This window comes from Eriocheir sinensis, unplaced genomic scaffold, assembly GCF_024679095.1.
Source record: "Eriocheir sinensis breed Jianghai 21 unplaced genomic scaffold, ASM2467909v1 Scaffold134, whole genome shotgun sequence".
In the NCBI taxonomy this organism is placed as follows: domain Eukaryota; kingdom Metazoa; phylum Arthropoda; class Malacostraca; order Decapoda; family Varunidae; genus Eriocheir; species Eriocheir sinensis.
In genome coordinates this window covers 634,311-706,399 of record NW_026110673.1, presented here as the reverse complement: position 1 = coordinate 706,399, position 72,089 = coordinate 634,311, and positions in this window count along the sequence as shown.

The following is a 72,089-nucleotide window of genomic DNA, read 5'->3' as shown; positions in this document are numbered from 1 at the left end:
GTATCAAAATAAATACACAGAATATCAATAAAATAAAGTAAATTTGTATGAAAATAAAGATGCAAAATATTCATAAAATAAAACTTTTTTTTATGAAAATACATATACAAAAATACACATAGAATAATTAAATTTGTATTATTTTATATGTACTTTGTATATATATTTTTATACGCATTTACATTATTTAACATTTATTTAATTTAATTACTTCTGTGTTTTTTTGTATATAGTTTAAAACAAATTTACGATATTTTATGTGTATTTTGTATATTTATATTTATACAAATACACATTCTTTTATTGGTATTTTGTTTATTTATTTTGATACGATTTTACATTATTTTATGTGTATTTTGTATTCATTTTTTTATACGTGTTTATTTCATTTTATATGTATTTTGTATATATTTTTATAGAAATCTACGTTATTTTATGTGTATTCGTATATATATTTTGAAACAAATTTACATTGTTTTATACGTATTTTGCATATCTATTTCAATACAAACTTACAAAAATGCACATAAAATAAAGTAAATTTGCATTAACATATATACAAAACACACATTAAATAATGTAAATGCGTACATAAAATAACCTAAATTTGTATAAAACTATATACAAAAATACTCAAAAAATAGTTAAAATTTGTATGAAGAGAAATATACAAAATACATATTAAATTATGTAAATTTGTATTGAAATACATATACAAAATACACATAAAATAATGTAAATTTCAATGAAAATATATAAACAAATACACTTAAATAACGTAAATTTGTATAAAATATATATGCAAGATACACATTAAATAATGTAAATGTGTATAAAAAAAATATATACAAAAAAGAAATAGAATAATGTTAAATCGTATCAAAATAAATACAGAGAATATCAACAAAATAATGTAAATTTGTATGAAAAGAAAGATGCAAAATTCCCATAAAATAGCGCATTTTTTCTAAAAATATATATACCAAAATACACATAAAATATTTAAATTTGTATTGAAATAAATATACAAAATGCATATACAGTAAGGTAAATTTGTATTGAAAGAGATATTCAAAAATACATATAAAACAATGTAAATTTGTTTCAAAATATATATACGAATACATATAAAATAACGTAGATTTCTATAGAAATATATATACAAAATACACATGAAATTATGTAAATACGTATAAAAATATATATTAAAAATACATATTAAGTAATGTAAATTCGTGTCAAAATAAATAAACAAAATATCATGAAAAGAATGTGTATTTGTATGAAAATAAATAATAGATAATAAATTTGTATGATATATATATGCAAGATACACATTAAATAATGGAAATATGTATAACAAAAATATATACAAAAAACAAATAGAATAATGTAAAATCGTATCAAAATAAATACAACGAATATTAATAAAATAATATAAATTTTAATGAAAATAAAGATGCAAAATTCCCATCAAATAGCGCATTTCTTATAAAAATATATAGACCAAAATACACATAAAATATTTAAATTTGTATTGAAATAAATATACAAAATGCACATACAATAAGGTAAACTTCTATTGAAAGAGATATGCAAAAATACATATAAAACAATGTAATTTTGTTTCAAAATATATATACGAATACAAATACGAATACGAATGTATTTTTGCATATAGTTTTATATAAATTTACGTTATTTACATTTTTTTATTAGTATTTTGTTTATTTATTTTGATACGAGTTTACAGTATTTTATGTGTATTTTGTCTACCCTTTTTTTTATACATATTTACTTCATTTTATGTGTATTTTGTATATTTATTTTCATAGAAATCTACGTTATTTTATGTGTATTCGTATATATATTTTTAAAAAAAATTACATGGTTTTGTATGTATTTTGCATATCTATTTCAATACAAATTTTCCTTATTGTATGTGCATTTTGTATATTTATTTTAATACAAATTCAGATATTTTATGTGTGTCTTGGTATAAATATTTTTATAAAAAATGCGTTATTTTATGGGTATTTTGCATCTTAATTTTCATACAAATTTACATTATTTTATTAATATTCTGTGTATTTATTTTGATACGATTTTATATTATTCTATTTGTGTTTTGTATATATTCTTTTATACATATTTACATTATTTAATGTGTATTTTTTATATATATTTTATACAAATTTGGGTTATTTTAAGTGTATTTGTTTATATATTTTCATTCAAATTTCCATTATTTTATGTGTATTTTGTAAATGTATTTCAATACAAATTTACATAATTTTATGTGTATTTTGTATATTTATTTTCATACAAATAAAAATTATTTTTGTGTATTTTTGTATAGTTTTATACAAATTTAGGTGATTTTATGTATATTGTATATCTATTTTCATACAAATACACATTCTTTTTGATATTTTGTTTATTTACTTTGACGCGAATTTACATTATTTAATGTGTATTATATATATATATATATATATATATATATATATATATATATATATATATATATATATATATATATATATATATATATATATATATATATATATATATATATATATATATATATATATATATATATATATATATATATATATATATATATATATATATATATATATATATATATATATATTTTATACGTGTTTACATCATTTGATGTGTATTTTGTATATATATTTCTATAGAAATCTACGTTGATTTATGAGTATTCGTATATAGATTTTGAAATAAATTTACACTGTTTTATGTGTATTTTGCATATTTTTCAATACAAATTTACCTTATAGTATATGCTTTTTGTATATTAAATTTAAACCAAATTTAATTATGCTATGTGTATTTTTGTATATGTATTTTTATAAAAATATGCTTTATTTTATGGGTAATTTGCATTTTTATTTTCATACAAATTTACATTATTTTATTTATATTCTGTTTTTTTTTAAACAATTTTACATTATTCTATGTGTATTTTGTATATCTATTTTTATACGTATTTACTTAATTTTATGTGTATTTTGTATATATATTTTTATAGAAATCTACGTTATTTTATGTGTATTCGTATATATATTTTGAAACAAATTTACATTGTTTTATATGTATTTTTGCATATCTCTTTCAATACAAATTTACCTTATTGTATGTGCATTTTGTATATTTATTTCAATACAAATTTAAATATTTTATGTGTATTTTGGTAAATATATTTTTATAAAAAATGCGATAATTTCTGAGAATTTTGCATCTTTATTTTCATACAAATTTACATTATTTTATTGATATTCTGTGTATTTATTTTGATACGATTTTACATTATTCTATTTGTTTTTTGTATATATTTTTTTATACACATTTACATTATTTAATGTGTATCTTGCATATATATTTTATACAAATTTACGTTATTTTAAGTGTATTTGTTTATATATTTTCATTCAAATTTACATTATTTGATGTGTATTTTGTATATGTATTTCAATATAAATTTACCTAATTTTATGTGTATTTTGTATATTTCTTTTCAAACGAATTTAAATTATTTTTGTGCATTTTATTATATAGTTTTATACAAATTTAGGTTATTTTATGTACGGATTTACATTATTTAGTGTGTGTTTTGTATATATATTTTTATGCAAATTTACTTTATTTTATGTGCATTTTTGTATATATATTTTAATAGAAATTTGCGTTATATGTATATGTTTTCTCATACAAATTTACATTATTTTATTGCTATTTTGTTTATTTATTTTGATACGAGTTACATGATTATATGTGTATTTTGTACATATTTTTTTTGCGTATTTACATTACTTAATGTGTATTTTGTTTATATATTTTTAAACAAATCTACGTTATTATATGTATTTGTATAAATATTTTGATACAGATTTACATTATTTTATGTATTTTGTATGTACATTTCAATTCAAATTTAGCTTATTTTAGCTGTATTTTGTATATATATTTTCATACAAATTTAATTACTTCTGTGTATTTTTGTATATAGTTTTATACAAATTTACGATATTTTATGTGTATTTTGTATATTTATATTTTTACAAATACAAATTCTTTTACTGGTATTTTGTTTATTTATTTTGATACGATTTTTATGTATTTTTTGTATTCATTTTTTTATACGTATTTACTTCATTTTATGTGTATTTTGTATATATTTTTATAGAAATCTACGTTATTTTATGTATATTCGTATATATATTTTGAAACAAATTTACATTGTTTTATATGTATTTTGCATATCTATTTCAATACAAATTTGCAAATTTACTTTATTTCATGTGCATTTTTGTACATATATTTTTTTAGAAATTTGCGTTATTTTATGTGTATTTGTATATGTTTTCTCATACAAATTTCCATGATTTTATTGCTATTTTGTTTATTTATTTTGATACAAATGAAAATAGATATACAAAATATACATAAAATAAACTAAATTTGTATTGAAAAATATATACAAAAAACATAAAATAATGTAAATTTGTATCAAAATATTTTAACAGATGCGCATAAAATAACGTAAATTTGTTTTAAAATATACAAAATACATATTAAATAATGTAAATATGTATAAAAAAAATATATACAAAACACAAATAGAATAATGTAAAATCGTATCAAAATAAATACACAGAATATTAATAAAACAATGTAAATTTGTATGAAAATAAAGATGCAAAATACCCATTAAATAACGCATTTTTTTTATAAAAATATATATACCAAAATACACATGAAAAAATTCATTTGTATTAATATAAATATACAAAATACACATTCAATATGGTAATTCTGTATTGAAATAGATATGGAAAATACATATAAGACAATGTAAATTTGTTTCAAAATATATATACGAATACACATAAAATAACGTAGATTTGTATAAAAAATATATATACAAAATACACATAAAATGAAGTAAATACGTATAAGAAAATGTATGCAAAATACACATAAAATAATGTAAATTCGTATCAAAATGAATAAACAAAATACCAATAAAAGAATGTGTATTTGTATAAATATAAATATACAAAATACACATAAAATAACGTAAATTTGTATAAAACTATATACAAAAATACACAGAAGTAATTAAATTCGTATGAAAATAGATATACAAAATACAGATAAAATAAGCTAAATTTGAATTGAAATGTACATACAAAATACATAAAATAATGTAGATTTGTATCAAAATATTTATAAAAATACCCATAAAATAACGTATTTTTTTTATTTATAAAAATATATATACCAAAATACACATCAAAAAATTAAATTTGTATTAAAATAAATATACAAAAAACACATACAATAAGGTAAATTTGTATTGAAATAGATATGCAAAATACATATAAAACAATGTAAATTTGTTTCAAAATATATATACGAATACACATAAAATACCGTAGATTTTTATAAAAATATATATACAAAATACACATAAAATGAAGTAAATACGTATAAAAAAATGTATACAAAATACACATAAAATAATATAAATTCGTATCAAAATAAATATACAAAATACCAATAAAAGAATGTGTATTTGTATAAATATAAATATACAAAATACACATAAAATAACGTAAATTTATATACAACTATATACAAAAATACACAGAAGTATTATAATTTGTATGAAAATAGATATACAAAATAAGGTAAATTCGTTTCAAATTCAATAAACAAAACTCAGATCAAAGAACGTATATTTGTAGAAAAAATAAATATACAAAATACACATTAAATAACGAAAATTTGTACGAAAATATATAAAAAGATATACAAAAATCATTTCAATTTGAATGAAAATAAATATACAAAATACACATGTATTTTGTATATCTATTTTCACACAAATTTAATTACTTTTGTGTATTTTTGCATATAGTTTTAAATAAATTTACGTTATTTTATTTGTTTTTTGTAAATATATATATACAATACACATTTTTTTATTAGTATTTTGTTTATTTATTTTGAGACGAGTTTACAGTATTTTATGTGTATTTTGTATACCTTTTTTATACGTATTTACTTCAGTTTATGTGTATTTTGTATATATATATATATATATATAGATATATATATATATATATATATATATATATATATATATATATATATATATATATATATATATATATATATATATATATATATATATATATATATATATATATATATATATATATATATATATATATATATATATATATATATATATATATATATATATATATATATATATATATATATATATATATATATATATATATATATATATATATATATATATATATATATATATATATATATATATTTTTCATATAAATTTACCTTATAGTATATGCATTTTGTATATTAATTTTAATAAATTTAATTATGCTATGTGTATTTTGTATATGTATTTTATAAAATATGCTTTATTTTATGGGTATTTTGCATTTTATTTTCATACAAATTTACATTATTTTATTTATATTCTGTTTTTTTTAAACAATTTTACATTATTCTATGTGTATTTTGTATATCTATTTTATACGTATTTACTTAATTTTATGTGTATTTAGTTTATATATTTTACTGAAATCTACGTTATTTTATGTGTATTCGTATATATATTTTGAAACAAATTTACATTGTTTTATATGTATTTTTGCATATCTCTTTCAATACAAATTTACCTTATTGTATGTGCATTTTGTATATTTATTTCAATACAAATTTAAATATTTTATGTGTATTTTGGTATATATATTTTTATAAGAAATGCGCTATTTGATGGGAATTTTGCATCTTTATTTTCATACAAATTTACATTATTTTATTAATATTCGGTGTATTTATTTTGATACGATTTCACATTATTCTATTTGTTTTTTGTATATATTTTTTTTATACATATTTACATTATTTAATGTGTATCTTCTATCTTTTATCGTAATTTTTTTATTTATTTTTATACGAATTTACATTATTTTAGGTGTATTTGATATGTCTATTTTTATACTTATTTATATCATTTTATTTGTGTTTTGAATATATATTTTCATAGAAATTTACTCTATTTTATGGGTATTCGTATATATATTTTGATACAAATTTACATTATGTTTATTTTGCATATCTATTTCAATACAAATTTACCATATTGTATGTGTATTTTGTATATTTATTTTAATACAAATTTAATTATTTGATGTGTATTTTTGTAAAAATATGCGTTATTATTTGGGTATTTTGCATCGTTATTTTCATACAAATTTACATTATTTTATTGATATTCTGTTTATTTATTTTGATACGATTTTACATTATTCAATGTGTATTTTGTATATATTTTTTATACATTATATATTATTTAATGTGTATTTTGTATATATATTTTATATAAATTTACGCTATTTTATGTGTATTTGTTTATATATTTTCATACAAATTTACAATATTTTATGTGTAATTTGTATATGTATTTCATTACAGATTTGCCTAATTTTATGTGTATTTTGCATATCTATTTTCAAACAAATTTAAATTATTTTTATGTATTTCTTATATATTTTTATACATATTTTAGTTATTTTATTTGTATTTTGTATTTATATTTTCCTATAAATATACATTCTTTTAGTGGAATTTTGTTCATTTATTTTCATAAGAATTTACATTATTTTATGTGTATTTTGTATATATATTTTTCTACGTATTTACATTATTTTATGTGTATTTTTTATATATATTTTTATAAAAATTTACGTTATTTTATTGTGTGTATTCGTATATGATTTGATACAGATTTACATTATTTTATGTTTATATAGATTTACCTTATTGTATGTGTATTTTGTATATTTATTTTAATACAAATTTAATTATTTTATGTGCAGTTTGTATACATTTTCTTATACGTATTTACTTCATTTAATGTGTACTTTGTATATATATTTTTATAGTAATCTACGTTATTGTATGTGTATTGGTATATATATTTTGAAGCAAATTTACATTGTTTTATATGTATTTAGCATATCTATTTCAATATAAATCTACCTTATTGTATGTGCATTTTGTATATTTATTGTAATACAAATTTTAAAATTTTATTATTTTGGTATATATATTTTTACTAAAAGAGTTTTATATAAATTTGAAATATTTTATGTGTATTTTGTATATCTATTTTCATACAAATACACATTTTTTATTGATATTTTGCTTATTTATTTTGACGCGAATTCACATTATTTAATGTGTATTGTGTATATATATTTTTATACGTATTTACGTCATTTCATGTGTATTTTGTATATATATTTCTTTAGAAATATATGTTATTTTATGTGTATTCGTATATATATTTTGAAACAAATATACATTGTTTTATGTGCATTTTGCATATTTTTTCAATATAAATTTACCTTATTGTACGTGCATTTTGTATATTAATTTTAATACAAATTTAATTATTCTATGTGTATTTTTGAATATGTATTTTCATAAAAAAATGCTTTATTTTATGGGTATTTTGCATCTTTATTTCATACAAATTTACATTATTTTATTGATATTCTGTGTATTTATTTTGATACGATTTTACATTATTCTATGTTTATATTGTATATATATTTCATACAAATGAACGTTATTTTATGTGAATATGTTTTCGTTTCATACAAATTTACATTATTTTATGTGTATTTTGTACATGAATTTAAATACAAATTTAACTAATTATATGTGTATTATGTATATCTATTTTCATACAAATTGAAATTAATTTTGTGTATTTTAGTATATATTTTTATTCAAATTTTCGTAATTTTAAGTGAATTTTGTATATTTATTTTCCTACAAATATACGTTTTTTTATCGGAATTTTGTTTATTTATTTTGATACGAGTTTTCATTATTTTAGGTGTATTTGATATATATATTTTTATACCTATTTACATAATTTTATATGTATTTTGAATATATATTTTCATAGAAATTTACTCTATTTTATGTGTATCCGTATATATATTTTGATACAAATTTACATTATTTATGTGTATTTCGCATATCTATTTCAATACAAATTTTCTTTATTGTATGTGCCTTTTGTATATTTATTTTGTTGCAGATTTAATTATTTTAAGTGTATTTTTGTTTATATATTTTTAAACAAATATGCGTTATTATATGGGTATTTTGCATCTATTTTCATACAAATCTACATTATTTTATTGATTGTCTGTTTATCTATTTTGATACGATTTAACGTTATTCTGTGTATTTTGTATATATATTTTTAGACATATTTACATTATTTAATGTATATTTTGTACATATATTTTATGGAAATTTAAGCTATCTTATGTGTATTTGTTTATATATTTTCATACAAATTTACATAATTTAATGTGTATTTTGTATATGTATTTCAATAAAAATTTGCCTAATTTCATTTGTATTTTGCATATCTATTTTCAAACAAATTTAAACTATTTTTGTGTATTTTTGTATTATTTTTATACAAATTTTTTTTTTTTATTTGTATTTTGTATATATATTTTCCTACACATATACATTCTTTTAGAGGAAATTTTGTTTATTAATTTTGATACGAATTTACATTATTTTATGTGTATTTTGTATATATATTTTTCTATGTATTTACATTATTTTATGTGTATTTTGAATATATATATTTTCATAAAAATTTACGTAATTTTATTGTGTGTATTCGTATATATTTTGATACAAATTTTCATTATTTTATGTGTTTTTTGCATATCTATTTCAATAAAAATCTATCTCATTGTATGTGTATTTTGTATATTTATTTTAATACAAATTTAATTATTTTATGTGTATTTTTGTATATATATTTTTTTTAATATAAGATATTTTATGGGTATTTTGAATCTTGAATTTTATAGATTTTTACATTACGTACATATCTTTTATACGTATTTACATTTTTTAATGTGTATTTTGTTTATATATTTTTATACAAATTTACGTTATTATATGTGTATTTGAATATATATTTTGATACAAATTTACATTATTTTATGTATTTTCTATATTTATTTCAATTCAAATTTAGCTTATTTTATGTGTCTTTTGTATATCTATTTTCATACAAATTTAATTATTTTTGTTTATTTTTGTATATAGATTTATATAATTTTACGTTATTTTATGTGTATTTTGTATATTTATATTTATACAAGTAAACATTCTTTTATTGGCATTTAGTTTATTTATTTTGATACGAATTTACATTATTTTATGTGTATTTTGTATACATTTTCTTATACGTATTTACTTCATTTTATGTGTATTTTGTATATATATTTTATAGAAATCTACGTTATTTTATGTGTATTCGTATGTATATTTTGAAACAAATTTACATTGTTTTATATATATTTTGCATATCAATTTCAATACAAATTTACCTTATTGTATGTACATTTTGTATATTTATTGTAATTCAAATTTAAATATTTTATGTGCATTTTTGTATATATATTTTCATAAAAAAATGCGTTGTTTTATGGGTATTTTGCATCTTAATTTTCATACAAATTTACATTATTTTATTAATATTCTGTGGATATATTTTGATACTATTTTACATTATTCTATTTGTGTTTTGTATATATTTTTTATACATATTTACATTATTTAATGTGTATTTTGATTATATATTTCATACAAATTTACGTTATTATATGTGTATTTGTTTATATATTTTCTTTCAAATTTACATTATTTTATATGTATTTTGTATATGTATTTCAATACAAATTAACCTAATTTTATGTGTATTTTGTATATTTCTTTTCATACAAATTTAAATTATTTTTGTGTATTTTTGTATATAGTTTTATACAAATTTAGGTTATTTTATGTACGCATTTACATTATTTAATGTGTGTTTTGTATATATATATTTATCCAAAGTTACTTTATTTTACGTTCATTTTTGGACATATATTTTTATGGAAATTAGCGTTATTTTATATGTATTTGTATATGTTTTCTCATACAAATTTACATTATTTTATTGATATTTTGTTTATTTAGTTTGATACGAATTACATGATTATATGTGTATTTTGTACATATTTTTTATACGTATTTACATTACTTAATGTGTATTTTGTTTATATATTTTTAAACAAATTTACGTTATTTTATGTATTTTTATAAATATTTTGATACAAATTTACATTATTTTATTTATTTTCTATATACATTTCAATTCAAATTTAGCTTATTTTATCTGTATTTTGTACATCTATTTTCATTCGAATTTAATAACTTCTGTGTATTTTTGTATATAGTTTTATACAAATTTACGTTATTTTATGTGTATTTTGTATATTTATATTTATACAAATACACATTCTTTTATTGGTATTTTGTTTATTTATTTTGATACGAATTTACATTATTTTATGTGTATTTTGTATACATTTTCTTATACGTATTTACTTCATTTTATGTGTATTTTGTGTATATATTTTTATACAAATCTACGTTATTTTATGTGTATTCGTATATATATTTTGAAACAAATTTACATAGTTTTATATGTATTTTGCATATCTATTTCAATACAAATTTACCTTATTGTATGTGTATTTTGTATATATATTTTAATACAAATGAATTTTTTCATGTGTATTTTCGTATTTATATTTTTATAAAAAAATGCATTATTTAATGGGTATTTTGCATCTTTATTTTCATACAAATTTACATTGTTTTATTAATATTCAGTGTATTTATTTTGATACGATTTTACATTATTCTATTTGTGTTTTGTATATATTTTTTTATACATATTTACATTATTTAATGTGTATTTTGTATATTTTAAAACAAATTTACGTTATTTTATGCGCATCTGTTAAAATATTTTGATACAAATTTACATTAATTTATGTATTTTGTATATATCTATTAATACAAATTTAGTTTATTTTATGTATATTTTGTATATCTATTTTCATTCGTATCAAAATAAATAAACAAAATAGCAATAAAATAATGTAAATTTACGTTATTTTATTGATATTCTGCTCATTTTTTTGATACGATTTGACATTATTCTATGTGTATTTTGTATATATTTTTCATACAAATTTACGTTATTTTATTTGTATTTGTTTATATATTTTGACACAAATTTACAATATTTTATGGGTATTTTGTATATATATTTCAAAAGAAATTTACCTAGTTTTATGTGTATTTTGAATATCTATTTTCATACAAACTAAAATTATTTATATGTATTTTTGTATATATTTCAATACAAATTTTAGTTATGTTATGTGTATTTTGTAAATCTATTTTCATTCAAATATATATTATTTTATTGGTATTTTGTTGATTTATATTGATACCAATTTACATTATTTTATATGTACTTTTTATATATATTTTTATACGCATTTACATTTTTTAATATTTATTTTGAATATATGATTTTATACAAATTCATTGTATTTTATGTGTATTTGTATATATATTTTCATATAAATTTACATTATTTCATGTGTATTTTGTACATATATTTCATTACAAATTTACCTTATTTTATGTTTATTTTATATGTGTATTTTGTACATTTATATTTATACACGTTTACTCATACAAATTTATATTATTTTATTGGTATTTTGTTTATTTATTTTGATACGAATTACATGATTATATGTGTATTTTGTACACATTTTTTTTATATGTATTTACATTATTTAATGTGTATTTTGTTTATATATTTTCGTACAAATTTACGTTATTATATGTGTATTTGTATAAATATTTTTATACAAACTTACTTTATTTCATATATTTTGTATATATATTTCAATTCAAATTTAGCTTATTTTGTGTGTATTTTTTATATATTTTCATACAAATTTAATTACTTCTGTGTATTTTTGTATATAGTTTTATATAAATTTACGTTATTTTATGGGTATTTTGTATATTTATATTTATACAAATACACATTCTTTTATTGTTTTTTTGTTTATTTATTTTGATACGAATTTACAATATTTTATGTGTATTTTGTATACATTTTTTTATACGTATTTACTTCATTTTATGTGTATTTTGTATATATATTTTTATAGAAATCTACGTTATTTTATGTGTATTCGTATACATATTTTGAAACAAATTTACATTCCTTTATATGTATTTTGCATATATATTTCAATACAAATTTACCTTATTGTACATATAAAACAATGTAAATTTGTTTCAAAATATATGTACGAATACATATAAAATAACGTAGATTTCTATAAAAATATATATACAAAATACACCTAGAATTAAGTAAATACGTATAAAAAAATATAAACAAAATACACATAAAATAATGTAAATTCGAAACAAAATAAATAAACAAAGTACCAATAAAAGAATGTGTATTTGTATAAATATAAATGTACAAAATACACATACTAAATAAACATAAAATAAGGTAAATATGTAATGAAATATATGTACAAAATACACATAGAATAATTGAATTTGTATTAAAATTAATATACAAAATGCATATACAATAAATTTAAATTTGATTATATTAAATGAAATAAATATACAAAATAAACCTAAAATAAGGTAGATTTGTAATAAAATATATGTAAGAATACACATAAAATAATATACATTTGTATGAAAATAATATACAAATTCACATATAATAACATGAATTTGTATAAAATTTGTTTCAAAATATATACGAATACACACAATAAAATAACGTAAATTTATATAAAAATGTATATATAAAATACACATAAAATAATTTAAATACGTAGAAAAATATATATACAAAATACACATAAAATAATGTAAATTCGTAAAATATTAAATACACAAAATTCCAATAAAAGAATGTATATTTGTAGGAAAATATATATACAAAAAACAAATAAAATAACTAAAGTTTTTATAAAAATATATACAAAAATACACAAAAATAATTTTAATTTGTTTGAAAATAGTTATGCAAAATACACATAAATTTAGACAAATTTGTATTGAAATACATATACAAAACTCACATAAAATAATGTAAATTTGTATGAAAATATATAAACAAATACATATAAAATAACGTAAATTTGGATAAAATATATATACAAAATATACATTAAATATTTTAAATATTTAAATATATTATATATTTTTTTATTGATATTTGCGTTATTTATGTGTATTTTGTATATGTTTTCTCAGAGAAATTTACATTATTTTATTGGTATTTTGTCTATTTATTTTGATACGAATTACATGATTATTTGTATATTTAGTACATTTTTTTACACGTATTTACATTATATGTGTATTTTGTTTATATATTTTTATACAAATTTACGTTATTATATGTGTATTTCTATAAGTTTTTTGATACAAATTTACATTATTTTATGTATTTTGTATATATATTTCAATTCAAATTTAGCTTATTTTATGTGTATTTTGTATATCTATTTATTTTAATACAAAATCAAATATTTTATGTTTTTTCGTATATATATTTTTATAAAAAAATGCGTTATTTTATGGGTATTTTGCATCTTAATTTTCATACAAATTTACATTATTTTATTAATATTTTCTGTATTTATTTTGATACGATTATACATTATTCCATTTGTGTTTTGTATATATTTTTTTTTATACATATTTACATTATTTAATGTGTTTTTTGTATATATATTTGATACAAATTTATGTTATTTTAAGTCTATATGTTTATATATTTTCATTCAAATTTACATTATTTTAGGTGTATTTTGTATATGTATTTCAATACAAATTTACCTAATTTTATATGTTTTTTGTATATTTATTTTCATACAATTTTAAATTATTTTTGTGTATTTTTGTATATAGTTTTATACAAATTTAGGTTATTTTATGTGTATTTTGTATATCTATTTTTATACAAATACACATTCTTTTCATGATATTTTGTTTATTTATTTTGACACGAATTAACATTATTTAATGTGTATTTTGTATATATATTTTTATACGTATTTACATTATTTCAAGTGTATTTTGTATATATATTTCTATAGAAATCTGCGTTATTTTATGTGTATTCGTATATATTTTGAAACAAATTTACATTGTTTTATGTGTATTTTGCATATTTTATTAAAACAAATTTAACTTATATTATGTGCATATTTTATATAAATTTAAATAAAAATTTGATTAATCTATGTTTATTTTTGTATATGTATTTTTGAAAAAATATGCTTTATTTTATTGGTATTTTGCATCTTTATTTTCATACAAATTTACATTATTTTATTGATATTCTGTGTATTTTTTTTATATGATTTTACATTATTCTATGTGTATTTTGTATATATATTTTATATAAAATGTATTTGTTTTCATTTCATACAAATCTACATTATTTTATGTGATTTTTGTACATGTATTTAAATACAAATTTAACTAGTTATATGTGTATTTTGTATATCTATTTTGTATGTATATTTTCATAGAAATTTACTCTATTTTATGAGTATTCGTATATATATTTTGATACAAATTTACATTATTAATGTGTATTTTGCATATCTATTTCAATACAAATTTACTTTATTGTACGTTCATTTTGTATATTTTTTTTAATACAAATTTAATTATTTTATATGTCTTTTTGTATATATATTTTTATGCAAATATGCGTTATTATATGGATTTTTTGCATCTTTATTTTCATACAAATTTACATTATTTTATTGATATTCTCTTTATTTATTTTGATACGATTTAACATTATTCTATGTGTTTTTTGTATATATATTTTTTATACATATTTACATTATTTAATGTTCATTTTGTATATATATTTTATCCAAATTTACATTATTTTATGTGTATTTGTTTATATATTTTCATACATATTTACATTATTTTATGTGTTTTTTGTATATATATTTTTCTACGTATTTAAATTATTTTATGTGTATTTTGTAGATACATTTTCATAAAAAAATTACGTTATTTTATTGTGTGTATAAGTATATATCTTGATACAAATTTTATACAAATTCATGTTATTTAATGTGTATTTGTATATATATTTTCATACAAATTTATATTATTTTATGTGTATTTTTTCATATATTTCATTACAAATTTACCTTATTTTATGTTTATTTTGTATATTTATTTCATTCAATTTTAAATTATTTTATGTGTATATTTGTATTTGTATTTAGGTTATTTTATGATTATTTTGTATATATATTTTCATCCAAAATTACATTATTATATTGCTATTTTCTTAATTTAATTCGATACGAATTTAGATTATTTCATAGGTATTTTGTATACATATTTTTATACTCATTTACATTATCTAATGTGTGTTTTGTATATATATTTTTATGCAAATTTATTTTATGTTCATTTTTGTACATATATTTTTATAGAAATTTGCGTTATTTTATGGAAATAGTTTTATATAAATTTACGTTATTTTATGTGCATTTTGTATATTTATATTTATACAAATACACATTCTTTTATTGCTATATTGTTTATTTATATTTATACGAATTTACATTATTTTATGTGTATTTTGTATATATTTTTTTATACGTATTTACTTAATTTTATGTGTATTTTGTATATGTATTTATATAGAAATCTACGTTATTTTATGTGTATTCGCATATATATTTTGAAAAAAATTTACATTATTTTATATGTATTTTGCATATCTATTTCAATACAAATTTACCTTATTGTATGTGCATTTTGTATATTTATTTTCATACAAATTCAAATATTTTATGTGTATTTTGGTATCAATAATTTTTTAAAATATGCGTTATTTTATAGGTATTTTGCATCTTAATTTTCATACAAATTTACATTATTTTATTAATATTCTGTGTATATATTTTGATACGATTTTACATTATTCTATTTGTGTTTTGTATATATTTTTTTATACATATTTACATTATTTAATGTGTATTTTGTATATATATTTCATACAAATTTACGTTATTATATGTGTATTTGTTTATATATTTTCTTTCAAATCTACATTATTTGATGTGTATTTTGTATATGTATTTCAATAGAAATTAACCTAATTTTATGTGTATTTTGTATATTTCTTTTCATAAAAATTTAAATTATTTTTGTGTGTTTTTGTATATAGTTTTATACAAATTTAGGTTATTTTATGTACGCATTTACATTATTTAATGTGTGTTTTGTATATATTTTTTTATCCAAAGTTAATTTATTTTACGTTCATTTTTGGACATATATTTTTATAGAAATTAGCGTTATTTTATATGTATTTGTATATGTTTTCTCATACAAATTTACATTATTTTATCCATTTTTGTTTATTGAGTTTGATACGAATTACATGATTATATGTATATTTTGTACATATTTTTTATACCTATTTACATTACTTAATGTGTATTTTGTTTATATATTTTTAAACAAATATACGTTATTATATGCATTTTTATAAATATTTTGATACAAATTTACATTATTTTATGTATTTTGTATATACATTTCAATTCAAATTTAGCTTATTTTATCTGTATTTTGTATATCTATTTTCATAAAAATTTAATTACTTCTGTGTATTTTTGTATATAGTTTTATACAAATTTACGTTATTTTATGTGTATTTTGTATATTTATATTTATACAAATATACATTCTTTTATTGGTATTTTGTTTATTTATTTTGATACGAATTTACATTATTTTATGTGTATTTTGTATACATTTTTTTATACGTATTTACTTCATTTTACGTGTATTTTGTATATATATTTTTATACAAATCTACGTTATTTTATGTGTATTCGTATATATATTTTGAAACAAATTTACATTGTTTTATATGTATTTTGCATATCTATTTCAATACAGATTTACTTTATTGTATGTGTATTTTGTATATTTATTTTAATACAAATAAATTTTTTTATGTGTATTTTTGTATATATATTTAAAAAAATGCGTTATTTTATGGGTATTTTGCTTCTTTATTTTCATACAAATATACATTATTTTATTAATATTCTGTGTATTTATTTTGATACGATTTTACATTATTCCATTTGTGTTTTGTATATATTTTTTTATACAAATTTACGTTATTTTAAGTGTATTTGTTTATGTATTTTCATTCAAATTTACAGTATTTTATGTGTATTTTGTATATGTATTTCAATACAAATTAACCTAATTTTATGTGTATTTTGCATATTTATATTCATACAAATTTAAATTATTTTGTGTATTTTTGTATATGGTTTTATACAAATTTATGTTATCTTATGTGTATTTTGTATATTTATTTTCATACAAATACATTCTTTTATTGACATTTTGTTTATTTATTTTGACGCGAATTTACATTTATTTTGCTTCTTTATTTTCATACAAATTTACATTATTTTATTAATATTCTGTATATTTATTTTTATACGATTTTACATTATTCTATTTGTGTTTTGTATATATTTTTTTTATACAAATTTACGTTATGTATTTCCATTCAAATTTACAGTATTTTATGTGTATTTTGTATATGTATTTCAATACAAATTAACCTAATTTTATGTGTATTTTGTATATTTATTTTCATACAAATTTAAATTATTTTTATGTATTTTTGTATATAGTTTTATACAAATTTATGTTATCATCTGTGTATTTTGTATATTTATTTCCATACAAATACATTCTTTTATTGACATTTTGTTTATTTATTTTGACGCGAATTTACATTATTTAATGTGTATTTTGGGTATATATTTTTATTCGTATTTACATCCTTTCATGTGTATTTTGTATATTTATAAAAAATGCGTTATTTTATGGGTATTTTGCATCTTTATTTTCATACAAATTTACATTATTTTATTTACATTCTGTGTATCTATTTTAATACGATTTTACATTATTCTATTTGTGTTTTGTATATATATTTTTTATACATATTTACATTATTTAATGAGTATTTTTTATACATATTTTATACAAATTTATGTTAATTTAAGTGTATTTGTTTATATATTTTCATTCAAATTTACATTATTTTATGTGTATTTTGTATATATTTCTTTACAAATTTACCTAATTTTATGTGTATTTTGTATATTTATTTTCATACAAATTTAACTTCTGTTTGTGTATTTTTTTATATAGTTTTATACTAATTTACGTTATTTTATGTGTATTTTGTATATGTATTTTCATACAAATACACATTCTTTTATTGATATTTTAATTATTTATTTTGACACGAATTTACATTATTTAATGTGTATTTTGTATATATATTTTTATACGTATTTACAACATTTGATGTGTATTTTGTATATATATTTCTATAGAAATCTACGTTATTTTATGTGTATTCGTATATATTTTTTTAAACAAATCTACATTATTTTATGTGTATTTTGTATATATATTTCATTATAAATTTGCCTTATTTTAAGTTTATTTTTATATCTATTTTCATTCAAATTCAAATCATTTTATGTGTATATATTTATTTGTATTTACGTTATTTTATGTGTATTTTCTATATATATTTTCATTCAAAATTACATTATTTTATCGGTATTTTGTTCATTTATTTCGATACGAATTTAGATTATTTCATTTGTATTTTCTATACTTATACATAAAGAGTAAATTTCTATGAAAATATATATTCAAAATACATATAAAATTATGTAAATAAGTATAAAAATATATATATCAAATACACCTAAAAAAAATAAAAATTCGTATAAAAATAAATAAATAAAATTCCGATAAAAGAACGCATATTTGTAGGAAAATAAATATACAAAATACACATAAAATTACGAAAATTTGAATAAAAATATATACAAAAATACACAAAATTAATTTCAATTTGTATGAAAATAGATATACAAAATACACATATAATTAGTTAAATTTGTATTTAAATACATGTACAAAATTCACATAAAATAATGTAAATTTGTATAAAATGAAAACAAATTCACATAAAATAACGTACATTGGTATAAAATAGATATACAAAATTTGTATTAAAATAAATATACTAAATGCACGTACAATAAGGTAAATTTGTATTGAAAAAATATACAAAATGCACATAAAACAATGTATATTTGTTTCAAAATATATATACGAATACACATAAAATAACGTATATTTCTATAGAAATATATATACAAAATACACATGAAATGACGTAAATACGTATAAAAAATATATATATACACAATTCACATTAAATATTGTAATTTCGCATCAAAATAAATAAACAAAATATTAATAAAAGAATGTGTATTTGTATGAAAATAGATATACAAAATACACATAAAATATTGTAAATTTGTATAAAACTCTATACAAAAATACACAAAAAATAACTTAAATTTGTATAAAATATATATACAAAATACACATGAAATTAGGTAAATTTCTATTGAAATACATATACAAAATACACATAAAATAATGTAAATTTAAATAAAAATATATAAACAAATACACTTAAAATAACGAAAATTTGTATGAAATATATATAGAAAATACTCATTAAATAATCTAAATATGTATAAAAAAATATATACAAAACCCAAATAGAATAATGTAAAATAGTATCAAAATAAATACAGAGAATATTAATAAAATAATGTAAATTTGTATGAAAATAAAGATGCAAAATACCCATAAAACAACGCATTTTTTTTATGAAAAAATATATACCAAAATGCACATAAAATATTTAAATTTGTATTACAATAAATATACAAAATGCACATACAATAAGGTAAATTTGTTTTGAAATAGATATGCAAAATACATATAAGAAAATGTAAATTTGTTTCAAAATATACATACGAATACACATAAAATAACGTAGATTTCTGTAAAATATATATACAAAATACACATAAAATGAAGTAAATACGTATAAGAAAATGTATACAAAATACACATAAAATAATGTAAATTCGTATCAAAATAAATAAACTAAATGTCAATAAAAGAATGTTTACTTGTATAAATATAAATATACAAAATACACATAAATTAACGTAAAATTGTATAAAACTATATACAAAAATAAACAAAAATAATTAAATTTCTTTGAAAATAGATATACAAAAGACACATAAAATAAGCTAAATTTGAATTGAAATAAATATAGAAAATACATAAAATAATGTAAATTTGTATCAAAATATATATTCAAATACACATATAATAACGTAAATTTGTATAAAAATATATAAACAAAATACACATTAAATAATGTAAATACGTATAAAAGATATGTACGTAATGTAAAAATTTATAAAATTAAAGATGCAAAATACCCATAAAATAACTCATATTTAAAAAAATATATATACAAAAATACACATTAAATAATTGAATTTGTGTTAAAATAAATATACAAAATACACATACAATAAGGAAGATTTTTATTGAAATAGATATGAAAAAAACACATAAAATAATGAAATTTTTTATCAAAATATATACGAATACACGCAAAAAAATTACGTAAATTTTTATGAAAATATATATACAAAATACACATAAAATAATGTAAATACATAGAAAAATATATATACAAAATACACATAAAATAATGTAAATTCGTATCAAAATAAATAAACAAAATTTCATCTAAAAGAATGTATATTTGTAGGAAAATATATATACAAAATACAAATAAAATAAAAAAAAAATGTATAAAAATAAATACAAAAATACACAAAAATAATTTAAATTTGTTTGAAAATAGATATGCAAAATTCAAATGAAATTAGGCAAATTTTTATTGAAATACATATACAAAATACACATCAAATAATGTAAATTTGTATGAAAATATATAAACAAATACACATAAGATAACGTAAATTTCCATAAAATATATGTACAAAATATACATTAAATAATGTAAATATGTCTAAAAATATATATACAAAATACACAGAATAACGTAAAATCGTATCAAAATAAATAAACAGACAATCAATAAAATTATGTAAATTTGTATGAAAATAAAGATGCAAAATACCCATATAATAACGAATATTTGTTTAAAAATATATATTCAAAAATACACATAAAATAATTAAATTTGCATCAAAATAAATATACAAAAGGCACATACAATAAAGAAAATTTGTATTGAAATAGATATGCGAAATACACATAAATAACGTAAATTTGTATCAAAATATATATACGAAACACATAAAATAGAGTAAATTTCTATGAAAATATATATTCAAAATACATATAAAATTATGTAAATAAGTATAAAAATATATATATTAAATACACCTAAAATAATGAAAATTCGTATCAAAATAAATAAACAAAATTCCGATGAAAAAACGTTTATTTGTAGGAAAATAAATATACAAAATTCACATAAAATTACGAAAATTTGAATAAAAATATATACTAAAATACACAAAATTAATTTCAATTTGTATGAAAATAGATATACATAATACACATATAATTAGTTAAATTTGTATTTAAATACATGTACAAAATACACATAAAATAATGTAAATTTGTATGAGATGAAAACAAATTCACATAAAATAACGTTCATTTGTATGAAATATATATACAAAATATACATAGAATAATGTAAAATCGTATCAAAATAAATACACAGAATATCAATAAAATAATGAAAATTTGTATGAAAATAAAGATGCAAAATACCCATAAAATAAAGCATTTTTTTATGAAAATACATATTCAAAAATAAACATAGAATAATTAAATTTGTATTAAAATTAATATACAAAATGCACGTACAATAAGGTAAATTTATATTGAAAAAATATGCAAAATGCACATAAAACAATGTATATTTTTTTCAAAATATATATACGAATACACATAAAATTACATATATTTCTATAGAAATATATATACAAAATACAAATGAAATGACGTAAATACGTATAAAAATATATATACACAATACACATTAAATAATGTGGATTCGCGTCTAAATAAATAAACAAAATATCAATAAAAAATGTGTATTTGTATGAAAATAGATATACAAAATAAACATAAAATATTTTAAATTTTTATAAAACTCTTTTTATAAAAATATATATACCAAAATAATAAAATATTTAAATTTGTATTACAATAAATATACAAAATGCACATACAATAAGGTAGATTTATATTGAAATAAATATGCTAAATACATATAAAACAATGTAAATTTGCTTCAAAATATATATACCAATACTCATAAAATAACGTAGATTACTATAAAAATATATATACAAAGTACACATTAAATAAAGTAAATACGTATAAGAAAATGTATACAAAGTACACATAAAATAACGAAATTTTTATTAAAATAAATATACAAAATACACATAAAATAAAGTAAATCTATATTGAAATAGATATGCAAAATAAACATAAAATAATGTAAATTTGTATCAAAACATATACGAATACACACAATAAAATAATGTAAATTTTTATGAAAATATATTAAAAAAATACACATAAAATAATGTAAATACGTAGAATAATGTATATAAATAATACACATAAAATTATGTAAATTCTTTTGAAAATAAATGAACAAAATACCACTAAGAGAATGTATATTTGTAGGAAAATATAAATACAAAATACAAATAAAATAACTAAAATTTGAATAAAAATATATAAAAAATACATAAAAATAATTTAAATTTATTTGAAAATAGATATGCAAAATACATATAAAATTAGTCAAATCTGTATTGAAATACATATAAAAATTACACATAAAATATTGTAAATTTGTATGAAAATATATAAACAAATACACATAAAATAGCGTAAATTTATATAAAATATATATACAAAATATACATTAAATAACGTAAATGTGTATAAAAATATATGTACAAAATACACATAGAATAATGTAAAATCGTATCAAAATAAATAAACAAAATATCAATAAAATAGTGTAAATTTGTATGAAAATAAAGATGCAAAATACACAAATAATAACGTATATTTTTACAAAAATACACATAAAATAATTAAATTTGTATTAAAATAGATATACAATATACACATACAATATGGTAAATCTGTATTGAAATAGATATGAAAAATAAACATAATGTAAATTTGTATCAAAATATATATACGAATACCCATAAAATAGAGTAAATTTCTATGAAAATATATATTCAAAACACAAATAAATTGATATAAATAAGTATAAAAATATACATATCAAATACACCTAAAATAATGTAAATTCGTACAAAAATATATAAACAAAACTACGATAAAAAAACGTATATATGTAGGAAAAAAAATATACAAAATATATTTGTATAAAAAAATATACAAAAATACACAAAATTAATTTCAATTTGTATGAAAATAGATATACAAAATACTCATATAATTAAATAAATTTGTATTTAGATACATGTACAAAATATACATAAAATTAGGTAGATTTGTATTGAAATACATATACAAAATACACTTAAAATAATATTTAAATTTGAATGAAAATATATAAAAAAATACACCTAAAATTACGTAAATTTGTATAAAATATATATAAAAAATACACATTAAATTATGTAAATATGTATAAAAATATATATATACAAAACACAAATAGAATAATGTAAAATAGTATCAAAATAAATACAGAGAATCTTTATAAAATAATGTAAATTTGTATGTAAATTAAAATACAAAATACCCATAAAGAAACGCGTTTTTTTATAAAAATATATATACCAAAATACACATAAAATATTTGAATTTGTATTAAAATAAATATACAAAATGCACATACAATAAGGTAAATTTGTATTGAAATAGATATGCAAAATACATATAAAACAATGTAAATTTGTTTCAAAATATATATACGAATACACACAAAATAACGTAGATTTCTATAAAAATATATACAAAATACACATAAAAAGAAGTAAATACGTATAAACAAATGTATACAAAATACACATAAAATAATGTAATTTCGAATCAAAATAAATAAACAAAATACCAATAAAAGAATGTGTATTTGTATAAATATAAATATACAAAATACACATAAAATAACGTAAATTTGTATCAAACTATATACAAAAATACACAGAAGTAATTAAATTTGTATGAAAATATATACAAAATAAAAATAATATAAGCTAAATTTGAATTGAAATGTGTATACAAAACACATAAAATAATGTAAATTTGTATCAAAATATTTACTCAAATACACATTTAATAACGTTAATTTGTTTAAAAACATATAAACAAAATACCCATTAAATAATGTAAACACGTATAAAAAACATGTACAAAATACACATATAATCCTGTAATTCGTATCAAAATAGATAAACAAAATAGCAATAAAATAATAATAATAATAAATGGTCTATTCATTTGTAGGAAGCCATTAAATAATGTAAACTCGCGTCAAAATAAATAAACAAAATATCAATAAAAGAATGTGTATTTGTATGAAACTAGATATAGAAAATACACATAAAATAACCTAAATTTGTATAAAACTATATACAAAAAAACAAAAAAATAATATAAATTTGTATGAAAATAAATATACAAAATACTCATAAAATTAGGTAAATTTGTATTGAAATACATATACAAAATACATTTAAAATAATATAAATTTGAATGAAATTCTATAAAAAACTACACTTAAAATAACGTAAATTTGTATAAAATATATATAAAAAATACACATTAAATAATGAAAATATGTATAAAAAAGATATATACAAAACACAAATAGTATAAAATAAAATCGTATCAAAATATATACACAGAATATCAATAAAATAATGTAAATTTGTATGAAAACTAAGATGCAAAATACCTATAAAATAACGCTTTTTTTTAAAATTATATATACCAAAATACACATAAAATATTTGAATTTGTATTAAAATAAATATACAAAATGCACATACAATCAGGTAAATTTGTATTGAAATATATATGCAAAATACGTATAAAACAATGTAAATTTGTTTCAAAACATATATACGAATACACATATAATAACGTAGATTTCTGTAAAAATATATATACTAAATACACATAAAATTAAGTAAATACGAATAGAAAAAGTACAGAAAATACACATAAAATAATGTAAATTCGTATAAATATAAATAAACAAAATACCAATAAAAGAATGTGTATTTGTATAAATATAAATATACAAAATGCACATAAAATAACGTAAATTTGTATAAAACTATATACAAAAATACACAGAAGTAATTAAATTTGTATGAAAATAGATATACAAAATACACACAAAATAAGCTAAATTTGAATTGAAATATATATACAAAATACATAAAATAAAGTAAATTTGTTTCAAAATATTTTTAACAAATACACATATAATAACGTAAATTTGTATAAAAATATATAAACAAAATACACATTAAGTAATGTAAATACGTATACAAAAAATATGTACAAAATACACAAATAATCATGTCATTCGTATCAAAATAAATAAACAAAAAACTAATTAAATAATGTCAATTTGTATGAGAAAACATATACAAAATACACATAAAATAACGCAAATTTCTATAAAAATATATGTACAAAAATGCACATAAAATTAATTTGCATAAAAAATATATATACAAAATACACATTAGATAATGTAAATGAGTATAAAAATATGTATACAAAATACCTATGAAATAATCTAAATTCGTATCGAGTTAAATTAAGAAAATAACAATAAATTAATGTAATTTTGGATGAAAATATATATAGAAAACACACATAAAATAACCTAAATACAAATACAAATAAACACATTAAATAATTTAAAATTGAATGAAATAAATATACAAAATAAACATAAAATAAGGTAAATTTGTAATAAAATATATGTAAAAATACACATAAAATAATAAAAATTTGTATGAAAATATATATAGAAATACACATAAAATAACATGAATTTGTATAAAATTTGTTTCAAAATATATACGAAAACCCACAATAAAATAACGTAAATTTTTTATGAAAATGTATATATAAAATACACATAAAATAGTTTAAATACGTAGAAAAATATATATACAAAATACACATAAAATAATGTAAGCTCGTAACAAAATAAATACACAAAATTTCAATAAAAGAATGTATATTTGTAGGAAAATATATATACAAAAAACAAATAAAATAACTAAAATTTGCATAAAAATATATACAAAAATACACAAAATAATTTAAATTTGTTTGAAATGGATATGCAAAATACACATAAAATGAAGTAAATGCGTAAAAAAAATGTATACAAATTACACATAAAATAATGTAAATTCGTATCAAAATAAATAAACAAAATACCAAAAAAAGAACGTGTATTTGTATAAATATAAATATACAAAATACACATAAAATAACGTAAATTTGTATAAACTATATACAAAAATACACAAAAGTAATTAAATTTGTATGAAAATAGATATACAAATACACACAAAATAAGCTAAATTTGAATAGAAATATATATATACAAAATACATCAAATAAAGTAAATTTGTATCAAAATATTTATACAAATACACATATAATAAGGTAAATTTGGATGGAAATATATAAACAAAATACACATTAAATAATGTAAATATGTATAAAAAATATGTACAAAATACACATATAATCATGTAATTCGTATCAAAATAAAATAAACAAAATACCAATGAAATAATATAAATTTGTATGAAAAAACACATAAAATAACGCAAATTTCTATGAAAATATATATATTATGTACAAAAATGCACATCAAATAAATTTGCATAAAAATATGAATATAAAAAAAATATGAGTATAAAAATAAGTATACAAAATACCTATGAAATAATCTAAATTCGTATCGAATTAAATTAAGAAAATACCAATAAAATAATGTAATTTTGGATGAAAATATATATAGAAAATACACATAAAATAACCTAAATACAAATACAAATATACAAACAAAATAATTTAAAATTGAATGAGATAAATATACAAAATAAACATAAAATAAGGTAAATTTGTAATGAAATATATGTAAAAATACACATAAAATAATATAAATTTGTATCAAAATACATATATACAAATACACATTATATAACAAGAATTTGTATAAAATTTGTATCAAAATATATAGGAATACACACAATAAAATAACGTATCAAAATAAATAAACAGAATATCAATAAAATAATGTAAATTTGTATGGAAATAAAAATGCAAAATATCCATATAATAACGCATATTTGCATAAAAATATATATACAAAAATACATATAAGATAATTAAATTTGTATTAAAATACATATACAAAATGCACGTACAATAAAGTTAATTTGTATTTAAATAGATATGCAAAATACACATCAATAATGTAAATTTGTATCAAAATATATATACGAATACTCATAAAATAGAGTAAATTTCTATGAAAATAAATTAATGTAAGTTTGTATGAAAATAAAGATGCAAAATTCCCATAAAATAGCGCATTTCTTATAAAAATATATATACCAAAATACACATAAAATATTTAAATTTGTATTGAAATAAATATACAAAATGCACATACAATAAAGTAAATTTGTATTGAAAGAGATATGCAAAAATACATATAAAACAATGTAAATTTGTTTCAAAATATATATACGAATACAAATAAAATAACGTAGATTTCTATAAAAATATATATACAAAATACACATAAAATTAAGTAAATACGTATAAAAAATGTATACAAAATACACATAAAATAATGTAAATTCGAATTAAAATAAATAAACAAAATACCAATAAAAGAATGTGTATTTGGATAAATATAAATATACAAAATACACATACAAAATAAACATAAAATAAGGTAGATTTGTAATAAAATATATGTACAAAATACACATAAAATAACGTAAATTTATATGAAAATATATATACAAATACACATAAAATACCATGCATTTGTATAAAAATATATATTCAAAATAAATATTAAATAATGTAAATGCGTTTAAAAATATATATACAAAGTACATATAAAACAATGTAAATTCGTATACAAAATACACTTAAAATAATGTAAATTTGAATGAAAATATATAAACATATAGACTTAAAATTACGTAAATTTGTATCAAATATATATACAAAAAAACATTAAATAATGTAAATATGTATAAAAAATATATATACAAAACACAAATAAAATAATGTACAATCGTATCAAAATAAATACAGAAAATATTAAAAAAATAATGTAAATTTGTATGAAAATTAAGATGCAAAATAACCATAAAATAACACATTTTTTATAAAAATATATATACGAAAAAACATAAAATATTAGATTTTGTATTAAAATAAATAGATATACAAAATACACATAAAATAAGCTAAATTTGAATTGAAATATATATACAAAATACATAAAATAATGTAAATTTGTATCAAAATACCTATACAAATACACATATAATAACGTAAATTTGTATAAAAATATATAAACAAAATACACATTAAATAATGTTAATACGTTTAAAAAAATGTAAAAAATACACAAATAATCATGTAATTCGTATCAAAATAAATTGACAAAATACCAATCAAATAATGTAAATATCTATGAGAAAACATATACAAAATACACATAAATAACGGAAATATCAATAAAAATATATATAATATAATATATTTTTATACATATTTAAAATATTTAATGTATATTTTGTATATATATATTTTATCAAAATTTACGTGATTTTATATGTATTTGTTTATATATTTTCATACAAATTTACATTATTTTATGTTAGTTTTGTATATGTATTTCAATACAAATTTGCCTCACTTTATGTGTATTTTGCATATCTATTTTCAAACAAATTTAAATTATTTATGTGTATTTTTGCATATATTTTTTATACAAATTTTAGTTATTTTATTTGTGTTTTGTATATCATTTTCCTACAAATATACATTCTTTTATTGGAATTTTGTGTATTTATTTTTTTACGAATATACATTATTTTATGTGTATTTTGTATATATATTTTTCTACGTATTTAAACTATTTTATGTGTATTTTATATATACATTTTCATAAAAATTTACGTTATTTTATTGTGTGTATTCGTATATATTTTAAAACAAATTTTATACAAATTCATGTTATTTTATGTGTATTTGTAAATATATTTTCATACAAATTTATATTATTTTATGTGTATTTTTACATATATTTTATTACAAATTTACCTTATTTTATGTGTATTTTGTATATTTATTTCATTCAATTTTAAATTATTTAATATGCATATTTGTATTTGTATTTAGGTTATTTTATGTGTGTTTTCTATATATATTTTCATCCAAAATTACATTATTTTATTGTTATTTTCTTAATTTAACTCGATACGAATTTAGATTATTTCATAGGTATTTTGTATACGTATTTTTATACTCATTTACATTATCTAATGTGTGTTTTGTATATATTTTTTTTATGCAAACTAATTTTATGTGCATTTTTGTACATATATTTTATAGAAACTTAAAACGTTATTTTATGTGTATTTTGTATATGTTTTCTCATACAAATTTACATTATTTAATTAGTTTTTTGTTTATTTATTTTGATACGAATGACTTGATTATTTGTGTATTTTGTAAATATTTTTATACGTATTTACATTACTTAATGTGTATTTTGTTTATATATTTTTTACAAATTTACGTTATTATATGTATTTGTTAAAATATTTTGAAACAATTTACTTTATTTTATGTATTTTGTGTGTATTTTGTATATCTATTTTCATACAAATTTAATTACTTCTGTGTATTTTTGTATATAGTTTTATACAAATTTTCGTTATTTTATGTGCATTTTGTATATTTATATTTATACAAATACACATTCTCTTATTAATATTTTGTTTATTTATAGTTTTATACAAATTTACATTATTTTATGTGTATTTTGTATATATTTTTTATACGTATTCACTTCATTTTATGTGTATTTTGTATTTATATTTTTATAGAAATCTACGTTATTTTATGTGTATTCGTTTATATATTTTGAAACAAATTAGCATTGTTTTACATGTCTTTTGCATATCTATTTCAATACAAATTTACCTTATGGTATGTGCATTTTGTATATTTATATTAATTCACATTTAAATATTTTATGTGTATTTTGGTATATATAATATTATAAAAAATGCGTTATTTTATAGGTATTTTGCACCTTAGTTTTCATATAAATGTACATTATTTTATTAATATTTTGTGTGTATATTTTGATACGATTTTATATTATACTATTTGTGTTTTGTATATATTTTTTTATACATATTTTCATTATTTAATGTGTATTTTTTATATATATTTTATACAAATTAACGTTATTTTAAGTGTATTTGTTTATATAATTTCATTCAAATTTACATTATTTTAAGTGTATTTTGTATATGTATTTCAATACAAATTTACCTAATTTTATGTGTATTTTATATATTTATTTTCATACAAATTTAAATTATTTTTGTGTTTTTTGTATATACATATAGAGTAAATTTCTATGAAAATATATATTCAAAATACATATAAAATTATGTAAATAAGTATAAAAATATATATATCAAATACACCTAAAAAATGAAAATTCGTATCAAAATAAATAAACAAAATTCCGATAAAAGAACGTATATTTGTAGGAAAATAAATATACAAAATACACATAAAATTACGACAATTTGAATAAAAATATATACAAAAAACAAAAAAATAAATTTCAATTTGTATGAAAATAGATATACAAAATACACATATAATTAGTTAAATTTGTATTTAAATACATGTACAAAATACACATAAAATAATGTAAATTTGTATGAAATGAAAACAAATTCACAAAAAATAACGTACATTTGTATAAAATAGATATACAAAATATACATAGAATAATGTACAATCGTATCAAAATAAATACACAGAATATAAATAAAATAATGAAATTTTGTATGAAAATAAAGATGCAAAATACCCTTAAAATAAAGCATATTTTTTTTTAATTACATATACAAGAATACACATAGAATAATTAAATTTGTATTAAAATTAATAAACAAAATGCACGTACAATAAGGTAAATTTGTATTGAAAAAATATACAAAATGCACATAAAACAATATATATTTCTTTCCAAATATATATACGAATACACATAAAATAACGTATATTTCTATAGAAATATATATACAAAATACACATGAAATGGCGTAAATACGTATAAAAATATATATACACAATACACATTAAATAATGTAAATTCGCATCAAAATATATAAACAAAATATCAATAAAAGAATGTGTATTTGTATGAAAATAGATATACAAAATACACATAAAATATTGTAAATTTGTATAAAACTCTATTAAAAAAATACACAAAAATAATTTAAATTTGTATAAAAATATATATACAAAATACACATAAAACTAGTTAAATTTCTATTGAAATACATATACAAAATACACATAAGATAATGTAAATTTTAATGAAAATACATAAACAAATACACTTAAAATAACGTAAATTTGTATGAAATATATATAGAAAATACACCTTAAATAATGTAAATATGTATAAAAAAATATATACAAAACACAAATAGAATAATGTAAAATAGTATCAAAATAAATACACAGAATATTAATAAAATAATGTAAATTTGTATGAAAATAAAGATGCAAAATACCCATAAAACAACGTATTTTTTATGAAAATATATACCAAAATACACATAAAATATTTAAATTTGTATTACATTAAATATACAAAATGCACATACAATAAGGTAGATTTGTATTGAAATAGATATGCAAAATACACATAAAACAATGTAAATTTGGTTCAATATATATATACGAATACACATAAAATAACATAGATTTCTATAAAAATATATATACAAAATACACATAAAATGAAGTAAATACGTATAAGAAAATGTATACAAAATACACATAAAATAATGTAAATTCGTATCAAAATAAATAAACTAAATGCCAATAAAAGAATGTTTACTTGTATAAATATAAATATACAAAATACACATAAAATAACGTAAAATTGTATAAAACTATATACAAAAATAAACAAAAATAATTAAATTTGTATGAAAATAGATATACAAAAGACACACAAAATAAGCTAAATTTGAATTGAAATAAATATAGAAAATACATAAAATAATGTAAATTTGTATCAAAATATATATTCAAATACACATATAATAACGTAAATTTGTATAAAAATATATAAACAAAATACACATTAAATAATGCAAATACGTATAAAAGATATGTACGTAATGTAAAAATTTATAAAATTAAAGATGCAAAATACCCATAAAATAACTCATATTTAAAAAAATATATATACAAAAATACACATTAAATAATTGAATTTGTGTTAAAATAAATATACAAAATACACATACAATAAGGTAGATTTTTATGAAATAGATATGCAAAAAACACATAAAATAATGAAATTTTTTATCAAAATATAAACGAATACACGCAATAAAATTACGTAAATTTTTATGAAAATATATATTTAAAATACATATAAAATAATGTAAATACATAGAAAAATATATATACAAAATACACATAAAATAATGTAAGTTCGTATCAAAATAAATAAACAAAATTTCCTCTAAAAGAATGTATATTTGTAGGAAAATATATATACAAAATACAAATAAAATAACAAAAATTTGTATAAAAATATATACAAAAATACACAAAAATTATTTAAATTTGTTTGAAAATAGATATGCAAAATACACATGAAATTAGGCAAATTTTTATTGAAATACATATACAAAATACACATAAAATAATGTAAATTTGTATGAAAAAATATAAACAAATACACATAAGATAACGTAAATTTCCATAAAATATATGTACAAAATATACATTAAATAATGTAAATATGTCTAAAAATATATATACAAAATACACAGAATAACGTAAAATCATATCAAAATAAATAAACAGACTATCAATAAAATAATGTAAATTTGTATGAAAATAAAGATGCAAAATACCCATATAATAACGCATATTTGTTTAAAAATATATATACAAAAATACACATAAAATAATTAAATTTGTATCAAAATAAATATACAAAAGGCACATACAATAAAGAAAATTTGTATTGAAATAGATATGCGAAATACACATAAATAATGTAAAATTGTATCAAAATATATATTCGAATACACATAAAATAGAGTAAATTTCTATGAAAATATATATTCAAAATACATATAAAATTATGTAAATAAGTATAAAAATATATATATCACATACACCTAAAATAATGAAAATTCGTATCAAAATAAATAAACAAAATTCCGATAAAAGAACGTATATATGTAGGAAAATAAATATAGAAAATACACATAAAATTAGGAAAATTTGAATAAAAATATATACTAAAATACACAAAATTAATTTCGATTTGTATGAAAATAGATATACATAATACACATATAATTAGTTAAATTTGCATTTAAATACATGTACAAAATACACATGAAATAATGTAAATTTGTATGAAATGAAAACAAATTCACATAAAATAACGTTCATTTGTATGAAATATATATACAAAATATACGTAGAATAATGTAAAATCGTATCAAAATAAATACACAGAATATCAATAAAATAAAGTAAATTTGTATGAAAATAAAGATGCAAAATACTCATAAAATAAAGCATTTTTTTTATGAAAATACATATACAAAAATACACATAGAATAATTAAATTTGTATTATTTTATATGTACTTTATATATATTTTTATACGCATTTACATTATTTAACATTTATTAAATTTAATTACTTCTGTGTATTTTTGTATATAGATTAATACAAATTTACGATATTTTATGTGTATTTTGTATATTTATATTTATACAAATACACGTTCTTTTATTGGTATTTTGTTTATTTATTTTGATACGATTTTACATTATTTTATGTGTATTTTGTATTCATTTTTTTAGACGTGTTTATTTCATTTTATGTGTATTTTGTATATATTTTTATAGAAATCTACGTTATTTTATGTGTATTCGTATATATATTTTGAAACAAATTTACATTGTTTTATATGTATTTTGCATATCTATTTCAATACAAACTTACAAAAATGCACATAAAATAAAGTAAATTTGCATTAAAATATATATACAAAACAAACATTAAATAATGTAAATGCGTACATAAAATAACCTAAATTTGTATAAAACTATATACAAAAATACTCAAAAATAATAAAAATTTGTATGAAGAGAAATATACAAAATACACATAAAATTAGGTAAATTTGTATTGAAATACATATATAAAATACACATAAAATAATGTAAATTTGAATGAAAATATATAAACAAATACACTTAAATAACGTAAATTTGTATAAAATATATATGCAAGATACACATTAAATAATGTAAATGTGTATAAAAAAAATATATACAAAAAAAAATAGAATAATGTTAAATCATATCAAAATAAATACAGAGAATATCATCAAAATAATGTAAATTTGTATGAAAAGAAAGATACAAAATTCCCATAAAACAGCGCATTTTTTTCTAAAAATACATAACAAAATACACATAAAATATTTAAATTTGTATTGAAATAAATATACAAAATGCACATACAATTAGGTAAACTTCTATTGAAAGAGATATACAAAAATACATATAAAACAATGTAAATTTGTTTCAAAATATATATACGAATACACATAAAATAACGTAGATTTCTATAAAAATATATATAGAAAATACTCATAAAATTAAGTAAATACGTATAAAAAATGTAAACAAAATACACATAAAATAATGTAAACTCGAATCAAAATAAATAAACAAAATACCATGAATGTGTATTTGTATAAATATAAATGTACAAAATACACATGCAAAATAAACATTAAATAGCATTCGTATATAGATTTTGAAATAAATTTACACTGTTTTATGGGTATTTTGCATTTTTATTTTCATACAAATTTACATTATTTTATTTATATTCTGTTTATTTTTTTTAAACAATTTTACATTATTCTATGTGTATTTTGTATATCTATTTTTATACGTATTTACTTAATTTTATGTGTATTTTGTATATATATTTTTATAGAAATCTACGTTATTTTATATGTATTCGTATATATATTTTGAAACAAATTTACATTGTTTTATATGTATTTTTGCATATCTCTTTCAATACAAGTTTACTTTATTGTATGTGCATTTTGTATATTTATTTCAATACAAATTTAAATATTTTATGTGTATTTTGGTATATATATTTTTATAAGAAATGCGCTATTTGATGGGAATTTTGCATCTTTATTTTCATACAAATTTACATTATTTTATTAATATTCGGTGTATTTATTTTGTTACGATTTCACATTATTCTATTTGTTTTTTGTATATATTTTTTTTTCATATTTACATTATTTAATGTGTATCTTACATAAATATTTCATACAAATTTATTATCTATTATTTATTTTCATGCAAATACACATTCTTTTCATGATATTTTGCTTATTTATTTTGACACGAATTTACCTAGATATGTATTTTGTATATATATTTTTATACGTATTTACATAATTTCATGTGTATTTTGTATATATATTTCTATAGAAATCTACGTTATTTTATGTGTATTCGTATACATATTTTGAAACAAATTAACTTTGTTTTATATGTATTTTTGAATATCTCTTTTAATACATATTTACCTTACTGTATATGCATTTTGTATATTTATTTCAATACAAATTTAAATATTTTATGTGTATTTTGGTGTATATTTTTATAAAAAATGCGCTATTTTATGGGAATTTTACATCTTTCTTTTCATACAAATTTACATTATTTTATTGATATTCTGTGTATTTATATTGATAGGATTTTACATTATTCTATTTCTTTTTTGTATATATTTTTTTATACACATTTACATTATTTGATGTGTATCTTGCATATATATTTTATACAAATTTACGTTATTTTAAGTGTATTTGTTTATATATTTTCATTCAAATTTACATTATTTTATGTGTATTTTGTATATGTATTTCAATACAAATGTACCTAATTTTATGTGTATTTTGAATATTTCTTTTCATACAAATTTTAAATATTTTTGTGTATTTTTGTATATAGTTTTATACAAATTTAGGTTATTTTATGTACGCATTTATATTATTTAATGTGTGTTTGTATATATATATATATATATATATATATATATATATATATATATATATATATATATATATATATATATATATATATATATATAGATATATATATATATATATATATATATATATATTTATGCAAATTTACTTAATTTTATGTGCATTTTTGTACATATATTTTTTTAGAAATTTGCGTTATTTTATGTGTATTTGTATATGTTTTCTCATACAAATTTACATTATTTTATTGCTATTTTCTTTATTTATTTTGATACGAATGAAAGTAGATATACAAAATATACATAAAATAAACTAAATTTGTATTGAAATATATATACAAAATACATAAAATAATGTAAATTTGTATCAAAATATTTTAACAGATGCGCATAGAATAACGTAAATTTGTTTTAAAATATACAAAATACACATTAAATAATGTAAATATGTATAAAAAAATATATACCAAACACAAATAGAATAATGTAAAATCGTATCAAAATAAATACACAGAATATTAATAAAACAATGTAAATTTGTATGAAAATAAAGATGCAAAATACTCATTAAATAACGCATTTTTTTATAAAAATATATATACCAAAATGCACATGAAAAAATTAATTTGTATTAAAACAAATATACAAAATACACATACAATAAGGTAAATCTGTATTGAAAAAGATATGCAAAATACATATAAAACAATGTAAATTTGTTTCAAAATATATATACGAATACACATAAATAACGTAGATTTGTATAAAAATATATATACAAAATACACATAAAATGAAGTAAATACGTATAAGAAAATGTATATAAAATACACATAAAATAATGTAAATTCGTTTCAAAATAAATAAACAAAATACCAATAAAATAATGTGTATTTGTATAAATATAAACATACAAAATACACATAAAATAACGTAAAATTGTATAAAACTATATACAAAAATACACAGAAGTTATTAAATTCGTATGAAAATAGATATACAAAATACAGATAAAATAAGCTAAATTTGAATTGAAATGTATATACAAAATACATAAAATAATGTAAATTTGTATCAAAATATTTAAAAAAATACATATAATAACGTAAATTTGTTTAAAAATATATAAACAAAATACACATTATTAAATAATGTAAATACGTATAAAAAATATGTACAAAATACACATATAATCATGTAATTCGTATCAAACTAAATAAACAAAATATCAATAAAATAATGAAAATTTGTATGAGAAATGTCCAAAAATGTCCAAAAATGAACGTAAAATAAAGTAACTTTGGATAAAAATATATATACAAAACACACATTAAATAATGTAAATGCGCACATAAAATAACCTAAATTTGTATAAAACTATATACAAAAATACACAAAAATAATTTAAATTTATATGAAAAGAAATATACAAAATACACATAAAAGTAGGTTAATTTGTATTGAAATACATATACAAAATACATATAAAATAATGTAAATTTGAAAGAAAATATATAAACCAATACACATATCATAACGTAAATTTGTATGAAATATATATTCAAAATACACATTAAATAATGTAAATATGTATAAAAAAAATATACACAACACAAATAGTATAATGTAAAATCGTATAAAAATATATACACAGAATATTAATAAAATAATGTAAATTTGTTTGAAAATTAAGATGCAAAATACTTATAAAATAACGAATTTTTTATAAAATTATTGATACCAAAATACACATAAAATATTTGAATTTGTATTAAAATAAATATACAAAATGCACATACAATAAGGTAAATTTGTGTTGAAATAGATATGCAAAATACATATAAAATAATGTAAATTTTGTTCAAAATATATATACGAATACACATAAAATAACGTAGATTTCTATAAAAATACATATACAAAATACACATAATATTAAGTAAATACGTATAAGAAAATGTATACAAAATACACATAAAATAATGTAAATTCGTATAAATGTAAATAAACAATATACCAATAAAAGAATGTGTATTTGTATAAATATAAATATACAAAATGCACATAAAATAACGGAAATTTATATAAAACTAAATACATAAAATAACGCAAATTTCTATAAAAATACATGTACAAAAATGAACATTAAATAAATTTGCATAAAAATATATATACAAGCCACACTTTAGATAATGTAAATGAGTATAAAAATATGTATACAAAATACCTATGAAATAATCTAAATTCGTATCGAATTAAATTAAGAAAATATCAATAAAATAATGTAATTTTTAATGAAAATATATATACAAAATACACATAAAATAACCTAAATACATATACAAATATACACATAAAATAATTTATACAAATTTAGGTTATTTTATGTACGCATTTACATTATTTAATGTGTGTTTTGTATATATATTTTAATGCAAATTTACTTTATTTTATGAGCATTTTTGTAAGTTTGTATTGAAATAGATATGCAAAATACATATAAAACAATGTAAATTTGTTTCAAAATATATATACGAATACACATAAAATAACGTAGATTTCTATAAAAATATATACAAAATACACATGAAATGAAATAAACACGTATAAAAAAATGAATACAAAATACACATAAAATAATGTAAAATCGTATCAAAATAAATAAACAAAATACCAATAAAAGAATGTGTATTTGTATAAATATAAATATACAAAATACACATAAAATATCGTAAATTTGTATTAAACTATATACAAAAATACACAGAAGTAATTAAATTAAATAAATGTTAAATAATGTAAATGCGTATAAAAATATATACAAAGTACATATAAAATAATACAAATTTAATTATTCTATGTGTATTTTTGTATATGTATTTTCATTAAAAAATGCTTTATTTTATGAGTATTTTGCATCTTTATTTTCATACAAATTTACTTTATTTTATTGATATTCTGTGTATTTATTTTGATACGATTTTACATTATTCTATTTATATTTTGTATATCTATTTTATGCAAATGTACGTTATTTTATGTGAATTTGTTTTCATTTCATACAAATTTACATTATTTCATGTGTATTTTGCACATGTATTTAAATGCAAATTTAACTAATTATATGTGTATTATGTATATCTATTTTCATACAAATCGAAGTTAATTTTGTGTATTTTAGTATATATTTTTATTCAAATTTTCGTAATTTTATGTGTATTTTGTATATTTATTTTCCTACAAATATACATTCTTTTATCGGAATTTTGTTTATTTATTTTGATACGAATTTTCATTATTTTAGGTGTATGTGATATATATATTTTTATACTTATTTACATAATTTTATATGTATTTTGAATATATATTTTCATAGAAATTTACTCTATTTTATGTGTATTCGTATATATATTTTGATACAAATTTACTTTATTTATGTGTATTTCGCATATCTATTTCAATACAAATTTTCTTTATTGTATGTGCCTTTTGTATATTTATTTTGATACCAATTTAATTATTTAAAATGTATTTTTGTATATATATTTTTAAACAAATATGCGTTATTATATGGGTATTTTGCATCTTTATTTTCATACAGATTTACATTATTTTATTGATAGTCTGTTTATTTATTTTGATACGATTTTACGTTATTCTGTGTATTTTGTATATATATTTTTAGACATATTTACATTATTTAATGTATATTTTGTACATATTTTTTATGGAAATTTACGTTATCTTATGTGTATTTGTTTATATATTTTCATACAAATTTACATTATTTTATATGTATTTTGTATATGTATTTCAATAAAAATTTGCCTAATTTCATGTGTATTTTGCATATCTATTTTCAAAAAAAAATTTATTTTTGTGTATTTTTGTATATTTTATACAAATTTTTGTTATTTTATTTGTATTTTGAATATATATTTTCCTACAAATATACATTCTTTTAGAGGAAATTTTGTTTATTTATTTTGATACGAATTTACATTATTTTATGTGTATTTTGTATATATATTTTTCTATGTATTTACATTATTTTATGTGTATTTTGTATATATATTTTCATAAAAATTTACGTAATTTTATTGTGTGTATTCGTATATATTTTGATAAAAAAAATCATTATTTTATGTGTTTTTTGCATATCTATTTCAATAAAAATCTACCTTATTGTATGTGTATTTTGTATATTTATTTTAACACAAATTCAATTATTCAATGTGTATTTTTGTATATATTTTTTTTTAAATATGAGTTATTTTATGGGTATTTTGCATCTTTAATTTTATAAATTTTTACATTACGTACATATCTTTTATACGTAGTTACATTTTTTAATGTGTATTTTGTTTATATATTTTTATACAAATTTACGTTATTATATGTGTATTTGAATATATATTTTGATACAAATTTACATTATTTTATGTATTTTCTATATTTATTTCAATTCAAATTTAGCTTATTTTATGTGTCTTGTATATCTATTTTCATACAAATTTAATTATTTTTGTTTATTTTTGTATATAGTTTTATACAATTTTACGTTATTTTATGTGTATTTTGTATATTTATATTTATTCAAGTAAACATTCTTTTATTGGCATTTAGTTTATTTATTTTGATACGAATTTACATTATTTTATGTGTATTTTGTATACATTTCCTTATACGTATTTACCTCATTTTATGTGTATTTTGTATATATATTTTTATAGAAATCTACGTTATTTTATGTGTATTCGTATATATATTTTGAAACAAATTTTCATTGTTTTATGTGTATTTTGCATATCTATTTCAACACAAATTTACCTTATTGTATGTGCATTTTGTATATTTATTGTAATACAAATTTAAATATTTTATGTGTATTTTGGTATATATTTTCATAAAAAATGCGTTGTTTTATGGGTATTTTGCATCTTTATTTTCATAAAAATTTACATTATTTTATTAATATTCTGTGTATTTATTTTGATACTATTTTACATTATTCTATTTGTGTTTTGTATATATTTTTTTATACATATTTACATTATTTAATGTGTATTTTCTATATATATTTCATACAAATTTACGTTATTTTAAGTGTATTTGTTTATATATTTTCATTCAAATTAACATTATTTTATGTGTATTTTGTATATGTATTTCAATAGAAATTTAACTAGTTTCATGTGTATTTTGTATATATAATTTTATCCAAATTTAAACTATTTTTGTGTATTTTTTTAAAAGAGTTTTATACAAATTTACAATATTTTATGTGTATTTTGTGTATCTATTTTCATACAAATACACATTCTTTTATTGATATTTTGTTTATTTATTTTGATGCGAATTTACATTCTGTATATATATTTTTATACGTATTTACGTCATTTCATGTGTATTTTGTATATATATTTCTTTAGAAATATACGTTATTTTATGTGTATTCATATATATATTTTGAAACAAAAATACATTGTTTTATGTGCATTTTGTATATTTTTTCAATACAAATTTCCCTTATTGTACGTGCATTTTGTATATTAATTTTAATACAAATTTAATTATTCTATGTGTATTCTTGTATATGTATTTTTAAAAAAATATTCTTTATTTTATGAGTATTTTGCATCTTTATTTTCATACAAAATTACATTATTTTATTGATATTCTGTGTATTTATTTTGATACGATTTTACATTATTCTATGTATATTTTGTATATCTATTTTATATAAATGTACGTTATTTTATGTGAATTTGTTTTCATTTCATACAAATTTACATTATTTTATGTGTATTTTGTACATGTATTTAAATACAAATTTAACTAATTATATGTGTATTTTGTATATCTATTTTCATACAAATTGAAATTTTGTTTTTTGTTTTTTTGTATATACTTTTATTCAAATTTTCGTAATCTTATGTGTATTTTGTATATTTATTTTCCTACAAATATACGTTCTTTTATCGGAATTTTGTTTATTTATTTTGATTCGAATTTTCATTTTTTTAGGTGTATTTGATATATATATTTTTATACTTATTTACATAATTTTATATGTATTTTGAATATATATTTTCATAGAAATTTACTCTATATGTATATACAAAAAAACACAAAAATAATTTAAATTTGTATGAAAATAAATATACAAAATACACATAAAATTAGGTAAATTTGTATTGAAATACATATACAAAATACACTTAAGATAATGTAAATTTGAATGAAATTATATAAACAAATACACTTAAAATGACGTTAATTTGTATTAAATATATATAAAAAATACACATTAAATAATGAAAATATGTATAAAAAAATATATACAAAACACAAATAGTATAATATAAAATCGTATCAAAATAAATACACAGAATATTAATAAAATAATGTACATTGGTATGAAAACTAAGATGCAAAATACCTATAAAATAACGCATTTTTTATAAAATTATATATACCAAAATACACTTAAAATATTTGAATTTGTATTAAAATAAATACACAAAATGCACATACAATAAGGTAAATTTGTATTGAAATAGATATGCAAAATTTGTTTCGAAATATATATATATATATATATATATATATATATATATATATATATATATATATATATATATATATATATATATATATATATATATATATATATATATATATATATATATATATATATATATATATATATATCTACGAATACACATAAAATAACGTAGATTTCTATAAATATATATATATATATATATATATATATATATCTATATATATATATATATATATATATATATATATATATATATATAAAAAATACAAATAAAATTAAGTAAATACAAAATACACATAAAATAATGTAAATTGTATAAATATAAATAAACAAAATACCAATAAAGAATGTGTATTTGTATATAAATATACAAAATGCACATAAATAACGTAAATTTGTATAAAACTATATACAAAAATACACAGAAGTAATTAAATTTGTATGAAAATAGATACAAAATACACACAAAATAAGCTAAATTTGAATTGAAATATATATACAAAATACATAAATTAAAGTAAATTCGTTTCAAAATATTTTTAACAAATACACATATAATAACGTAAATTTGTAAAAAATATATATAAACAAAATACACATTAAGTAATGTAAATACGTATAAAAAATATTTACAAAATACACCAATAATCAAGTCATTCGTATCAAAATAAATAAACAAAAAACTAATTAAATAATGTAAATTTGTATGAGAAAACATATACAAAATACACATAAAATAACGTTTTAAGTTTCTATAAAAATATATGTACAAAAATGCACATAAAATTAGTTTGCATAAAAAAAATATATACAAAACACACATTAGATAATGTAAATGAGTATAAAAATATGTATACAAAATACCTATGAAATAATCTAAATTCGTATCGAGTTAAATTAAGAAAATAACAATAAAATAATGTAATTTTGGATGAAAATATATATAGAAAACACACATAAAATAACCTAAATACAAATACAAATATACACATTAAATAATTTAAAATTGAATGAAATAAATATACAAAATAAACATAAAATAAGGTAAATTTGTAATAAAATATATGTAAGAATACATATAAAATAATATAAATTTGTATGAAAATATATATACAAATACATATAAAATAACATGAATTTGTATAAAATGTTTCAAAATATACACGAATACAGACAATAAAATAACGTAAATTTTTATGAAAACGTATATATAAAATACACATAAAATAGCTTAAATACGTAGAAAAATATATACAAAATACACATAAAATAATGTAAATTCGTAAAAAATTAAATACACAAAAAAAACAAATAAAATAACTAGAATTTGTATAAAAATATATACAAATATACACAAAAATAATTTAAATTTGTTTGAAAATAGATATGCAAAATACACATAAAGTTAGGCAAATTTGTATTGAAATACATATACAAAACTCACATAAAATAATGTAAATTTGTATGAAAATATATAAACAAATACGTATAAAATCACGTAAATTTGGTTAAAATATATATATACAAAATATACATTAAATATTTTAAATATGTATAAAAATACATTATATTATATATATTTTTATTGATATTTGCGTTATTTATTTGTATTTTGTATATGTTTTCTCATAGAAATTTACATTATTTTATAGGTAATTTGTCTATTTATTTTTATTCGAATTACATAATTATTTGTGTATTTTTTACATTTTTTTATACGTATTTACATTATTTAATGTGTATTTTGTTTATATATTTTTATACAAATTTACGTAATTATATGTGTATTTGTATAGGTATTTTGATACAAATTTACATTATTTTATGTATTTTGTATATATATTTCAATTCAAATTTAGCTTATTTTATGTGTATTTTGTATATCTATTTATTTTAATACAAAATCAAATATTTGATGTTTTTTCGTATTTATATTTTTATAAAAAATGCGTTATTTTATGGGTATTTTGCATCTTATTTTCAGATATTTACATTATTTTATTAATATTTTCTGTATTTATTTTGATACGATTTTACATTATTTTATTTGTGTTTTGTATATAATTTTTAATACATATTTACATTATTTAATGTTTTTTTTTGTATATATATTTGATACAAATTTACGTTATTTTAAGTCTATATGTTTTATATATTTTCATTCAAATTTACATTATTTTATGTGTATTTTGTATATGTATTTCAATACAAATTTACCTATTTTTATATGTTTTTTGTATATTTATTTTCATACAAGTTTAAATTATTTTTGTGTATTTTTGTATATAGTTTTATACAAATTTAGGTTATTTTATGTGTATAATGTATATCTATTTTCATACAAATACACATTCTTTTCATGGTATTTTGTTTATTTATTTTGACACGAATTAACATTATTTAATGTGTATTTTGTATATATATTTTTATACGTATTTACATTATTTCAAGTGTATTTTGTATATATATTTTTATACGTATTTACATTATTTCAAGTGTATTTTGTATATATATTTCTATAGAAATCTGCGTTATTTTATGTGTATTCGTATATATATTTTGAAACATATTTACATTATTTTATGTGTATTTTGCATATTTTTTAAATACAAATCTACCTTATTATATGTGCATTCTGTATATTAATTTTAATACAAATTTGATTAATCTATGTGTATTTTTGTATATGTATTTTTATAAAAATATGCTTTATTTTATGGGTATTTTGCATCTTTATTTTCATACAAATTTACGTTATTTTATTGATGTTCTGTGTATTTATTTTGATATGATTTTACATTATTCTATGTGTATTTTGTATATATATTTTATATAAAATGTATTTGTTTTCATTTCATACAAATCTACACTATTTTATGTGTTTTTTGTACATGTATTTAAATACAAATTTAACTAGTTATATGTGTATTTTGTATATCTATTTTGTATGTATATTTTCATAGAAATTTACTCTATTTTATGAGTATTCGTATTTATATTTTGATACAAATTTACATTATTGATGTATATTTGCATATCTATTTCAATGCAAATTTACTTTATTGTACGTGCATTTTGTATATTTATTTTAATACAAATTTAACTATTTTATATGTATTTTTGTATATAAATTTTTCTGCAAATATGCGTTATTATATGGATATTTTGCATCTTTATTTTCATACAAATTTACATTATTTTATTGATATTCTCTTTATTTATTTTGATACGATTTAACATTATTCTATGTGTATTTTGTATATTTCTTTTTATACATATTTACATTATTTAATGTTCATTTTGAATATATATTTTATCCAAATTTACATTATTTTATGTGTATTTGTTTATATATTTTCATACAAATTTACATTATTTTATGTGTTTTTTGTATATATATTTTTCTACGTATTTAAATTATTTTATGTGTATTTTGTATATACATTTTCATAAAAAAAAATCACGTTATTTTATTGTGTGTATAAGTATATATTTTGATACAAATTTTATACAAATTCATGTTATTTAATGTGTATTTGTATATATATTTTCATACAAATTTATATTATTTTATGTGTATTTTTTCATATATTTCATTACAAATTTACCTAATTTTATGTTTATTTTGTATACTTATTTCATTCAATTTTAAATTATTTTATGTGTATATTTGTATTTGTATTTAGGTTATTTTATGTGTATTTTGAATATATATTTTCATCCAAAATTACATTATTTTATTGATATTTTCTTAATTTAATTCGATACGAATTTAGATTATTTCATAGGTATTTTGTATACATATTTTTATACTCATTTACATTATCTAAAGTGTGTTTTGTATATATATTTTTATGCAAATTTATTTTATGTTCATTTTTGTACATATATTTTTATAGAAATTTGCGTTATTTTATGTATATAGTTTTATATAAATTTACGGTATTTTATGTGCATTTTGTATATTTATATTTATACAAATACACATTCTTTTATTGGTATATTGTTTATTTACATTTATACGAATTTACATTATTTTATGTGTATTTTGTACACATTTTTTTATACGTATTTACTTAATATTATGTGTATTTTGTATATGTATTTTGATAGTTATCTGCGTTATTTTATGTGTATTCATATATATATTTTGAAACAAATTTACATTATTTTATATGTATTTTGCATATCTATTTCAATACAAATTTACCTTATTGTATGTGCATTTTGTATATTTATTTTAATACAAATTCAAATATTTTATGTGTATTTTGGTATCAATATTTTTATAAAAAATGTGTTATTTTATAGGTATTTTGCATCTTAATTTTCATACAAATTTACATTATTTTATTAATATTCTGTGTATATATTTTGATACGATTTTACATTATTCTATTTGTGTTTTGTATATATTTTTTTATACATATTTACATTATTTAATGTGTATTTTGATTATATATTTCATACATATTTACGTTATTATATGTGTATTTGTTTACATATTTTCTTTCAAATTTACATTATTTTATATGTATTTGTATATGTATTTCAATAAAAATTAACCTAATTTTATGTGTATTTTGTATATTTCTTTTCATACAAATTTAAATTATTTTTGTGTATTTTTGTATATAGTTTTATACAAATTTAGGTTATTTCATGTACGCATTTACATTATTTAATGTGTGTTTTGTATATATATTTTTATCCAAAGTCACTTTATTTTACGTTCATTTTTGGACATATATTTTTATGGAAATTAGCGTTATTTTATATGTATTTGTATATGTTTTCTCATACAAATTTACATTATTTTATTGATATTTTGTTTATTTAGTTTGATACGAATTACATGATTATATGTGTATTTTGTACATATTTTTATACGTATTTACATTATTTAATGTGTATTTTGTTTATATATTTTAAAATAAATTTACGTTATTATATGTATTTTTATAAATATTTTGATACAAATTTTCATCGTTTTATGTATTTTCTATATACATTTCAATTCAAATTTAGCTTATTTTATCTGTATTTTGTATATCTATTTTCATACGAATTTAATAACTTCTGTGTATTTTTGAATAGTTTTATACAAATTTACGTTATTTTATGTGTATTTTGTATATTTATATTTATACAAATACACATTCTTTTATTGGTATTTTGTTTATTTATTTTGATACGAATTTACATTATTTTATGTGTATTTTGTATACATTTTCTTATACGTATTTACTTCATTTTTTGTGTATTTTGTATATATATTTTTATACAAATCTACGTTATTTTATATGTATTCGAATATATATTTTGAAACAAATTTACATTGTTTTATATGTATTTTGCATATCTATTTCAATACAGATTTACCTTATTGTATGTGTATTTTGTATATTTATTTTAATACAAACTAATTTTTTCATGTGTATTTTGGTATATATATTTTTTAAAAAAAATGCGTTATTTAATGGGTATTTTGCACCGTTATTTTCATACAAATTTACATTGTTTTATTAATATTATGTGTATTTATTTTGATACGATTTTACATTATTCTATTTGTGTTTTGTATATATTTTTTTATACATATTTACATTATTTAATGTGTATTTTGTATATTTTAAAACAAATTTACGTTATTTTATGCGCATCTGTTAAAATATTTTGATACAAATTTACATTATTTTATGTATTTTGTATATATATTTCAATACAAATTTAGTTTATTTTATGTATCATTTGTATATCTATTTTCATTCGTATCAAAATAAATAAACAAAATAGCAATCAAATAATATAAATTTGTATGAGAAAACATATACAAATACACATAAATAAACGCAAATTTCTTAAAAAAAATATGTACAAAAATGCACATAAAATAAAGTCAATTTGCATAAAAAAATATATATATATACAAAACACACATTAAATAAAGTAAATGCGTACATAAAATAATCTAAATTTGTATAAAACTATATAAAAAAATACACAAAAATATTTAAAATTTGTATGAAAAGAAATATACAAAATACACATAAAATTAGGTAAATTTGTATTGAAATACATAATACAAAATACACATAGAATAATGTAAATTTGAATGAAAATATATAAACAAATACACTTAAAATAACGTAAATTTGTATAAAATATGTATGCAAGATACACATTAAATAATGTAAATGTGTATAAAAAATATATACAAAAAAGAAATAGAATAATGTAAAATCCTATCAATATAAATACACAGAATATCAATAAAATAATGTAAATTTGTATGAAAAGAAAGATGCAAAATTCCCATAAAATAGTGCGTTTTTTATAAAAATATATATACCAAAATACACATAAAATATTTAAATTTGTATTGAAATAAATATACAAAATGCATATACAGTAAGGTAAATATGTATTGAAAGAGATATTCAAAAATACATATAAAACAAAGTAAATTTGTTTCAAAATATATATACGAATACACATAAAATAACGTAGATTTCTATAGAAATATATATACAAAATACACATGAAATTATGTAAATACGTATAAAAATATATATACAAAATACATATCTAGGTAAATTCGTGTCAAAATAAATAAACAAAATATCATGAAAAGAATGTGTATTTGTATGAAAATAAATAATAGATAATAAATTTGTATGAAATATATATGCAAGATACACATTAAATAATGTAAATATGTATAAAAAAAATATATACAAAAAACAAATAGAATAATGTGAAATCGTATCAAAATAAATACACCGAATATTAATAAAATAATGTAAATTTGTATGAAAATAAAGATGCAAAATTCCCATCAAATAGCGCATTTCTTATAAAATATATATACCAAAATACACATAAAATATTTAAATTTGTATTGAAGTAAATATACAAAATGCACATACAATAAGGTAAACTTGTATTGAAAGAGATATGCAAAAATACACATTAAATAATTTAAATTCTCGTCAAAATAAATAAACAAAATATCAATAAAAGAATGTGTATTTGTATGAAAATAGATATACAAAATACTCATAAAATAACCTAAGTTTGTATAAACAATATACAAAAATACACAAAAATAAATTAAATTAGTATGAAAATAAATATACAAAATACATAAAATTATTTTGTAAATCTATTTTATAAAATGTACGTTATTTTATGTGAATTTGTTTTCATTTCATACAAATTTACATTATTTTATGTATTTTGTACATGTATTTAAATACAAATTTAACTAATTATAGTTGTATTTTGTATATCGACTTTCAAAAAAATTAAATTTATTTTATATTTTTTGTATATATTTTATTCAAATTTTCGTAATCTTATAAAAATAAATATACCAAAATACATAAAATTTTTAAATTTGCATTGAAATAAATATACAAATGCACATACAATAAGGTAAAATTGTATTGAAAGAGATATGCAAAAATACATATAAAACAATGTAAATTTGTTTCAAAATATATATACGAATACAAATAAAAAAGCTTAGATTTCTATAAATATATATATATATATATATATATATATATATATATATATATATATATATATATATATATATATATATATATATATATATATATATATATATATATATATATACAAAATACACATAAAATTAAGTAAATACGTATAAAAAAATGTATACAAAATACACATAAAATAATGTAAATTCGAATTAAAATAAATAAACAAAGTATCAATAAAAGAATGTGTATTTGGATAAATATAAATATACAAAATACACATACAAAATAAACATAAAATAAGGTAGATTTGTAATAAAATATATGTACAAAATACACATAAAATAATGTAAATTTATATGAAAATATATATACAAATACACATAAAATACCATGAATTTGTATAAAAATATATATTCAAAATAAATATTAAATAATGGAAAAGCGTATAAAAATATATATACAAAGTACATATAAAATAATGTAAATTCGTATCAATATAAATCAACAAAACACCAATAAAATAATATATATTTGAATGAAAATAAATTTACAAAATACACATAGCATAACTAAAATTTGTATTAAAATATATACAAAAAAACATAGAAATAATTTGAGTTTGTATGAAAATAGATATACATAATACACATAAAACTAGGTAAATTTCTTTTGAAATGTATATACAAAATACCCATAAAATATGGTAAATTTGTGTCAAAATATATAAACAAATACACATAAAATAACGTAAATTTGTATGAAAAATATATACAAAATACACATAGAATAATGTCAATTCGTATCAAAATGAATGAGCAGAATTTCAATAAAATAATGTAAATTTGTATGAAAATAAAGATGCAAAATACCCAAAAGATAAAGAATATTTATAAAAATACATATACAAAAATACACATCGAATAATTAAATTTGTATTAAAATTAATATACAAAATGCGTATATAATAAGGTAAATTTGTATTGAAAAAATATGCAACATACACGTTTACTCATACAAATTTATATTATTTTATTGGTATTTTGTTTATTTATTTTGATACGAATTACATGATTATATGTGTATTTTGTACATATTTTTTTTATATGTATTTACATTATTTAATGTGTATTTTGTTTATATATTTTCATACAAATCTACCTTATTATATGTGTATTTGTATAAATATTTTGATACAAATTTATTTTATTTTATGTATTTTGTATATATATTTCAATTCAAATGTAGCTTATTTCGTGTGTATTTTGTATATATTTTTAAACAAATTTAATTACTTCTGTGTATTTATGTATATAGTTTTATATAAATTTACGTTATTTTATGTGTATTTTGTATATTTATATTCATACAAATACACATTCTTTTATTGGTATTTTGATTATTTATTTTGATAGGAATTTACATTATTTTATGTGTATTTTGTATATATTTTTTATACGTATTTACTTCATTTTATGTGTATTTTGTATATATATTTTTATAGAAATCTACGTTATTTTATGTGTATTCGTATATATATTTTGAAACAAATTTGCATTGTTTTATATGTATTTTGCATATCTATTTCAATACAAATTTACCTTATTGTATGTGTTTTTTGTATATTTATTTTAATACAAATTTAATTTTTTTATGTTATTGTATATATTTTCATATAAATTTACATTATTTTATGTGTATTTTGTACATATACTTTATTACAAATCTACCTTATTTTATATTTATTTTGTATGTGTATTTTGTATATTTATATTTATCCAAATACACATTCTTTTATTGGTATTTTGTTGATTTATTTTAATTCGAATATACATTATTTTATGTGTATTTTGTATACATTTTTTTACACGTATTTACTTAATTTTATGTGTATTTTGTATATATATATATATTTAAAGAGATCTACGTTTTTTTATTTGTATTCGTATATATATTTTGAAACAAATTTACATTGTTTTATATGTATTTTTTGCATATCTCTTTCAATACAAATTTACCTTATTGTATGTGCATTTTGTATATTTATTTCAATGCAAATTTAAAAAAATTATGTGTATTTTGGTATATATTTTTTTATAAGATTACGAAAATTTGAATAAAAATATATACAAAAAAACAAAAAAATTGATTTCAATTTGTATGAAAATAGATATACAAAATACAGCTATAATTAGTTAAAATAACAAAAATTTGTATAAAAATATTTACAAAAATACACAAAAATAATTTAAATTTGTTTGAAAATAGATATGCAAAATACACATGAAATTAGGCAAATTTTTATTGAAATACATATACAAAATACACATAAAATAATGTAAATTTGTATGAAAATATATAAACAAATACACATAAGATAACGTAAATTTCCATAAAATGTATGTACAAAATATACATTAAATAAAGTAAATATGTCTAAAAATATATATACAAAATACACAGAGTAAAGCAAAATCGTATCAAAATAAATAAACAGACTATCAATAAAATAATATAAATTTGAATGAAAATAAAGATGCAAAATACTCATATAATAACGCATATTTGTTTCAAAATATATATACAAAAATACACATAAAATAATTAAATTAGTATCAAAATAAATATTCAAAAGGCGCACATACAATAAAGAAAATTTGTGTTGAAATAGATATGGGAAATACACATAAATAATGTAAATTTGTATCAAAATATATATACGAATACACATAAAATAGAGTAAATTTCTATGAAAATATATATTCAAAATACATATAAAATTATGTAAATAAGTATAAAAATATATATATCAAATACACCTAAATAATGAAAATTCGTATCAAAATAAATAAACAAAATTCCGATAAAAGAACGTATATTTGTAGGAAAATAAATATACAAAATACACATAAAATTACTAAAATTTGAATAAAAATATATACTAAAACACACAAAATTAATTTCAATTTGTATGAAAATAGATATACATAATACACATATAATTAGTTAAATTTGCATTTAAATACATGTACAAAATACACATAAAATAATGTAAATTTGTATGAAATGAAAACAAATTCACATAAAATAATGTTCATTTGTATGAAATATATATACAAAATATACATAGAATAATGTAAAATCGTATCAAAATAAATACACAGAATATCAATAAAATAATGTAAATTTGTATAAAAATAAAGATGCAAAATAACCATAAAATAAAGCATTTTTTTATGAAAATACATATACAAAAATACACATAGAATGATTAAATTTGTATTATTTTATATGTACTTTGTATATATATTTTTATACGCATTTACATTATTTAATATTTATTTTGTACATATATTTTACAAATTTATTATTTTAGGTTTATTTTGTATGTGTATTTTGTACATTTATATTTATACAAATACACATTCTTTTATTGGTAATTTTTTTTTATTCGAATTTATATTATTTTATTTGTATTTTGTTTACATATTTTTATACGTATTTACTTAATTTTATGTTTATTTTGTATATATATTTTTATAGAAATCTACGTTATTTTATGTGTATTCGTATATATATTTTGAAACAAATTTACATTGTTTTATATGTATTTTTGAATATCTCTTTCAATAGAAGTTTACCTTATTGTATGTGCATTTTGTATATTTATTTCAATACAAATTTAAATATTTTATGTGTATTTTGGTATATATATTTTTATAAGAAATGCGCTATTTGAAGGGAATTTTGCATCTTTATTTTCATACAAATTTACATTATTTGATTAATATTCGGTGTATTTATTTTGATACGATTTTACATTATTCTATTTTTTTTGTTTGAATTTTTTTTTATACATATTAACATTATTTAATGTGTATCTTCCATATATATTTCATACAAATTTATTATCAATTTTTTTTTCATACAAATACACATTCTTTTCATGATATTTTGTTTATTTATTTTGACACGAATTTACATTACTTAATATGTATTTTGTATATATATTTTTATACGTATTTACATAATTTCATGTGTTTTTTGTATATATATTTCTATAGAAATCTACGTTATTTTATGTGTATTCGTATATATATTTTGAAACAAATTTACATTGTTTTATATGTATTTTTGAATATCTCTTTCAATACAAATTTACCTTACTGTATATGCATTTTGTATATTTATTTCAATACAAATTTAAATATTTTATGTGTATTTTGGTATATATATTTTTTAGAAAAAATGCGCTTTTTTATGAGAATTTTGCATCTTTCTTTTCATAGAAATTTAATTTTTTTGTTGATATTCTGTGTATTTATTTTGATACGATTTTTTATTATTCTATTTCTTTTTTGGATATATTTTTTTATACACATTTACATTATTTACTGTGTATCTTGCATATATATTTTATACAAATTTACGTTATTTAAGTGTATTTGTTTATATATTTTCTTTCAAATTTACATTATTTTATGTGTATTTTGTATATGTATTTCAATACAAATTTACCTAATTTTATGTGTATTTTGTATATTTCTTTTCATACAAATTTTTATTATTTTTGTGTATTTTTGTATATAGTTTTATACAAATTTAGGTTATTTTATGTACGCATTTACATTATTTAATGCTTGTTTTGAATATATATTTTTATGCAAATTTGATTTATTTTATGTGCATTTTTGTAAGTTTGTATTGAAATACATATGCAAAATACATATAAAACAATGTAAATTTGTTTCAAAATATATATACGAATACACATAAAATAACGTAAATTTCTATAAAAATATATACAAAATACACATAAAATGAAGTAAATAGGTATAAAAAAATAAATATAAAAATAAATAAACAAAATTCCAATAAAAGAATGTGTGTTTGTATAAATATAAATATACAAAATACACATAAAATATCGTAAATTTGTATAAAACTATATACAAAAATACACAGAAGTAATTAGATTTGTATGAAAATAGATATATAAAATACAGCTAAAATAAACTAAATTTCAATTGAAATGTATATACAAAATACATAAAATAATGTAAATTTGTATCAAAATATTTATACAAATACATATAATAACGTAGATTTGTTTAAAAATATATAAACAAAATACACATTAATTAATGTAAATACGTAAAAAAAAAATATGTTCAAAATACACATATAATCATCTAATTCGTATCAAAATAAATAAACAAAAAAACAATAAAATAATGTAAATTTGTATGAGAAAACATATACAAATAACGCTAATTTCTATAAAAATATATGTACAAAAATGCACATAAGATAAAGTAAATTTGCATGAAAATATATATACAAAAAACAGATTAAATAATGTAAATGAGTACATAAAATAACCAAAATTTGTATAAAACTATATACAAAAATACACAAAAATAATTTAAATTTGTATAAAAAGAAATATTCAAAATACACGTAAAATTAGGTAAATTTGTATTGAAATACATATACAAAATACACATTAAATAATGTAGATTTGAATGAAAATATATAAACAAACACACTTAAAATAACGTAAATTTGTATAAAATACATATGCAAGATACACATTAAATAATGTAAATGTGTATAAAAAAAATATATACAAAAAACAAATAGAATAATATAAAATCGTATCAAAATAAATACACAGAATATCAATAAAATAATGTAAATTTGTATGAAAATAAAGATGCAAAATTCCCCAAAAATATCGCATTTTTTATAAAAATATATATACCAAAATACACATAAAATATTTATATTTTTATTTAAATAAATATACAAAATATATATATATATATATATTTTAATATATATACATATATATATATATATATATATATATATATATATATATATATATATATATATATATATATATATATATATATATATATATATATATATATATATATATATATATATATATATATATATATATATATATATATATATATATATATATATATATATATATATATATATATATATATATATATATATATATATATATATATATATATATATATATATATATATATATATATATATATATATATTATATATATTCATGTATTGTATATATATTTTCATAAAATTTACATTATTTATGTGTATTTGTATGAATATATTTAATATAAATATACATTATTTTATGTGTATTTGCATATATATTTAATACAAATTTCATTATAGTATGTATTTTGTATATTTTTTTAATACAAATTTAATTATTTTATGTGTATTTTTGTATATATTTTTTTTAAAATGAGTTATTTTATGTGTGTTTTGTATATCTATTTTCATACAAATTTAATTACTTTTGTGTATTTTTATATATACTTTTATATCAATTTACGTTATTTTATGTGTATTTTGTATATATATATTCATACAAATACACATTCTTTTATTAGTATTTTATATTTTATTTATTTTATTATACGAGTTTACATTATTTTATGTATTTTGTACATATTTTTTTATACGTATTTACTTCATTTTATGTGTATTTTGTATATATATCTTTATAGAAATCTGCGTTATTTTATGTGTTTTCGTATATATATTTTGAAACAGATTTACATTGTTTTATATGTATTTTGCATATCTATTTAAATACAAATTTACCTTATTGTGTGTGCATTTCGTATATTTATTTTAATACAAATTTAAATATTTTATGTGTGTTTTGGGTATATATATATTTTTATAAAAAATGCGTTATTTTATGGGTATTTTGCATCTTTATTTTCATGCAAATTTATTTTATTTTATTAACATATTACATTATTTTATGTGTATTTTGTATATATATTTTTATAAAAATTTACATTATTTTATTGTGTGTATTCGTATTTATTTTGATACAAATTTTATACAAATTCATGTTATATCATGTGTATTTGTATATATATTTTCATACAAATATGTATTATTTTATGCGTATTTTTACATATTTTTCATTACAAATTTACCTTATTTTATAATTATTTTGTATATTTATTTCATTCAATTTTAAATTATTTTATGTGTATATTTGTATTTGTATTTACGCAGTTTTATATGCATTTTCTATATATATTTTCATCCAAAATTACATTATTTTATTGTTATTTTCTTTATTTAAACGATACGAATTTAGATGTTTTCATAGGTATGTTGTATACATATTTTTATACTCATTTACATTATCTAATGTGTGTTTTGTTTATATTTTTTTATGCAAACTAATTTTATGTGCATTTTGTACATATATTGTTATAAATTTATTTATTTTATGTGTTTTTTGTATATGTTTTCTCATACAAATTTACATTATTTAATTAGATTTTTGTTTATTTATTTTGATACGAATGACATGATTATTTGTGTATTTTGTACATATTTTTTTTATACGTATTTACATTACTTAATGTGTATTTTACTTATATATTTTTATACAAATTTACGTTATTATATGTGTATTTGTTAAAAATATTTTTAAACAAATTTACTTTCTTTTATGTATTTTGTATATATATTTCAATTCAAATTTAGCTTATTTTGTGTGTATTTTGTATACCTATTTTCATACAAATTTAATTACTTCTCTGTATTTTTGTATATAGTTTTATACAAATTTACGTTATTTTATACACATTCTTTTATTTGTATTTTGTTTAGTTATATTTATACGAATTTACATTATTTTATATGTATTTTGTATACATTTTCTATTCGTATTTACTTAATTTTATGTTTATTTTGTATATATATTTATATAGAAATCTACGTTATTTTATGTGTATTCGTATATATATTTTGAAACAAATTTACATTGTTTTATATGTATTTTGCATGTCTATTTCAATACAAATTTACCTTATTGTGTGTGCATTTTGTATATTTATTTTAATACAAATTTAAATATTTTATGTGTATTTTGGTATATATATTTTTATAAGAAATGCGCTATTTTATGGGAATTTTGCATCTTTATTTTCACACAAATTTACATTATTTTATTAATATTCGGTGTATTTATTTTTATACGATTTGACATTATTCTATTTGTTTTTTGTATATACTTTTTTATACATATTTACATTATTTAATGTGTATCTTGCATATATATTTCATACAAATTTATTATCTATTATCTATTTTCATACAAATACACATTCTTTTCATGATATTTTGTTTATTTATTTTGACACGAATTTACATTATTGATATGTATTTTGTATATATATTTTTATTCGTATTTACATAATTTCATATGTATTTTGGATATATATTTCTATAGAAATCTACTTTATTTTATGTGTATTCGCATATATATTTTGAAACAAATTTACATTGTTTTATATGTATTTTTGAATATCTCTTTCAATGCAAATTTACCTTACTGTATATGCATTTTGTATATTTATTTCAATACAAATTTTAATATTTTATGTGTATTTTTGTATATATATTTTTATAAAAAATGCGATAATTTTTGGGAATTTTGCATCTTTATTTTCATACAAATTTACATTATTTTATTGATATTCTGTGTATTTATTTTGATACGATTTTACATTATTCTATTTGTTTTTTTGTATATATTTTTATTCAAATTTACATTATTTGATGTGTATTTTGTATATGTATTTCAATCCAAATTTACCTAATTCTATGTGTATTTTGTATATTTCTTTTCAAACAAATTTAAACTATTTTTGTGTATTTTTGTATATAGTTTTATACAAATTTAAGTTATTTTATGTACGCATTTACATTATTTAGTGTCTGTTTTGTATATATATTTCTATAGAAATTTGCGTTATTTTTATATGTTTTCTCATACAAATTTACATTATTTTATTGTTATTTTGTTTATTTAGTTTGATACGAATTACATGATTATATGTGTATTTTGTACATTTTTTTTATACGTATTTACATTACTTAATGTGTATTTTGTTTATATATTTTTAAACAAATCTACGTTATTATATGTATATTTATAAATATTTTGATACAGATTTACATTATTTTATGTATTTTGTATGTACATTTCAATTCAAATTTAGCTTATTTTAGCTGTATTTTGTATATATATTTTCATACAAATTTAATTACTTATGTGTATTTTTGTAAATAGTTTTATACAAATTTACGATATTTTATGTGTATTTTGTATATTTATATTTATACAAATACACATTCTTTTACTGGTATTTTGTTTATTTATATTGATACGATTTTTATGTGTATTTTGTATTCATTTTTTATACGTATTTACCTCATATTATGTGTATTTTGTATATATTTTTATAGAAATATACGTTATTTAATGTGTATTCGTATATATATTTTCAAACAAATTCACATTGTTTTATATGTATTTTTAAATATCTCTTTCAATACAAATTTACCTTACTTTATATGCATTTTGTATTTTTTGTATTTTGGCACATATATTTTTATAAAAAATGCGATATTTTTTGGGAATTTTGCATCTTTATTTTCATACAAATTTACATTATTTTATTGATATTCTGTGTATTTATTTTGATACGATTTTACTTTATTTTATCTGTTTTTGGTATATATTTCTTTATACACATTTACATTATTCAATGTGTATCTTGCATATATATTTTATAAAAATTTACGTTATTTTAAGTGTGTTTGTTTATATATTTTCATTCAAATTTACATTATTTGATGTGTATTTTGTATATGTATTTAAATACAAATTTACCTAGTTTTACGTGTATTTTGTATATTTCTTTTCGTACAAATTTAAATTATTTTTGTGTATTTTTGTATAGTTTTATACAAATTTATATATACGAATACACATAAAATAACGTAGATTTCTATAAAAAAATATATACAAAATACATATAAAATTAAGTAAATACGTATAAAAAAATGTAAACAAAATACACATAAAATAATGTAAGCTCGAATCAAAATAAATGAACAAAATACCAATAAAAGAATGTGTATCTGTATAAATATAAATGTACAAAATACATACAAAATAAACATAAAATAAGGTAAATTTGTAATGAAATATATGTACAAAATACACATAAAATAATGTAAATTTATATAAAAATATATATACAAATACACATAAAATACCATGAATTTGTATAAAATTATATATTCAAAATAAATATTAAATAATGTAAATGCCTATAAAAATATATATACAAAGTACATATAAAATAATGTAAATTCGTATCAATATAAATCAACAAAATACCAATAAAATAATATATATTTGAATGAAAATAGATTTATAAAATACACATAACATAACTAAAATTTGTATTGAAATATATACAAAAATACATAAAAATGATTTGAGTTTGTATGAAAATAGATATTCAAAATATACATAAAACTAGGTAAATTTCTTTTGAAATATATATACAAAATACCCATAAAATATTGTAAATTTGTGTCAAAATATATTAACAAATACACATAAAATAACGTAAATTTGTATGAAAAATATATACAAAATACACATAGAATAATATCAAATCGTATCAAAATGAATGAGCAGAATATCAATAAAATAACGTAAATTTGTATGAAAATAAAGATGCAAAATACCCATAAAATAAAGCATATTTTTATAAAAATACATATACAAAAATACACATAGAATAATTAAATTTTTATTAAAATTAATATACAAAATTCATATACAATGAGGTAAATTTGTATTGAAAAAAAATGCAAAATACACATAAAAGTGTAAATTAGTTTAAAAATCTATATATGAATACACATAAAATAACGTAGATTTCTATAGAAATATATATACAAAATACACATGAAATGATGTAAATACGTATAAAAATATATATACAAAATACACATTAAATTATTTAAATTCGCGTCAAAATAAATAAACAAAATATCAATAAAAGAATGTGTATTTGTATGAAAATAGATATAAAAAACACTCATAAAATAACCTAAGTTTGTATAAAACTATATACAAAAATACACAAAAATAATTTAAATTTGTATGAAAATAAATATACAAAATACACATAAAATTAGGTAAATTTGTATTGAGATACATATACAAAATACACATAAAATAATGGAAATTTGAATGAAAATATATAAACATATACACTTAAAAAAACGTAAATTTGTATAAATATATACACAAAATACACATTAAATAATTTAATTATGTATAAAAAAAATATATACAAAACACAAATAGAATAATGTAAAATCGTATCAAAAATAAATACACAGAATATTAGTAAAATAATGTAAATTTGTATGAAAATAAAGATGCAAAATAGCCATAAAATAACGCATTTTTTGTAAAAATATATATACCAAAATACACATAAAATATTAAAATTTGTATTAAAATAAATATAAAAAATAGACATACTATAAGGTAAATTTGTATTGAAAAAGATATGCAAAATACATATAAAACAATGTAAATTTGTTTCAAAATATATATACGAATACACATAAAATAACGTAGATTTCTATAAAAATATATACAAAATGCACATATAATAAGGTAAATACGTATAAAAAAATGAATACAAAATACACATAAGAATCGTATCAAAATAAATAAACAAAATACCAGTAAAAGAATGTGTATTTGTATAAATATAAATATACAAAATACACATAAAATATCGTAAATTTGTACAAAACTATTTACAAAAATACACATAAGTAATTAAATTTGTATGAAAATATATATACAAAAAAAAAGCTAAAATAAGCTAAATTTGAATTGAAATGTACATACAAAGTCCATAAAATAATGTAAGTCTGTATCAAAATATTTATACAAATACATATAATTACGTAGATTTGTTTAAAAATATATAAACAAAATACACATTAAGTAATGTAAATACGTATAAAAAATATGTACAAAATACACACAATTTAACTACTTTTGTGTATTTTTGTATATAGTTTTATATAAATTTACGATATTTCATGTGTATTTTGTATATTTATTTTTATACAAAAACACATTTTTTTATTGGTATTTTGTTTATTTATTTTGATACGAATTTACATTATTTTATGTGTATTTTGTATACATTTTTTTATACGTATTTACTTCATTTTATGTGTATTTTGTATACATATTTTTATAGATTTCTACGTTATTTTATGTGTATTCGTATATATATTTTGAAATAAATTTTACATTGTTTTATATGTATTTTGCATATCTATTTCAATATAAATTTACCTTATTGTATGTGCATTTTGTATATTTATTTTAATACAAATTTAAATTTTTTATATGTATTTTGGTATATATATTTTTAAAAAAATGCGTTATTTTATGGGTATTTTCCTCCTTTATTTTCATACAAATTTACATTATTTTATTAATATTCTGTGTATTTATTTTGTTACGATTTCACATTATTCTATTTGGGTTTTGTATATATATTTTTTATACATATTTACATAACTTAACGTGTATTTTGTATATATATTTTATACAAATTTACGTTATTTTAAGTGTATTTGTTTATGCATTTTCATTCAAATTTACATTATTTTATGTGTATTTTGTAAATGTATTTCAATACAAATTTACCTAATTTTATGTGTATTTTGTATACTTATTTTCAAACAAATTTAAATTATTTGTTTGTATATTTGTATATAGTTTTATACAAATTTACGTTATTTTATGTGTATTTTGTATATCTATTTTCATACAAATACACATTCTTTTATTGATATTTTGTTTATTTATTTTGACACGAATTTACATTATTTAATGTCTATTTTGTATATATATATTTTTATACGTATTTACAGCATCTCAAGTGTATTTTGTATATATATTTCTATAGAAATCTGCGTTATTTTATGTGTATTCGTATATATATTTTGAAACAAATTTACTTTGTTTTATGTGTATTTTGCATATTTTTTTAATAAAAATTTACCTTATTGTATGTGCATTTTGTATATTAATTTTACTACAAATTTAATTATTGAATGTGTATCTATGTATATGTATTTTTATAAAAATATGCTTTATTTTATTGGTATTTTGCATCTTTATTTTCATACAAATTTACATTATTTTTTTGATATTTTGTGTATATATTTTGATACGATTTTACATTATTTTCTATGTGTATTTTGTATATATATTTAATACAAATGTACGTTATTTTATGTGTATTTGTTTTCATTTCATACAAATTTTCATTATTTTATGTATTCTGTACATGTACAAATTTGTACAAATTTAACTAATTATATGTGTTTTTTGTATATCAATTTTCATAAAAATTGAAATTATTTTTGTTTTTTTTTGTATATATTTTTATACAAATTATCGTTATTTTATGTGTATTTTGTATATTTATTTTTTCACAAATATACGTTCTTTTATCGGTATTTTGTCTGTTTATTTTGATACTAATTTACATTATTTTAGGTGTATATATATATATATATATATATATATATATATATATATATATATATATATATATATATATATATATATATATATATCTATATATATATATATATATATTTTTATATTATTTACATCATTTTATATGTATTTTGTATGTATATTTTCATAGAAATTTACTCCATTTTATGTGTATTCGTATATATATATTTTGATACAAATTTACATTATTGATGTGTGTTTTGCATATGTATTTCAATACAAATTTACTTTATTGTATATGCATTTTGTATATTTATTTCAATACAAATTTAATTATTTCATGTGTATTTTTGTATATATATTTTTATGCATATATGCGTTAATATATGGTTATTTTGCATCTTTATTTTCATACAAATTTAAATTATTTTATTGATATTCTGTTTATTTATTTTGATACGATTTAACATTATTCTATGTGTATTTTGTATATATATTTTTATACATATTTACATTATTTAATGTATATTTTGTATATATATTTTATCCAAATTTACGTTATTTTATGTGTATTTTGTATATGTATTTCAATACAAATTTGCCTAACTTTATGTGTATTTTGAATATCTATTTTCAAACAAATTTAAATTATTTTTGTATATTTTTTTATTTATTTTTATACAAATTTTTGTTATTTTATCTGTATTTTGTATATATATTTTCCTAAAAATATACAATGCTTTATTATAGTTTTGTTTATTTATTTTGATACGATTTTACATTATTTTATGTGTATTTTGTATATATATTTTTCTACGTATTTACATTATTTCATGGGTATTTTGTGTATATATATATATATATATATATATATATATATATATATATATATATATATATATATATATATATATATATATATATATATATATATATATATATATATATATATATATATATTAATAAAAAATTACATTATTTTTTTGTGTGTATTCCTATTTATTTTGATGCAAATTTTATACAAATTCATGTTATTTTATGTGTATTTGTTTATATATTTTCATACAAATTTATATTATTTTACGTGTATTTTTACATATTTTTCATTACAAATTTACCTTATTTCATGATTATTTTGTATATTTATTTCATTGAAATTTAAAATATTTTATGTGTATATTTGTATTTGTATTTACGTAATTTTATGTGTATTTTCTATATATATTTTCATATAAAATTACATTAATTTATTGGTATTTTCTTTATTTAACTCGATACGAATTTAGATTTTTTCATAGGTATTTTGTATACATATGTCTATACTCATTTACATTATGTAATGTGTGTTTTGTATATATTTTTTAATGCAAATTTATTGTATGTGCATTTTTTTACATATATTTTTAAAGAAATTTATTTATTTTATATGCATTTTGTTTATGTTTTCTTATAAAAATTTACATTATTTTATTGGTATTTTGTTTATTTATTTTGATACCAATTACATGATTATATGTGTATTTTGTATATACTTTTTTATACGTAATTACATTATTTAATGTGTATTTTCTTTATATATTTTTAAATAAAATTTACGTAATTATATGAGTATTTGAAAAAATATTTTGATACAAATTTAATTTATTTTATGTATTTTGTACATATATTTCAATTCAAATTAAGCTTATTTTGTGTGTATTTTGTATATCTATTTTCATACAAATTCAATTACTTATCTGTTTCTTTGTATATTGTTTTATATAAATTTACCTTATTTTATGTGCATTTTGTATATTTATATTTATACAAATATGCAAAATACATATAAAACAATGTAAATTTCTTTCAAAATATATATACGAATACACATAAAATAACGTAGATTTCTATATAAATATATATACAAAATACACATAAAATGAAGTAAATACATATAAGAAAATGTATACAAAATACACATAAAATAATGTAAATTCATATCAAAATAAATAAACAAAATGCCAATAAAAGAATGTTTACTTTTATAAATATAAATATACAAAATACACATAAAATAACGTAAAATTGTATAAAACTATATACAAAAATAAACAAAAATAATTAAATTTGTATGAAAATAGATAAAAAAAAGACACATAAAATAAGCTAAATTAGAATTGAAATAAATATAGAAAATACATAAAAATAATGCAAATTTGTATCAAAATATATATTCAAATACATAAATAATGTAAATAAATATATATATATATATATATATATATATATATATATATATATATATATATATATATATATATATATATATATATATATATATATATATATATATATATATATATATATATATATATATATATATATATATATATATATATATATATATATATATATATATATATATATATATATATATATATATATATATATATATATATATATATATATATATATATATATATATATATATATATATATATATATTTCCTACAAATATACATTCTGTTATTGGAATTTTGTTTATTTATTTTGATACGAATTTACATTATTTTATGTGTATTTTGTATCTGTATTTTTCTACGTATTTACATTATTTTATGTGTATTTTGTATATATTTTTTCAGAAAAATTTACGTTATTTTATTGTGTGTATTCGTATCTATTTTGATACAAATTTACATTATTTTATGTGTATTTTGCATATCTATTTAAATACAAATTTACCTTATAGTATGAGTATTTTGAATATTTATTTTAATACAAACTGAATTATTTATGTGTATTTTTGTATATTTTTTTTAAAATATGAGTTATTTTATGTGTATTTTGTATATCTATTTTCATACAAATTTAATTACTTTTCTGTATTTTTGTATATACTTTTATATCAATTTACGTTATTTTATGTGTATTTTGTATATTTATATTTATACAAATACACATTCTTTGATTAGTATTTTGTTTATTTATTTCGATATGAGTTTACATTATTTTATGTGTATTTTGTGCACATTTTTTTATACGTATTTACTTCATTTTATGTGTATTTTGTATATATATCTTTATAGAAATCGGCGTTATTTTATGTGTATTCGTTTTATATGTCTTTTGCATATCTATTTCTATACAAATTTACCTTATTGTGTGTGCATTTCGTATATTTATTTTAATACAAATTCAAATATTTTATGTGTGTTTTGGTATATATATTTTATAAAAAATGCGTTATTTTATGGGTATTTTGCATCTTTATTTTCATGCAAATTTATATTATTTTATTAATATTCTGTGTGTTTATTTTGATACGATTTTTCATTATTCTATTTGGGTTTTGTATATATTTTTTTTATACATATTTACATTATTTAATGTGTATTTTGTATATATATTTCATACAATTTTATTTTATTTTAAGTGTATTTGTTTATATATTTTCATTCAAACTTACATTATTTGATGTGTAATTTGTATAGGTATTTCAATACAAATTTGCCTAATTTTATGTGTATTTTGCAAATCTATTTTCAAACAAATTTTAATAATTTTTTGTGTGTTTTTGTATATATTTTTATACAAATTTTAGTTATTTTATTTGTATTTTTTATATATATTTTCCTACAAATATATATTCTTTTATTGGAATTTTATCTATTTATTATGATACGAGTTTACTTTATTTTATGTGTATTTTGTATATATATTTTTCTACGTATTTACATTATTTTATGAGTATTTTGTATATATATTATCATAAAAATTTACTTTATTTTATTGTGTGTATTCGTATATAATTTGATACAAATTTTATACAAATTCATGTTATTTTATGTGTATTTGTATATATATTTTCATACAAATCTACATTATTTTATGCGCATTTTTAAATATATTTCTTTACAAATTTACCTTATTTTATGCTTATTTTGAATATTTATTTCCTTCAATTTTAAATTATTTTATGTGTATATATGTATTTGTACTTAGGTTATTTTATGTGTATTTTTTAAATATATTTTCATCAAAAATTACATTATTTTATTGGTATTTTGTTAGTTTAATTCGATACGAATTTAGATTATTTCATAGGTATTTTGTATACATATTTTTATACGCATTTACATTATTTAATGTGTGTTTTGTATATTTATTTTTATGTAAATTTACTTTATTTTATGTGTATTTTTATAAATATATATATACAAAATGCACATAAAATAAGGTAAATTTATATAAAACAATATACAAAGATACAAAGAAGTAATTTGATTTGTATGAAAATAGATATACAAAATACACACAAAATAAGCTTAATTTTAAATGAAATATATGTACAAAATACATAAAGTACATATAATTACGTAAATTTTATATAAAAATATATAAACAAAAAACACATTAAATAATGTAATTACGTATAAAAATATATACAAAATACATATATAATCATGTAATTCGTATCAAAATAAATAAACAAAATTGCAATAAAATAATGTAAATTTTTATGAGAAAACATATACAAAATACACATAAAATAAATAAATTTCTATAAAAAGATATGTACAAAAATGCACATAAAATAAATTTGCATTAAAAAATATATACAAAACACACATTACATAATGTAAACGAATATAAACATATGTATACAAAATACCTATGAAAAAATCTAAATTCGTATCGAGTTAAATAAAGAAAATACCAATGAAATAATGTAATTTTGGATGAAAATATATATAGAAAATGCATATAAAATTGCGTAAATACAAATACAAATATACACATAAAATAATTTAAAATTGAATGAAATAAATATACAAAATAATTATAAAATAAGGTAAATTTGTAATGAAAAATATGTAAAAATACGCATAAAATAATACATATTTGTATGAAAATATATATACAAATACACATGATATAACATGAATTTGTATAAAATTTGTATCAAAATAAATACGAATACACACAATAAAATAATGTAAATTTTTATAAAAATATATATACAAAATACACATAAAATAATGTAATATGTTAATAAAATAAAATAAATTTGCATGAAAATAAAGATGCAAAATACCCATAAAATAACGCATTTTTTATAAAAATATATATATACCCAAAACACACATAAAATATTTAAATTTGTATTAAAATAAATATACGAAATGCACACACAATAAGGTAAATTTGTATTTAAATAGATATGCAAAATACATATAAAACAATGTAAATCTGTTTCAAAATATATATACGAAAACACATAAAATAACGCAGATTTCTATAAAGATATATATACAAAATACACATAAAATGAAGTAAATACGTATAAAAAAATATGTACAAAATACACATAAAATAATGTAAACTCGTATCGAAATAAATAAACAAAATACTAATAAAAGAATGTGTATTTGTATGAATATATATATACAAAATACACATAAAATAACGTAAATTGATATAAAAGTATATATAAAAATACACAAAAGTAATTAAATTTGTATGAAAATATATATACAAAACACATAAAATAACTCATTTAAAAAAAATATATATACAAAAATACACATAAAATAATTAAATTTGTATTAAAAAAATATACAAAATACACATACTATAAGGTAAATTTGTATTGAAATAGAAATGCAAAATACACATAAAATAATGTGAATTTGTATTAAAATAGATACAAATAAACACAATAACATAACGTAAATTTTTATGAAAATATATATATATAAATAATACACATAAAATAATGTAAATACGTAAATATATATACAAAATACACATAAAATAAATGTAAATATTAATATAAATATAATATATGTATATATATATATATATATATATATATATATATATATATATATATATATATATATATATATATATATATATATATATATATATATATATATATATATATATATATATATATATATATATATATATATATATATATATATATATATATATATATATATATATATATGCATTTGTATATTTATTTCAATACAAATTTAAATATTTTATGTTGGTATATATATTTTATAAAATGCGATATTTTGGGAATTTTGCATCTTTATTTTCATACAAATTTACATTATTTTATTGATATTCTGTATTTATTTTGATACGATTTTATATTATTCTATTTGTTTTTGTATATATTTTTTTATACACATTTACATTATTTAATGTATCTTGCATATGTATTTTATACAAATTTACGTTATTTTAAGTGTGTTTGTGTATCGATTTTCATTCAAATCTACATTATTTAATGTGTATTGTGTATATGTATTTCAATACAAAGTTACCTAGTTTTACGGGTCTTTTGAATATTTCTTTTATACAAATTTAAATTATTTTGTGTATTTTTGTATATAGTTTTATACAAATTTTGGTTATTTTATACTCATTTACATTATTTAATCTGTTTTTTTGTATATATATTTTCATGCAAATTTACTTTATCTTATGTGCATTTTGTACATATATTTTATAGAAATTAGCGTTATTTGTATATGTTTTCTCATACAAATTTACATTATTTTATTGTTTTTTTGTTTATTTATTTTGATACGAATTAGATGATTATATGTGTATTTTGAACATATTTTTTTTTTACGTATTTACATTAATTAATGTGTATTTTGTTTATATATTTTTAAACAAATCTACGTTATTATATGTATTTGTATAAATATTTTGATACAAATTTACATTATTTTATGTATTTTGTATATACATTTCAATTGAAATTTAGTTTATTTTAGCTGTATTTTATATATCTATTTTCATACAAATCTAATTACTTCTGTGTATTTTTGTATATAGTTTTATACAAATTTACGATATTTTATGTGTATTTTGTATATTTATATTTATACAAACACACATTCTTTTATTGGAATTTTGTTTATTTATTTTTATATTTATTTTTTTATACCTATTTACTTCATTTTATGTGTATTTTGTATAT